The 63,052-nt window shown below is 34.3% G+C and overlaps 8 protein-coding genes across 8 annotated transcripts; 3 read left to right on the top strand and 5 right to left on the bottom strand.

Moving 5' to 3' along the window:
* Positions 1–12,531: 12,531 nt before the first annotated feature.
* On the top strand, positions 12,532–14,440 carry LOC147399076 (expansin-A1-like). The gene is made up of 3 exons (XM_086448487.1): positions 12,532–12,845; positions 12,970–13,282; positions 13,758–14,440. Exons 1-3 carry the CDS (start codon positions 12,716–12,718, stop codon positions 14,062–14,064), a joined length of 750 nt encoding a protein of 249 aa, XP_086304613.1. The 5' UTR covers positions 12,532–12,715; the 3' UTR covers positions 14,065–14,440.
* A 3,957-nt stretch (positions 14,441–18,397) lies between these two features.
* On the bottom strand, positions 18,398–20,255 carry LOC147399075 (pentatricopeptide repeat-containing protein At3g47530-like). The gene is made up of 2 exons (XM_086448485.1): positions 20,115–20,255; positions 18,398–20,034 (listed from the first exon to the last, which is right to left on the bottom strand). The coding sequence occupies exon 2, from the start codon at positions 19,972–19,974 to the stop codon at positions 18,670–18,672; it is 1,305 nt and encodes a 434-aa protein (XP_086304611.1). The 5' UTR covers positions 19,975–20,034; positions 20,115–20,255; the 3' UTR covers positions 18,398–18,669.
* A 2,174-nt stretch (positions 20,256–22,429) lies between these two features.
* Positions 22,430–24,150, bottom strand: LOC147399074 (protein RKD3-like). The gene is made up of 3 exons (XM_086446787.1): positions 24,042–24,150; positions 23,602–23,945; positions 22,430–22,612 (listed from the first exon to the last, which is right to left on the bottom strand). The coding sequence occupies exons 1-3, from the start codon at positions 24,148–24,150 to the stop codon at positions 22,430–22,432; spliced, it is 636 nt and encodes a 211-aa protein (XP_086302913.1).
* A 3,494-nt stretch (positions 24,151–27,644) lies between these two features.
* On the top strand, positions 27,645–30,301 carry LOC147399073 (Pentatricopeptide repeat (PPR) superfamily protein). Its single transcript, XM_086448484.1, has one exon. It carries the CDS (start codon positions 27,782–27,784, stop codon positions 29,324–29,326), a length of 1,545 nt encoding a protein of 514 aa, XP_086304610.1. The 5' UTR covers positions 27,645–27,781; the 3' UTR covers positions 29,327–30,301.
* Positions 30,302–33,154: 2,853 nt separating this feature from the next.
* Positions 33,155–40,949, top strand: LOC147399072 (uncharacterized). Its single transcript, XM_086447128.1, has 4 exons — positions 33,155–33,190; positions 39,778–40,016; positions 40,120–40,202; positions 40,664–40,949. Exons 2-4 carry the CDS (start codon positions 39,794–39,796, stop codon positions 40,667–40,669), a joined length of 312 nt encoding a protein of 103 aa, XP_086303254.1. The 5' UTR covers positions 33,155–33,190; positions 39,778–39,793; the 3' UTR covers positions 40,670–40,949.
* A 1,393-nt stretch (positions 40,950–42,342) lies between these two features.
* Positions 42,343–44,683, bottom strand: LOC147399071 (amino acid transporter AVT1I-like). The gene is made up of 3 exons (XM_086449036.1): positions 44,581–44,683; positions 43,116–43,723; positions 42,343–42,899 (listed from the first exon to the last, which is right to left on the bottom strand). The coding sequence occupies exons 1-3, from the start codon at positions 44,681–44,683 to the stop codon at positions 42,387–42,389; spliced, it is 1,224 nt and encodes a 407-aa protein (XP_086305162.1). The 3' UTR covers positions 42,343–42,386.
* Positions 44,684–51,825: 7,142 nt separating this feature from the next.
* Positions 51,826–54,689, bottom strand: LOC147399070 (Exostosin family protein). Its single transcript, XM_086448483.1, has 3 exons — positions 54,389–54,689; positions 52,876–54,211; positions 51,826–52,667 (listed from the first exon to the last, which is right to left on the bottom strand). Exons 2-3 carry the CDS (start codon positions 53,836–53,838, stop codon positions 52,149–52,151), a joined length of 1,482 nt encoding a protein of 493 aa, XP_086304609.1. The 5' UTR covers positions 53,839–54,211; positions 54,389–54,689; the 3' UTR covers positions 51,826–52,148.
* Positions 54,690–58,599: 3,910 nt separating this feature from the next.
* On the bottom strand, positions 58,600–60,120 carry LOC147399069 (gibberellin-regulated protein 6-like). The gene is made up of 4 exons (XM_086448482.1): positions 59,941–60,120; positions 59,508–59,543; positions 59,215–59,254; positions 58,600–58,934 (listed from the first exon to the last, which is right to left on the bottom strand). The coding sequence occupies exons 1-4, from the start codon at positions 60,004–60,006 to the stop codon at positions 58,750–58,752; spliced, it is 327 nt and encodes a 108-aa protein (XP_086304608.1). The 5' UTR covers positions 60,007–60,120; the 3' UTR covers positions 58,600–58,749.
* Between the last annotated feature and the right edge of the window lie 2,932 nt (positions 60,121–63,052).

Raw genomic sequence — 63,052 nt, 5'->3', positions numbered from 1 at the left:
GAGAGAAAACGATAATTTTGGTGAAAAAAGGATAATTTAGCTAAGAAAAAGAAATTGAAATGCACCAACCTTCACACAATAAGACAATATGTAAAATAGAATTGGAAAACATAGGTTCTGTATTTAAAATCATTTTTTCCCCTAAAGTGATCAAGATGCCTCTGGCAATGGTTAATATCCAAAAGACAACAATATATATATTTGTTGAAAATCGACAACTCGAGGTTAAAAACTTTATGATAGGGTAAAAACAAGACATTTTCTAAATAAAAAAATCCAAACATTTACGCAAAAAATTAGGAAAATTCCTTTATCTAATGAAATCACATTTTTGATTAGACCTTAAACGATCACTTTAAAGGTTGAAAAATTCTAAGAACAATTGTGGGCACGTGTCAAAATCCTAAATGTAAAAAACTCCAAAATACTCTTGAAATTTTACAAAATTATGAAAATGCCTATATGAAGAATTTGTTTCCCGTTTTTTATTAAAAAAATCTACTAACACATTGAAGCGATAGAAACCATTCTTTTAGGCACAACTGCAAATCTTTGGATAGAGTCTGATGGAAGAAAAAGATTTGTTCAACCAACACCAAATCTCTAGGATAAGGCTTTGTTGTTGTTCTTTTTATTATTATTATCATTATCAGAGGTTTGAAAAAATATGCATGGATTTGCACAATACTGTTCATTTCACACTAGCAAGAGAGAGCTTTCTCCTTTTTTATGTGTTATTATTATCATTAAATGAAAACAACAAAAGAATCTTGATGAATTCATGTGGGCCCAACAATGGCAATAAAATCAGATCCCTTTCAAAATACGTGCCCTAATTTGGCATGGCTGCTGCAGCCTCTCTATATACCAGTGAAGTGAAGGGTAGCCATCGGTTCACAAGTAACTATCAAACCTCACAAGAAAACATTACAATCAAATCTTAGTGAATGTTACAATCATATCTTAGTGAATGTGGGCAAGAAGCCTACACCATTTATTTAAAAAGACCCATGGGTCTTTTTCCCTCTTCAATCAAAAGATTTTGGCATCTGTGATCATGGTTTTATATCTTGTTCGAGACGTCTCAGTATCGTCCACCAATGAGACGGATAGACAAGTCAAACAAATCAGATGATATTTATAACCATAGTTCATTTTTTGAACGACTCAAACGTGTCGGAAAACTCGTCCGAGCTAGACGACTCGGTCTCATTCCACAATGTCATAATAACCATGTCTGTGATGGGGCCTCTAGCTATACATGTGCTCTATTGAGATCATACCCCCAAACAGTCCCAAAGTACGTGTGCAAACATGACTTCAATTGCCCCCAGTTGGACTGGATCTGGGCCATGTACCCCCTTGTTATTTTCGTACAATTTAATAGAATTAGATCTTGTAAGATACAGTTTGGACTGTGACGCAGCCATAAAAGTAAGATGTCTACGGTTGATTTAAAAAAAAAATTAAAAAAAAACTTTAAAGCTTGTTCTAGCAAGTCGTCATCGTGACACTTATCGCATTTGACAATGTCATAATCATCTCCAAGAGAGAATTTAGGGCTTGCATGTACATCACGTTATCGTCAAAAGTCCGTCATAGGAAAATTAGATGAGCAATTTGATAACTGTCAATGTGGCACAGCTCATGAGACATATCATGTTGATCATTTTGTCTTGGAGCAATGAGGTCTCTTAAAACCGTTCATGTTGAGCCTTTGAAACATGGGGGGTCCTTAGTTCTTAATGACATTACGATGTCATTTTTACAATAGTATTGTATGGGAATTTGAGAAACCAAACCCTAACATTTAGGGACCAATGTTCCATGGCCAGGAGGGGAGCCCTATATGGGTGAAGGGAAATACCCAATTTGGTCTAAGAATTTAAGGAAATAAGGGAGTGGTATAGCAATAGTCTTTTCTTGTTTAATGTCTACATTCATGATGAAATGGGTCTCACTTCAAATTTTAAATCTTGGCATGTTTTTATGACTTATGTAGTAAAGCTTGAGAATGAAAACATAAGGTGATTTTCTTTGGGATCTCCTTTCCGTTTTTATAAGTCCTCTTTAAACTATAGAATGTGTCACACACACACACAACTCAAAAGGGATTAATCTCTGATGTGAACCCTAAAGGGTGTTTTGAGCTTGAGTTTGAAGAAGGTAGAGATGTAATTAAAAATGGTATTTAGAGGGAAAAAAATTTGGGTTTGGGTTGCTTTCCATTAGTGGTGAATCTGATCTCTTGTCAACAGAAAATGAAGTTTGAATATAAAGTTACATCTCGTGGTGGGTGTCGACAACACATGTGCCCCTTCTCTTATCCATCTCATGCTCATGATTAATCTCCATCTCTAGGTGCTTTTTAGGGAGACTATTTTAGGAAAATTCCATAAGTTTGATCGCTCATGCAATCTTTAATAATTGAAATTCGACTAGACTTGGAATGATCATTTAAATGAATATGTTTAAAATTTATAAATACATAAATATATTTTTATCATTGAAAATTTTAAAAGAATAATTAATTGTTATTTAAAAATAAAATAAAATTAGACATAACATACATACACAATGTGAAAAAACCTAAATTTGATGGACCAAGAGGTCAAATTTTTCATTGTCAAATTTTTTTTTTCGACAGGCAGAAACTGTCAAATTAATGAAGGATGAGATAAATTCAACAACTTTAAGCCATCAAATCTGAGAACATCAAGAATTTCAATGATCCTAAATCGTCAAAATTCAATTTCTAAAATTCGTGGGCCTTGGCCCATCAAATTTTTATGTCGAATTTTCAAGTTTTCACATAGTGATAACTTGGCCTAGTGGCAAGCAGAATCTTGATAAACTCTTCAGGAAGGGTAGGTCAAGTGTTTGAAACCTCACAAAGCTATGAATTTCTTGGGGCCACCCTTCAAGAACCAATTGACCCTTGACTCAACCAGTTGCACGTATTGAGTGAGTCTTCTTTGTCAAGGGTTTGTATTAACGTGCATGAAAAATATTTTTTCTTCGAAAATACAATTTTCAAACGTACGATTGTACATTTTTCTTGGAATTCATTTCCCACCCACCTCTGAATTATTCTCTCACGCAATCTCTTGGTCACCTCAAAAATTAAAAATCAATTCTCTTATCTATTTTTGACTTTTGACTTTTCGATAGAATTGAAAACAAATTTCTTGCAATATCATATTGACCCTAATTTTTTTTTCTCCCTTACCATGTGCTTTTGTCGATGTTTGTTTTCCCTTACGCAAGCCATATGCACTGAGAAAGATAACAAATCTCTACACAGTGTTACATACTGCACTCTCTCTTATACATCTCAGACATGGTACTTTGATATTGGTTGGTGTCCTAACCACATTCACGTGGGGCTTGACCCCACCACACTCAGGTCTTACAACTTCCCTTACATATTGTTGACTTATCAAAGCCAAAATCAACCACAAAACATCGATCACATATGATTGCATACAACTCAATCACGATCATAGTTCCATCAGATGGGTGAGTATAGTAACAACAACAAAACCTTATCTCAAAGATTTTGGTTTGGCTAAAATTAGTGTATTAAATTTGATTTTTATTTTTATTTCAATCAATATAAAAATTGATATATTTCATGAAAATAGTTTGATTTGATCAATAATAAAAAAATAAACAAGATAACTCCACTTGTGTACCCTTTTTCACTACTTTATGGTCCCAACCCCCAAGGAAGATAGAGCTCTCATGCCCAATTGTCTTCAAGGGAAACATGAAATGAAATCTCATGCAAGTTGATTTGAAGACAAAACGACATATTGGGAAAACAAACCTTCATTTGGTTCTATTTCTCAAGTCACTATCAACCCTAATCCAACTTCATGGTTTACGTGCTGTTATCTTAGACCTTAGACCTAAATCTAATCTCTTATGGTACAACAAGCAAGCCAATCAAGTCAATCAAGCCAATCACGACTCTTCAATGAAATTTAAAAAATATTAATATGTACAGATTAAGTCAAGGGAAATTTTATTGACACTCCAAGAAGTTCTAAGACGCAACCAAATTCTAGAAAAAAAAAAAAAAATTTAACTTAAATTTTAAGGGTATCTATTTTTTTTGTTCTTGTTTTCGGGTGATTCTGTGTCTTCTTTGGCGAACCAACACATTGCTGTGCAGATCATTCTCTGATCTCTCTTCTTCTTCTTCTTCTTATTCTCTCTCATTCTGCTTTTCTCCTCCTCCTTTGAACTTGAGTTGTTGAAATCGTTGGAGGATGAGAGGGGTGCCACTAAAAATATGAGGGCCCTTAGAGTTTCTTGGTGTGCCAATAAAAATTTACCAAGTGGAGCCCATCTTCACTTAATAAAGATGCTAAACAAATCAGTTGATTTGATTTAATTTGTTTGTGTACAAACGTCGGCGGGCATGCTAGAAATCATCCATTTGAAAGAAAGCATTGCCACGAAATTCTCCCAATATTATCAAAAACTCAAAATTTTTTGTCATCTAAGAGATCAGCCAATTAAATAGGCGAATCCACAATATCATCTTCTTCAAACTCGATTCTTTTCCATCTTTCAAAATCTCAGTGTTAACTTTTATTTACAAAATAAGAATCTTGATTTTTTCCTAAATTTCCATCATCTTTAATCTCTTTGCTAAAATTTTAGCCATCGACATCAACATTTTATCTTTTGCAATCTTCAAATCTTAAGAACAAGACAGTTTTTGAGATAGATTGAAAATGATCGATTAATCTCCAAATTAAATTTCCCCAAACTTCTATTTTTTAAATTTATCCAAAGTAACCAAACTAATACCGCAAATAATTTCTAAATCCAAACTTAGATACTATGGTCCAAGAGCACAATAAATGCTCGCGATATAGGGATGGCTATTAGGGATGAATGGTTAAAAAGTTGATGCTAATTGTAATCGAATTTAATCAATGTTGTCTAATTATAAACAAATCAATCTAATCTTCAACCCTCATTTAAATCTCCTAACCTGCCCACGTTAAATCAAAATAATTCACCATCTTTATAAGTCTCTAAATCTTACCAAATTAGAACCAAATTTCAAAGGCTTGTAAGATAATTAGGTTAGCAACTTTAAGGCAATAAGGCCCACTCAATCCATGAAAATAGAAACAAATCTCTCTTTTTCCCAGACAAGCCGACTATTCATTACGGGCTACTATCACTTTTAAATTCCAAGATTTTGTTACTTTTTCTTAAAAGAAATCTAGACTTTCTTCGATCTGTCAAAATTCAGGTGTGAAGGTCCCCGAATTCACGATCACGCCTAATCGGGTCCTCGTGTAGACTAGCTGACTAGATATAAATAATTCAATATATAGAATATTATATCTCCAATTAACGTATGTAGTAATTAGATTTTTATATTTGATTAAGACTTCTTGAAGTCTTACGTCATGTTTGGTAACACTTCTGAAGTCTAGAAATTAAAAATCAAAGAAATTTTATCCAACGTCTCCTTATTATTGATTCAAAATTTTTGAATTTCGATTTTGAAATCTAAAATTTAAAACGAAACAAACAGAAATAAACAAAACGTTTAAAGTTTGAATTTTAAAAGTGAACCACCTCCATTCAGACTTTAAAAGTGTTACTAAATATACACTTAGTTGTTTATTAATTGATAGGAAAAATAAATTATATAGGACAAAGAAAGCAATGTTATCCGGTTGTGTTATATTTTTTTTTGTTTCCTTCAATAAAATATAGAAATTGATTCTTTATAGACGAGTTTCTTCAAAAATATAATTTGAAGTAGAATATATATTATAAGACTTTTTGTTGCCATTATCATCGATATCATTCTTAAGGGCGTCAATGGATACCCATTTAATTGGATCTGAACCAAAATTGGAATCGACAAGATGGTCTTGACTATACTTCGATCTCTTAAAAATCATTAAAAATCAAAATCGATAAAAATTTAGAATCAAAACAATTTAAAGAGAAATTTTCTATTAGATTGATTCAAAACTGATTGATAGGAATCAGAACAAAGAAAAATTAATGATTTTGATTCTAGTGTCAAATGAGAATCGAATCAGAATTGACCCATTGATGTGTGCATGCAAATTATTTAATATAAATATAAAAGAGAAATTTATTAGACAGACCCATTTGATGCAATTTTATTACAAAAACTCCTTACCTTATGAGTTTGTCATTGAATAAACCTTACTTTATAAATAAGGTTAGCACGACTAACTTAGTAAGATTCCACATATTTTATCAAGTCGACAATCCAACACCACATCCTTCTAAATTTCATAAAAAATTCAAATTTAAAAAAATAAAAATAAATCTTAACTAACAAATTAATAACATCAATTTCAATTATTTTTGTTTAAAAAAAAAAAAAAAAAATCTACATTAAAATGTTTTGTCACATTTTAATCTTTAACTAAAGTGAAAGGGAAAGGACAGGTAAGTAAGTAACCATGGTTAACCTCAAGTCAACAACAGAGATGATAAGGTAACCTCTTCTTTTAGATCAATCCACACAACAGAACAGTGAAAGGTTAGATAAGACAAAAAAGATGAGACCAAATCTTTAAGATTGTGCTTGGGAGAAAAAGAGATTAACGGCCAGATCGGATAAAAAGGATAAGATACGTTCGAGAAATAATAAATAAATTGCATGTTGGAGGCTTCTGAACGACAAGTTGGTTACGGCAGTTTATAAAGTTTAAAAGATAAAATATTAAAATATCGCATATAATGACTGAAAAACATCCTTTTCTTTGTCAGAATTAACAAAAATACCCTCATATTATCTTGACCAAAATACCCTTACCTTTAACTATTAATAAAATTAAATACCCTTCTTGATCAGTGGTTTGCCTTTCCGAGGTGGATGGATCAGTGGATGTGCATCTTCACGTGTAAGCGTGCATTTATTTCCAAAGAATCTTATGGGCAAAATAGGTATTTAAATTGTAAACCTTTAATCAATTTCGATTTAATAAGGTGCTCATGTTACCTACTTACAAAGAGTCATTTAAAAATTGTGTATCCCACGAGAAGTTCTTCTCTCTAAATCTCTTAATTTTTTTTATGATAACTTGAGATTTTTTAATGTGCCTTGAGCACTTATTCTTTTTCAATTGGTGAGATTGATGATTCACATTATTGAGATCAACATTTGTTCCAATCGTCGATTGAATGTGAATTATCGAAATCAACATTAAATTTTTAGATCAATCTTGTTGCAATCGTTGATCTCGATTATTTAAGTTTGCTGTTTTACTGAGGTGAGGTGGCATTAAGAAAGAAAGATATATTTACCGATAAGGTTGTTAAGATAGTACATCAAAACTTAGGGTGCATTAGAAACACATCCCTCCCACAAAGTTTATTAAATAATTTTTTTTAAAAGAAATGAATAAAGTAAATTTATTAAAGACTGTTTGTTAAACTGAAAGAAATAAGTGCTGAATAACATTAAGTGCTGAAACTTATAAGCTTTGAATTTAAATGCTGAAAAAGTTGTTTGTTTAGATGTAGAATCATGTTTGTTACACATTACTAAAATTAATAAATTATCATTTTTACCCTTACAATCATATTATACATTGTTTGCATGTTTTAAATGCCTATTTATTATTACATACAATAAAATATATTATTTCTTACAAAATTAAAATACAATTCATTTTTAAATAATAAGTAATACTAAAATTTTCAATTTATAAATAATAATTTTATTTCTAAAAATCCACAAATTTCAAATTAAAAACAATAATGTTATATAAGTCACAAAAATTTAAAATCAACATTGAAAGAACTTAATTTGGGATGAATAATTTTTGATGGAAATGAAGGATGTGTAATAATAAAAGTACCCCACGAATTAATAAGGGCAACTAACACCATAACCAAATTTTCTTTTTCTTATATGGGTTAAATTTTTTGGAATAAACCAATTTTTGGTGAGGATGATCTATATGGTCTATAGATCATACTCATAAAAAATCAGTCCATTCCGAAATTTCTAACCACGTTAAAATTAATTTCTAAAAAAAATAAAAAAAATGGACAATTTACAATTCTTGAACTTGTTTTGATGGGGTTAGAAGTTTCAGGATGGACTGATTTTTGATGAGGATGATTTCATTGTAGAGATCATCCTCACTAAAAATCAACTCATTCCAAAACTTCATGTAAGACAAAAAAATTTAGCTATGGTGTGGGTTTATCAATTTGTGAGGTGCTTATATATTAATCCATGGGATATAAGAGGTAATATCCTTTTATGTATAAAGGCATACTTGTCCATGTCTAAAAAAATGAAGGATATACTTATCCATGTCGAAAAAAGCGAAGTGCTTTCCACTTCAGCACTTTTTTTCAGTATCAAAATAGTGCTAATTTTTTTTTTTTCCACTTATTTTCAACAATAAGCACTGAAAATATGGAGTAAACAAACGTGTTATTTTGATAAAAAGTACTGAATTTTTTTTTTTCTAGCAATAAACGCTGAAAAATAATCCAAACAAATGCCGCCTAAGAGTTATTGAAAATTTTAGGCGTATAATACATTGGGCTAAAAAATTCTCTATAATATATTTTTGATCGGTAAGCCAATTGAAAGATTTTACCAACTAAGCTAGTTGGCACGAGCAATATATGTTTTATAAAAGAACATATTTAGTGCCAATACATGGATAGATTGCTGATGACAACTAACATCAATATAATGTGGACCGTAAGAAAACCCACTTGAAAACTACCAATCAAAGATCAAACAGCAATATATGTTTTATTTTTATTGAAGTTAGTTGAAAGAATCTGTGAAAAATTACAAGAAGAAGAAGAAGAAGAAGAGACAAATGGGTTTTGAAAGAGAAGACAAAGGAATTCAAACAGACGGCAAATTTAGGAGGCGTGTGTGTGAGCCATGAAAACACTTCAAATCGCTTTCAAGAGCTAAAATGGCAGATACCCAATCCAGTCTACAACAGAACAAAGTAGCCTCCAATTTGAATTTCTCTGTGTTTTCTTGGATTTACCTCAACAGACCAAAGAAGCCATTAAAAATCTTTGTTTTTATTTGTTTTTGTTTTATATATATATATATATAAATCTTTGATGATATTTTAACCCATTTACTTTCAAGTTAAAAGATGAAAAGGAATCTCCTCAGACACCTGTAGAATCAAACAATCAATTTGAATTGCAATTGTTTTTTCCTCTTCTTTATCACAAATGTTCACAACAACAAAAGACTCCAAATTATGTATTATTTTATGTGATGGGATTTGAACACATGAGAAAGAAATATTTTTATCGGTAGGCTCACATCGACATTAATTAGAATGAATCCTTCAACTGTAATGACTTTATAATAAACCCCTAAGAGTTGGCTCAATGACAATTTCGGACCGATAAGCAATTAATGCCTGTGGGTCGTGAGTTCGATATCTAATATGAGCATTAATTCCTCAGGCACAACCCGCAAGGGCGCATCCTCACTTCTTTGATGCGTGTGATGTACAAGCCTTCCACGTGCCCCGAGATTAGTCTTTGGACAAGACCATGGTCTATGGACTAGGTAAAGCCTAAATATAGGCCCAGTCTTGTGTCTATAGGATACTCGATTATTCTGGAAAAAAAGAGTTTATAATAAGAAATTAGCTCTAGTCTCAATTAGGAAACTAAGGACGGCAAATTGTTCCTCAAAGCCTATATAAGTATATGATAAGTATCCAATGAAAAGAGCAACAAACAAGTGACAAAGACTTGTACAAGTCCTTATCTGCTTTTTTACAATTCAAATTCTGATTAGAAAACCCAAATTTCCTCCAATAGTTAACAACTCCACAAATGACTAGAAGTAGGTTTCCCATGGAAAATTTTGGAGAACAAGAAAAGAGACCCAAATAAGTCAAAAAGAATAACAAGCCCAAGAATTAAGCTACTCTTAAACTTTCAAAGAAACACCCAGACTTGACTTATTTTTTTTTATATTATAAATTTTAAATTGATTGACTGAAACAGCCATGCCGGAATTCTCGGCCCTATAATTTTGCCAATCAATTGGTCACTAAACCTCATTTTTCTATCTTGTTCTAGATATCACCACAAACAAAAACAAACACACAAACAAGTTTCCTTATGTACTTAGACATTTCTTTATGTTTTGTTAGTTGTACCTAAAGTGTAGTTGTTATTATCCCGATTGAAAAACAATTTTAAATACATATAAAACTAGACAACAAAAGAGTTGAAGAAAGAATTTTTTTAAAAAAAAAAGTAGTTAATGGAGGGCACTTACACATGGGTTACTTTGATTTTGTTTAATTTTCCACATTCCTTGAAGTATGCCACTTTCATGAATTTATATATATTTATTAAAAAAAACCTATTTGAGAATAAATGAGATATATAAGCTTTTCTTAATTGAGTCGTGCTGGGGGGACTTCGATTTTCATTGTGTTGCACACTGCACTGACGAGGTGGTGTGCACGTACTTGTAGATGCTTTTCACTCGTATCTCGAGAAAACATATCTATGGCTATTGCATTGATGCAGTGAAAAACAGAGTCCCTGTAGGATTTTCCTTCTTAATTATTTCTTCCAAATGTAGGTTACACACAATATCATCACCCATGTGGTGTGCTGTTACACTTACCTACAAAGAGGATATATAAATGGGGGGTCAAATTAAATCTCCAAGATATTAAGGCCATGGCATATGCCACGTCAGATGAATCCATCTTATATGTGAATCAGAAAGCTGATTGGACTTGATCAAGTCCAAAAGGCCCGATAAAGGTCAAGCCCATTTGACTGAGTCATGGTTAGTTGGTAAATACTGAGTTTGCGTGTCATAAGATGATGTGTAAAAAAAGAGTTTAATTCGATATTTCATCAAATTATTAATAAGGGCATATATTGTATTTACCAAACCATACCTACTAACTTTTGACTGTTTTAAAAAAAAACAAAGTATTTACAAAACCACATTTTTACCAAATTTGTAAATAGCTTGGAATGTATATTATCCTAGTAAATAATACCATTTCATTTCATGATTCGATATCATCTTTTTAATTTTTTTTTATTATGAACAAAAGTTAAAAAATAATGAGTCGTGATAATCTGATGCTTTTATATATATATATATGCTCCCTTCACAGTACCGTACAAAACCCTAAATATCTATCGATCCTTGAAGGAAGCATACAAAAGCGTCAGATTATCATTGATTCTAATGTTTTTTTAAGGATTAAAAGTGATGTTTACAAAAAATAATATAATTATTTTATCTATCTATTTTCCCCCTCTATTAAATTTTGATTACTTGTCTCCTAAAATAATTCTTACCATTCAAAAATAATTAAAAAAAGAGAGGAAATTCTATCCATATAATCATAAATAAGTACGACACTTCTTCAGTAGCACATGCACTGCTTGGTAGAATTTAATGAGAGGTTTGAATAGTTTTTCAAATAAACGTGGTCAAATTCTTAATAAATCCATTCACATTTCAGAACCGCCCAAGTCCTAATGGACGGCCTATGAATATGAAACTTATCAAAAAGAGAGAAAAAAATCCTTATTGTTTTTGTTCTTAAATTAAGTATCAAATGGGCTCTAGGCATTATGAGCATCTTGGCTACAATGAGACAATAAGATTTGACATTAAAAAAAAACATGTAATCCCAACTACTTATGGTCCGGGATCTGTGACTCATAAAAACATGTAATCCCAACCATTAAAATATGAAATCCAAAGGTTGAACATCCTAAGGATACATCATGTTCTATAGGGTGAATAATGAATTTATATTTTAAAATTGGGGATTACATATTTTTAAAATCGTGATTTTTTGATGCCCTTTTAGACATACGCCCACATACGCTCTTTGATGTGGCATGGGCTAGCATCATATATATTTTTTCCTCAAGACACACAATTGTACATCCTCATAAATATGTGCAGTTGTGTATCTCAAGAAAAACATTTATGATTCTAACACATGTCACGTCAGGGAGCTTATGTTAGAGGAGGCATCAAAAAATCATTATTCATTTTTATAGGAGTAATTTTCATAAGTCCATGGATCCAACCCTTCATATCATGGGTTTAATGAGAAGAGAAAATTGAAATTATTGCAAAAACATCAGAAATTAATCTAAGTTTTGTTTTAATGGGCAGTTAATTTTTAGAATATTATAAATTAAAAATTATATATGAGAGAGAGCGAGAACTCAACACACAAGGCCACCAAAAGAATAAAAAAAAAAAAAAAAAGAAATAAAGCGAATGGGAACAACAGAGAAAATGGTATCTGCGGCAAATGGTCGTTGCTTTGCATGTGCGCATGACAAGTTTACGGCTCATAGGTAAACCGCTCTTCCCCCACTTGGATTTTAGGAGTTTCTCATAAGCAGAGCTACAAAACCACACGGTTTCAACCCAAGAAACCTCTCCAACCCAAATGTGCCTTGTTTTAGTCTCTCAAAACCGCCTATATACTTGGCAGTTTTAGCCTTAGAAGTTCAAATGGTTTGTTAGTCACTTAATAGTGACGTTTGTCGAGTGACCCACCACCCTCCCCCTTCACATTTCTATATATTCTCCCTCTTCCTCTCCTCATTCTCCTCACAATACTTCCTTTCTTCTCCTCTTCTCCCCTACCTCTCTTTTGCTCACTTGTTTGTGTAGAGGAAAATGGCTTTTCTGGGGTTTCTCTTAGTGGGTTTTCTCTCAATGGTCTCCTCTGTTTATGGGTATGGTGGTGGAGGGTGGACTACTGCCCATGCCACCTTCTATGGAGGTGGTGATGCTTCTGGGACAATGGGTATGTTTCCAAACCTTATTTTTTGGTGCTATCATGCACTTTAGGTGCATTTTAGAGAAGACCCACCACATGACACAATTTAGTTATTTATTTTTAATTTTAATATTTTTGTGTGTGTGTGTAGGTGGGGCTTGTGGTTATGGGAATCTATACAGCCAAGGCTATGGAACTAACACAGCAGCTCTTAGTACTGCCTTGTTCAACAATGGGTTGGCTTGTGGGTCTTGCTATGAGATTAGGTGTGTGAATGATCCAAAGTGGTGTCTGCCAGGCTCCATTGTGGTCACAGCCACTAACTTCTGCCCACCAAATAATGCCCTCCCAAACAATGCAGGGGGTTGGTGCAACCCTCCTCAGCAGCATTTTGATCTCTCTCAGCCTGTCTTCCAACATATTGCTCAATATAGAGCTGGAATTGTACCTGTGTCTTACAGAAGGTATGTGTGGGTATCTTTTTCTTCTCTTTTAGGCCCTAATGTTTTCTTGTGGGCGTTCTCTAGTCCTAGTGTATCATGCATAGTGACCTTTGGGTCTGAGTCTATTACTATAGTAAACCTCTTATTTCTAAGCAAGTGACCCTTCCAATACATCCTATTTTTTTAAGGTCTAAAACCCCCTATTTTTAATGTTGGATTACTTATTTGGTAGCCTTAATTTCATGTAAACCAGTTCACACCCTTGTTTGTTTTTTTATTTTCATATTTTGGACTCTTTTGTGAGGTTACTTTTTGAGTTTTGTCTTATATGTGAATCTTCTCATATTTTTTTTTCCTTTGTTTTCATGTTAGAATGGGGATTCCTTTCTTTCCCAAGGGTCTTGTGTTTTTTTTATTATAAAACCTCTCCATTGATTTTTAACTTAATAGATTGCTAAAGCCTTATTTATTTATTTTTACTCTTTTGGATTTGTAGGGTACACTGCAGGAAGAGGGGAGGAATCAGGTTCACCATCAATGGTCACTCTTACTTCAATCTAGTCCTCATAACCAATGTTGGAGGTGTTGGTGATGTGCATGCTGTTTCAATCAAAGGTTCAAAAACAGGTTGGCAACCATTGTCAAGGAATTGGGGCCAAAACTGGCAGAGCAACACTTACCTTAATGGGCAAAGCCTCTCTTTCAAGGTCACCACAAGTGATGGGCGTACTGTGGTCTCTTACAACGTTGCCCCTGCTGGCTGGTCCTTTGGGCAGACTTTTAGTGGAGGACAGTTCTATTAGAGTCCTCCCCCACCTCTACTAAAAATAGCAGAACCTCCTCTATATTTAGCAGTAGAAGTAGTGGTAGTATTAATGTATTATATGGTATATAAGTATATATTTGGGTGATGGGTCCATGTTGAGTCAACATGAGAAGGCTTATTTTAAAATGGCCTCCATCATTTTAATTTGATTGTTGTGTGATTTCTATTGTAATTGTGTGTGAGAGAAAACATAAGTACGGTATTGTTCTGCTTAAGACAAATGGTGGCAGAGGTGGATTTCAACTACCCGCCCACTAGTCTCTTTCAAGGTTTAGTTACATAGAACTATAGGAGTGTAATTGTAAATCTCCAATTTCACTAGTAATGAAAGAAAATGTCTTTATTGGTGTTTATGTTTTAATCTTGCTTGAGTTCTAAAGTTGAAGAGTGGGTTTTATTATCAAGTAATCAAACAAAATGGTCGAGGAGGCCCGTTGTAATATTCATCATAATAATCATAGCCTTTATCCCATATATATGAAAATACATGATGACTAAACAAATAAATTTGTTTCTCCATTAAGTTCGATCGAAATTATGTTTTTAGTTAATTTTGAAGTCCTCGTATAGTTAACGTCCACGTAAAACCTTTAATCTTTGATGTGATTCGCAATGTTATTGATCTCAATCGACATGAGTTTGATCAAAGCTAACATGGGGAGTTGGTTTCAGATTGGAAAACTATGATCTTATAATCATTTTCAACTCTCTCATCAATCACCCATGGACATAAGCCTAATCGAACCATATAAATCTTGTGTTTTTCTTGCTCCGTACTTACAATATCGATTCCTTATTCTAGACTAATGAAAAAGACATATCAATTTTTTATTATTAAATTAAGCTCAAGGTTTACTTTGAATTATTAAAACATTAATCAAAAAGAAGATATAACAATTACAATTAAAAAAATAATCTTATTTCAAAGATTTAGGTTCAATCGAATCATGTTCCTCCATTCCACTCTCTTTGGAGTTAAGTCATTTGTTATTTACGTTCTTTCACTATTTCTATTCGCTTTCTTTTGGGTCCTCTCGTTCTTTTTAGGATTTCCAACTTGATTATAGCCTTTTACGGGGGATGTAAACGATTTTTGTTGAAAATGTCTAAATCATTCTCAGTCAGCTCTCTTAGCATACGGCATAAGACAAACTCGGTTGTGTAATGCTCCCTTTACACTAAAAAAAAAAGAGGGTTTAAAAAAATAAGAGAGCTGCATCAAGTTGTTTGACGCAAAATTCCATCATCCCATTACATGAGTTCTCATCAGATATTTTATTATATTAATTTCAAAGAAAATATAATAAATATATTAAAAAAAGGATAAAGGGAAGAGTTATTACACATTCCAGAAAAATAATGTCTTAATATTTGATAATAAGATTGGCATAAAGTGAGGAGGTGCCGAGGTGGGACGAAAATGAGAAAATAGGAAAAATATGAGCACTAAAAGTGAAATATAGAATAAACTTTGGGGGCTGAAAGAGATTTCTCTTTGGAAAGAAAATGATTTTGTGATGAGAGAGAGAGAAAGAAAAGATTGCTTGATTCAACAAGTGTTTATGTTTGTTGTTCAAGCAGTTGCAACAACTTGAAAAAAAACAACAAGGACTTTAATGAGAACTCTTGAAATGAAAACCCAAAAACAGATCTTTGAGATGGAAACAATATGTACTTTCCATTAAATGCTATAAAGGAAATTACACTTACACCCCTTACCAAGCTTCTTGAGTTACAGTTGAGAATCTGTACAACTGCACATTTTGAGTACAACATTTCTTAGATTTTTTGCTCAACTGGTATCCATATAGATTCTAAGTCCTTGGTTGGTTTAATTCAAAGAGGACATTTCCAGCTGTGTGAGGCTTCTTTCAATGTTCCTCTGCTTCTCCTTTGTCTCCTTCCCTCATTTACACTTTTGTACATGTTTTTGTACCAATTTCTTGTATATATAAAGGTCACATCTGATCTACCCATCTAAATTTTTTCAAGGGTTTCATTGGTAAAATAATAAACTGAAGTTAGTTAAATAATGCTAGACAAAAAAAAAAAAAAAAACCTACCTTCATAATGACTCAATCATTCTAAGATCTAGTTTGGGCAGCTCTATTTCTATAGATTTGCTTTTCTTTGAATCTCGATTGCTTGGTGACAGTTTCAGGGAAGTGCTTTATGGGTCTATAATCACAATTCCAAAAGCTGTGGTGAATTTGTAAAAACAGTTTATATGGACATTTGGATCATTAGTTATGACCTCAAGAATCATTTCAGGGGTATTTCAGTCATTTATTTAAAAATAAGGACATTTTTTGTTCAATTGGCATTGTAGTTTTTGCGTTCGTCCGGATTTCCTGCAAAATCCAGAATCCAAAAGTTGGTACGAGACGAGACATTTTCAGCTTGTGGTCCACATGCGTACCAAACGATAAATTAACCCCAAAAAGCACTTCTGAGGATCTGAAAACTTGAAATGGTCCATCAAAATAACATCACCCAATGCGGCCTAAGTCTTTTTTCAGAGTAATTGGAAGGGATTAGTTGCCTTTTTATTTTTATTTTTTTTAATTATTTGGCCAATGTTGATCTTATAGTTAAAATTTGGAAGTATACATGTGTGAATATGTCAGTATCGTCTATTGTGTTATGTTGTTTCAGATTTTGATGTGAAACCAAATCTTGTTGCAGAGGCAGTGTAGATAAAACCAAATGGCTAATGTAAGGTGGGTTGCGAATCCAAGTAAAACAGAGAAAAGGACATAACAAGGCGGTGTAGACTGTAGACATAACCAACAAGTTTCCTGGAAATTTCGTATGGTTTTCTTATTCAACTTTGTGGATAAGGTGGATGGGTGGTTTCTGTATATGATCACCCTAAACATTGATGATGAGAACCCTACCCCTCATCCTGTTGATGTTTGGTCTGCGTCCGCCGATCGATTATTTGATCAGCATCAGCATACATCTAAACCATTCTTGTCCGCCCGAAGTAACAAGTAACAAAATATTTCTTCATTAAGTAAGTGCCACCAAACTAACACTAAGTCAAATATGTATGAAAAAAAGTATAGAGAGCAGCCCAATCCCATAATGCGTTCGAGACATTGATAAGCTGTATTGGGTTGTTTGGTTACATGGACATGAGAATCCATCACAGCTTTGTGCTTTTTTTTTTTTTTCCTTTTTTTTCCATCCTCAAGAAATACCTCTGTTGGTATCCTTCTTCCTTTTGTGATGGTTTCCTCATCATGGAAAAAGGCCCTCAAACATGGTTTTAAAACTTGTAAAAGACACATGATTTTTAGATATGAGATGATTTGTCTTCTATGTTGAAAATCTTGATCAAGTCAATTGGGTTTTACATTTGTTATATAGAATAATCTATATTTAAGGATTTAATGTTTGGGATTTGTTGTGCTACGTGTGGCAATTATGATGAATAATACGAAAGAGAAAAAACTGGAAAGAAATAAAAAAAAACACACACTACAACTGAGCCACATACTACAATAGGAGCAGCCCGATCTGTTGTGCTACGTCCGGCTTCATACCGACATCTGCCTGCTTTCTCTATATATGTGTTCCACTTAATATTAGCCACATACTACAACATGATCTAACATAAAACAAGATTTCGTAGCTTAGCATCTACTAATCAACCTTACAATAAGAAATAATAACAATTATTTAAATAGAAATTTAGATTTTACCTATTTAACTCACCCCAAAGAGATGAGAAACCATTATCTCAAGTTGAAAAATGTTTAGATTTCATTAATGTGCATATGAAAATCACAGCCGAGAAGCAATGGACGAACTACTTGAGGTGCTTATTTGAAATGGGAACACTCAGATTCAAGATATCCTTTGAGACATTTCTTTGGATAAAATCAATCAAATTCTATTAATGAACTACTTACAACTTGAGCAACCCCAACCCTAACTTGTATCAATAAAACTCCATTATAATTTACAATTATAAATAAGCAATTGTGCATAAATAGATTGCTTTCTTAATGGTCGCTCCATGGAAGTTCTCAATTTTGCAACTCTGCGCTTCTCCTAATAGGCTAATACTCTGTGAGAATCATGATCCTCTAATCAACCTTAAAAATATGATCCTTCTATCGACGGAGCTTTCAATAATATCGAGGGCAGAGCTAGTAAGGATCTGGTGGGGGCAATTGCTTCCACAGAACTTTGAGACACCCCTATATTTTCAACTAATCCCATGCCCCATTTACCCCCACCCCCTCACCTCTTTCCCGATTTGCCCCCACACCTTCACCTCCCTCCAATTTTTGCACATCCCTCCCCGCCTCCCCTTCAATTTTTTGTTGATGACATTGCCTTTTGACCGGGCCTTCTCATATACTAAAATGACCTAAACATCTTTTTTCTTCAACTTCTAACAAAAAACCTTTGAATTTCTCCCTAAAACCATTCATCTTCAACTATGCAACTAACCATAGTTTGCCCCCACTACAAGAAAATCTTGGCTCTGCCCCTGTGATCAATCCTTTTCTTTCTAATAATCATTGACTCTAATCGGTCCATATCATCTCTGAAAGTTAAGGACTTGCGTTCACCAATAATCATTACAAGAGCAACGTCCTTCTCGAAAATGGTGGAACCGGCTGCGATCTCTGATAATGACCTCTCTATTATAAACCCAAGATAGAACTTTTGCAAAATTGTGGCAATCAATACAGATGCGAAGGTTCTTGGCCACTCTTATTGTTGTCCCAGGTGGAGTAGCAAGCACCCCAAAAGAAATGGCTAACTTCTCACTATGATAAGAGAGAGCATTTCCCTTCTCTTCTTCACCCAAATTGTGCAACTCAGCAAACATTTCGGCAACATAACCTGCAATCTTCAGTTGTCTTTCAATCTCATTCAGTGTCTCATAAATCTCCTTATTCCAAGGATGCGAGTTGTCGTCCACAATAAACTCATGGACTTCACCCTTCAACTCAATTGTACTACAACCGGGTGATGTTAGGATTCCTTTTTCCTTCATAAACCTCCTCAAATCTGCCACCTTTTCCCATTCACCAACTGAAGCATAAATGTTCAATAATAAAACGTAATCCCCGGCTTGCTGGGCCTTTAACTCGATCAAATGCCAGATAACACGTTCTCCAAGTGCAACGTGACCATGTATTCTACAAGCTCCAAGTAGAGTTCTCCAAATTGTTGAATCCGGCTTTGCCACCATTGAGTTTATGAGCTGGTAGGCTTGATCAAGCAAACCTGCACGACCCAATAGATCAACCATGCACCCATAATGATGGATGTTGGGTACTATTCTGAAATCTTTGGTCATACAATTAAAAAATCTCAAACCTTCGTCAACCAATCCATTGTGACTACAAGCCGAAAGAACCCCAGTGAAAGTCTGGTCATCAGGGTAAACACCCATTCTCCGCATCTCTATGAATGCTTTGATGGCATCTCTTCCATGACCATTCATTGCCAACCCAGAAATCATTGCACTCCAAGTAACAACATTCTTGTCGGACGTCCCCTGGAACACTTGAAAGGCCTTATCCAAACACCCGCATCTTGAATACATAGCTATAAGTGAATTACGGAGGTTAAGAGCTTCACCATAACCATTTTCATCAATATAATTATGAACCCGTTCACCAAAATCCAATGCACCCAAGTGGGCACAAGCTTGGAGGAGAAGCAAGCAGGTGACATCATCCGGTTTGGACCCATACATTGGGTTCTGCATAACATCGAATAGGCTCAATGCATCTCGGCTCTGGCGATTATTAGCATAGAAAGAAATTAAGACATTCCAAGTAACAGTATCCCGTTGGGGCATTTCATCGAACACCTGACGTGCATCACTTCCATTATCACAATTTGCATAAAAACCCATCAAAGTGGTGAGTAGTAGGCAATCTGATTGGTGCCCATCTTGCAAAATTCTAGCATGAATCTGTTTACCACCAATTAGTGAAGAAATTCGAGTACATAACTTAAGAACGAAAGATGAAGAGAAGGGATTCGGACGGATACCTCGCTCTCTCATTTGATTGTAGAAGTAAAATCCCTCCTCTGGAGAATCACTTTGGGAGTAGGCTCTTAACATGGTATTGAAATCGAAGGTAGTGGGTTTTGGGATTTGAGTGAAAAATTGGCGGGAATAGTTCATGTCTTGGTATTGGGAAAGAGTGGCGCAGGATAAGAAGTTGGTTATAATGGAGGGATCTTGAGTGAGTGATGTACGGATGATATGGGCGTGGATTTGGTACAAATGGGTCTTTGTTGAACATGATTTTATCAGGGAAATTATTGCTTCTGCAGAGACATTGAAGGGTTGATGATGATGGTTTTGTTGGGGGTGAAGGATAAGAGGTAAGTGGTGAAGGTTAAGGAATTGAATTAGTTGTAAAGGAAAAGAGAGTGAGAGATGGTGGTTATGACAGTTGAGCGAGAGGCGGGAACGAAGGAAAGCCATATGGGGTTACGATGTCTCAAGTAGGTTTAAAACTTCAAAAGGTGATGTAGAATTGTAGACATACCCTTCTATGTTTTGGTGAATAATTTGAGACACCTCCTATGTTTTTAAATTGATGATATGCCCCTTGACTATAGTCTTTTCTTGTAGGCTAATAAAAATGACCTAAATGCCTCATCTTCAGCTTTGGCCAAAAACCCACCTTGATTTTTCTCCTCAAAGACCGTTTTAGGTTTGGCCAAAATAAAATAAAATAAAATGCCCCTTGTTAACATCCCATTGAGATTCTATGTGGGTGGGGGGGGGGGGGGATTCTTGACGTGAAAGTGTGTAGGAACCATAGATGCTTTTCATTGAGATCTCACTCGTACCTTGATAAAAAGCATCTATAGTTCTTACACACTTCCAAGTTAGAAATGTTCTCTCTCCCCCCCCCCCCCCCCAAAAAAAAAAAAAAGCATCTATGACTCCTTCTCACTTCCACGACAAAATGTGAAATGAGGTCATCACTTCAACATTATTCTTTTCCTTGTCTTCCCAAAGGAATTTTCTTATCAAGATAAGCATTCAATCGAGCTTAGACCCATAACTTAGTTGGTTTGACACATTGCACACTACCTGAAAACTGAAAAATTCAATAAAAAAAATTGATGGGCCAAGGCCCATGAATTTTAGAAACTGAATTTTGATGGCCTAGGGCCATCAAAATTCTTGATGTTCCCAGATTTGATGGCTTAGAGCTATCGAATTTCTCCTATCCTTCATTAATTTGATAGTTTTGAGCCGTCCAAAAAAAATTAACAATGAAAAATTCGATGCTAATTTGACCCTTTGGTCCATCAAATTTTATGAAATTTGACAGGTTAGGACTGTCAAATTTGGGCTTTTTTCATATTGTGACAATAACTTTGAGGGCATGGGTTCAAGTCTAGCTTACCCATCAAATAAAAGAAAAAGATAACCATCCAATCGAGTTAGTTTGGGGTAGGGGATCGTTGTGTAAGATGTCTTGAGTTCTTGTTTGGGCTTGGGCTTCAATAGGTAAAATCAAAGAGGATCTTTTCCAAAGTGGACTGGGCTCGGCCAAAATCCCCAATACTTCCCCTTGGTGAATTTTTTCGGGGCATATATGTATTCTTTTGAGGATTGTGGTTTCTCTTTTGAGAAAAGAGGTAAAATGCTTTTCTTGGTCTCATTTTCTAGATATCTCTAGGGCTGTAACTTTGCAAAAACATAGTGATTAGATTCCAATATGATACTTGGATATATGCATGACTATTGAACCACGTAAACCCTAATTGTGTTTTGTGTGTGATTATATTTTCTTTATTGCTTCGATTTTTTCACAGAGATCTCAGTAAGGGATCCCACTTCCTTATTTTATAGGAATCGTGTTTTTTCTGTAAGATCGATGCTCTACTCAAGATTGAGTAACGTTACCCACTAAGTGAAAAAATATGTAAATTCGAAGCCAAGATCCATCAAATTTGCTTGGATTCAGCCAAAATCAACGGACAATTTTGTCGAATTTACCCCATTTTTTCACGTACTCATAGAGAACTAAAACTCTAAAAAAAAAAAAGCAAAAACACTCTTCCTTTAAACAGTTAAAAACAATATAGATGCCAAAAGGGGAAAAAAAAGTTACTAGGTCTGATGGTCTCAATCATCCAATCAGATTGATTTTTGTCCTCATAAGATCTCCAGGGAGGTGCCCAACAAAATGGAGGCCTCACCATGTGATTTACGCCACAATTGTACTTAAACTAGAAGAAAAATGACTAGATTTCTACTACGTATCTCCCTTACTCCTTTACACAGTGGATATGGTTCACAAATTTCCATTCATGCATGGGCTGGTAAGGGAAGACTCCTACATCCCAATAAGTTTTCTTTTCTTGTAATTAGCCTTAAAACAAAATTGTCTAAGCTTCTTTGTTTTCTCCTCAAGGTGTATCTCTGGCATCTCCTCCATCAACTTCCTTTCTTCTTCCAATATATCTAAAGCGTCTCTTATTTTTGAATTACTGGCTTCTCCTTCATCCATCCCCATTTCCTACACAACCCATTTAATTTGTTATATTACATCTAAACAGACTATATAATTACAAATAGAGGTTAGAAATGAAATCTTTTATTCATAAGTAGTTGATACAAAAACAAGAATCCTTAAGGGATTTCAATAATTAAAAAAATATAATAAATTGTTAATTAATCTAGTTCTTTTGTAGTTTATAAAATAATAATTGATCAGATGAATTTGGCAACTTTAAAAATGGATTTATGAGTAAGAAAGGGCATGAACTATTAAGTATCGCCACTGGCCTAGAGATAATTCTAGAGAAATATTGAAAAGAAGATTCTAAGGTAGTGTTTGGGAACACATAATGATGGAGAGGGTGTTCATGCACTTTTGGTGCTCAAAAGCACATTTTGGTAGTTCTCGCGAACGAAGCAAGGGTTTACCTCACTAGCTTCTCATTCAAAGTGTTTACCAGAATCTGACGGAACTTAAAGTTAAGAGTCTTGATATTCTAACTAGAAAGTCTTCACTCGGTCAATACTCGGCTGACCTATTATGGACATGGAACCATAGATATGTTTCCGATCCCATAAAGAGTGTTTTTATGTATCCCGAGGAAATAGATTTATGGTTCGTGTCCGTATGTCAGTTGAGTAATGACCGAGTGAAGACTTTCTAGTTAGAAAACATTATTCTAAAGTTAAATCATTTTAAACTATTTATCTGTAGTTTATGATTAAACTACCCTTCAAATGCTTCTAAGAAATTGAATCAATGATCAAAAACCAAAACTTTTCGTATAATTGTCAACTTCTACAAGGAATACGCACCATGTGAAAAGGGGTAAATTTGATGCCAAGATCCGTCAAATTTAGCTCTTTTTTCACGCAGTGTTGAATTTAAGTCTTTTTTTTTGTTTTTTTTTAACGTAGTGACACAAAAAACACTTCCTAATTATACTGGTGGCATAAGAGAGAGAGAGAGAGAGAGAGAGAGAGAGAGAGAGAGAGGATTAACTGGACATTCTTGATTAGGGTTTGCAAACTCATCAACTTTCTATGGGGCCACCTAGGTATCCCTAACTCCCTACACTTCTTCTTCAACAGCGTCAATCCCACATTCAGCTCTTTAGCTGCTTGTGTAATTGGCATGTAAAAGTAACGAGAGATGACTTCACGAGATAACTCAATGGAATTAGTACTACTCTTTGCTTCTCCCCCTCTCTCCACTTTCTTCTCCTTCATCAATTCCTCACCAACACCATCTCCATTGTTATACAAAACAACTTGTTTCTCTTCTTCAAACTCATTAACACCCATTTCATCCAAAACTCCAAAATCATTTCCCCACCCATTGTACAAATTCTCTACAAAAATAAAATCAAATTCAACAAAAAAAATAAAAATAAAAACAAAAATACTTCTAACTTTTAAAGATGTAAGAAGCTAGAATAGATGATCACCTTGGAATGCATTTTGGCTTGGAATAATGTCCAGAGATGAATACAGAGGTTCAGTAGTGGTGAAGAAGCTCTCCTTCAAAGGTATAGTTTCCAATATACTCTCTTGCATGGGAATTTCCCATTGACAATTAAAACTAGAATACCCACTTTGAGAGAGAAAAGGTTATGTTATAGGCCAAAAAAGTTTGAAAAAAAAAAAAAAAATTAAAACTCATCTTACCTGAAATCAAGTGGATGTAATTGATTAGAGAAGAGAAATGGGTCTTCTTCAACTGATGTTATTTCATACTTAGGGAAGATTTGAAGTGACTGGTTTTGCATGTTTGTGCCTGTGAAGATCAGAGAGGGAATTTTCTGCAATCTCTTATAATATCCATGTTTGCAAGCTGTTTAAATTGGGAGTTGCAGAGTAACCAAATTTAGAGAAGAGATTAAATGCGGGCAAATGCATCTCTAACTCGGAGATCGTGCGCCGTCGCATGGAATAAAAACCTGATAAATTACAATAAAAACGTTATTATTATTATTATTATTATTATCAACAATTAGATAAAGACATCCTCAAAAAGTCCCGTGCGAGACGCTTTTGGGCCCACTAAGGAATGTTTTCGAACCTAAACACGAAAGAATGATCCGAGTTATACCGATCCATTGGATTCTAGCTAATCTAGGTCAAAATTTGCGAAAAAATGATGGTTCTAACCGACATAGTAGTCATCGTTAACCGTTATTTCCGAATTGCAATTCACGATGGTGTTCCGTTCGTATAGCTAGGAACGATTTCTTTGTGCCACCTTTTGGTTGGAGATTAAACACATGGGGCTGCCTGCAAAAGTGGAAAATGGCTAGGTGAGGAGTCCGATATATTTTAAACTCCAACCAAGACGTGTCACATAGATACCAATCCTATTCTATAGGAACAAGACACTGTCATGGATCGTGCTTCATTTTTTCAAACCCATAAATTTCAAATTGTTTAAGGGATAATTAAATAAATCAACAGGGGTTCGACCAGAAGGTGAATCCAAAAAACTGTTACATTGATGGATAAATTTTTTATAAAAAAACTCTAAATCGAATATGTTGATGTCTCACTAACTCAGACTTTTGAGCATGCCACACGGTGAAAGATCGACTATGGCCACTTGCCCCACATATATAGTTATCGACAAAAGTGCTATGGTGGGAACCTAGCTAACTATGTTAGAGATGTTAGTTGGACTTAAAACATTATGACAATGATCTTTGGAACAAATCATAGTTTTAAAACTCAAACTTAGTTTGACTTGAATACCCGTCAAGTCAAGTCATTGAGTTGCAAATTGGCTCTAAACAAATCAATAGAAATTAATTAACTGAAGAATTTTGATACATTTCCAAGTTGACGAGTTGAATCAATAATTTACCAAGTTGATTCCATCATGTCACCTCAAAATGCAATTGAGTCAAGTCAGTTGGGCAGAATTTTGAGTTGGCTAAGGTAAGATATCCTAAATTATCATAATCATAGGCATAAGATTTTGATGGGTCTCACATATAGGGTTTTAGGATATGTCTTTATCAACATTTTAATAGAGATGTCTTTATCTTAGTCCAACTCCGCATGAATTGATTGACGAGCGTGTGAACTGAGAGTTACTGTATAGTTAGTGAGATTTGTGGAATTTAATGTAAGGAGAGTGGATTAAGTTGAAACAGCAACCCCAATAATATCTATTAATACCTATTTATTAAGATATTAATGTATAATTCCCATTTATCGAGGGAGCCCATGATCTGTGATGATCAAAATGAGTCTCCATGAGTTTAATAAGTATGTGTAACGCTGACAAATGAAATTCGGCCCACCTTTTTTTGATCTGTGATGATCAAAATGAGTCTCCATGATTTCATTATAAAATAACAAATAGGCTAATAACTATGTGGGATGCTGACAAATGAAAGTCGGCCCACCTTTTTTGTGATTATATATACCCATTTGATCGGTTATTTTCAGGTGTTTGATTAAACCGTAGGCTAATCATGGACTCCAAATCCATGCACAAGCTTTCAAAGAATTATACATGATGAACCCAAAAAAAGCATGAATACAATGGCCAAATATTAATAAGAGTCGTGCTGGAGTGACACAGGATTTACTGTGATTCTCACAATTCTGACGTGGACATGCAAACAAAATCATAGATGATTTTTACTCGTATCGCGAGAAAACACATCTATTGTAATGTTCACATCCCACATTAGACTTGTGAGAATCACAGTAAATTCTTTTTGTCATTTCAGCATTTTCCTATTAATAATGAATCTTTGATACCTGCTTCAAAGAAGGGTGTGGATTAAAATTCAACAAAAATTTCAAAAAGAGATATTTTAGGCATGAATTCTTAAAATTTTGGCTTACATGCAGGGATGGAGTTAGGATTTTGGTTATGTGGTAGGGGAGGGGGCAACTAAAGAGTGAAAAAATATTTTTGTGATGGCAATTAAGAGTGAATTTGTGTTTGTGTGTGTGTGTGTGTATGTGTGTGGGGAGGGAAAATAGTGGTGTTATTTTTTTTATCCACCATTAATATCTTTCGCAATAGTTCAATAATCTATAGACTTTTAAAATTTTCGTGGGAGCAAGTGCCCCCACTATAAAGCTGCCCTTGCAGTTAGTGGCGTGTATTGAGGTGTGGGAGGAGGGTTTCAATCCTCCACCCTTGGTGCATATAATCCAAACTCTTCGAAGAATGCTATAAGCAAGAAAGAAAAGCGACGCCTGTCCATGATTTTGACTTCTTCACTAACTTTTGGACATTGTACAATGCGGGAAGAAACACCACACATATCAAGATAATTTTTTCCTCATAAGCTCTCCACTAAATGACATGTGAAGTCTAATAAGGGTAATTCTCTAAATTGGAGATGCTCATACTAAACTCGGGGTTCAAATAATTGGTCCATCTCATATCCTATGAGATATGTGGAGTAAAATTCTCTCAACCAAGCTAGGCATGATTATTAGGGGTGCACATTGGATCGGGTCAAATCAAAATTGAACTGAACCGAATCAAATCTAGGCATTTTGAATTGGGTTGGTTAGGTTTTTTAACTTATCGATTCGATTCTAGTTTACAATTTTGAAAAATCGATTGAATATAATAAAAAAGAGTTCACACTCTTTGTTTTTTTTCGTATTATAATGAAAAATTGAGATATTAATATTATATTGTCAATGTCATTCTCTTTGTTGTGTCGTTTGATTGAAATCATTGATGGTCATGGATTTTGTAGTCGTAAGATTTGATAATTGGTATCTTGATATCTATGTTTAAGAGACCAGAGAACCAAACCAACCCAAATCAAAGGGGTAGTCGGTTCGATTCCAATTTTACCCCCAACTCGAACTGGGTGCACCCCTAATTATTATGCCATAGTCAAGTTTGGGTTTAATGAGTTGAAATTTTTAGAGCCTTTCACTACCCTTGTGGGCTTAAGATTAAGGCTCTAACCCATATTATTTTGGCCGAGCCAAGATGGGTTTGGAAGCCCAATTGACAACTCATTTATGTGGGCACATTAACTCATGATGTTCAGTTGTTCACATAAGGTCTGGTTGGCTTGAAGTTATGAAAATAAGCTCTCACTTTTCTTTCTTTGTCATGGTAAAGGTATGGATATTTACCACTATGTGATGTATAAACTTTAAGCCTCTAACCGTTAGAGCCATTGGGGTGTAAGGCCCAACAGCCCATTACATGGGTAAATTTCCAACCCTATCTGTCTCTTTTTGTTTCCCGCCAAAGAAGCTCAACTGTATTTTGAATTTCTACTCCAGAAAACAACAATGTCTATCTCTTCTAAAGTGCTGTTCTTCCATGAAAGAGCTGAATCAAATTCATGCTCAGATCCAGACCTCGGGCCTTCACCAAGATGGCTTTATCGTTAGCGAAATCTTGCATTTTTGTTCCTTATCCCCATTTGGGAGCTTAGATTATGCCCGATCTGTGCTCGAACGTGCGATCGATCCCATGCCCTCTTCATGGAACCATGTGATAAGAGGGTATGCCCAAAGTGATTCACCAAGAGAATCCATGGTGGTTTTCATCGATATGAGAAATCGACGAAAAAGACCCAATAAGCTGACCTTCCCATTCCTCTTCAAGGCATGTGCCAGCCTTTCGGCTTTTGATGAAGGGAGACAAATTCAGGTTGAGATGGTAAAATATGGGGTTGATTCGGATGTTTATGTTCAGAACACTTTGATTCATTTCTATGGTACTTGTGGAAAGATATTTGATGCACGTCAGGTATTTGATGAAATGTCTTTTAGGACTGTAGTCTCTTGGAATTCCATCATTACCGCCTGTGTCGAGAATTCCCGGTTAGATGAGTCAGTTGTGCTGTTCGCTCAAATGAGATTTTGTGGGTTTGAGCCAGATGAGGCCTCAATGGTGGTCATGCTCTCAGCTTGTGTTGAGCTTGGGAACCTAAGTTTGGGGAGATGGGTTCATTGTCAGGTTATAGAAAGAGGGTTAATGATAAATTGTCGGTTGGGTACGGCCCTTGTTGACATGTACGCAAAGTGTGGAGCCATAGATTGCGCTAGACTTGTCTTTGATAGAATGCTTGAGAGGAATGTATGGACATGGAGTGCAATGATTTTGGGGTTAGCCCAACATGGGTTGGCTACAGGAGCCCTCAAACTTTTCTCGAAAATGAGAAACTGTTCAATTCAACCGAACTACGTAACTTTTCTTGGGGTTCTGTGTGCGTGTAGTCATGCACGATTGGTGGATGATGGGTATCAGTTCTTTCATGACATGTCACATGTGCATGGGATTGAACCCATGATGACACACTATGGTGCCATGGTGGATATCTTAGGTCGTTCGGGTTGTCTTGATGAAGCTTATGAATTTATTATGAACATGCCTATTAAACCTGATCCGGTTGTATGGCGGACATTACTTAGTGCTTGTAGTATTCATGATGCTAAGGGTAGTAGTGGGATTGGAGAGAAGGTGATGAAGACGTTGCTTGAGTCAGAGCCCAGAAGGAGTGGGAATTTTGTGATAGTTTCCAATATGTATTCTGAGGTTGGGTTGTGGGAAGAAGCAGCGAATGTTCGGAGGGTAATGAGAGATGGAAGGTTAAAGAAGATGGCAGGGGAGAGTTGTGTTGAGGTTGGTGGTTCCATTCGTAGATTCTTCTCTGGAGATGATTTCCAAGCTGATTGTGAGGGTATCTATTGGTTGCTAGATGGATTGAACTTGCACATGAAGATGATTGACTTGGTTTAATAGCTAATATTCTTATCACGTTGCATTTGAAAGTCTTGGTTGCAAGGCTTACTTGATTCATAGTTTTGTGATTCATCATATTTTGGGTGTTTGGTACTTTTGGTAAGAACGATGGTGGTTCATTGCGGGATGATATTTGTGTATGTAGGCTGAATGAAATTAAAGACTTCTTGGTTGGAGCAGAACAATAGCAATTGTAGAGGACGGAAGTCGGTTCATGCATCCAAATATTTTCTTTTTGGTAGAGGAGATAGGAGTGAAGAAAGTTTCTTACAATGATAGAATTGAGAAAATTGGTGGACAATATGAAGGTCTGACACTCATCATGGGAGTACATGACATCTCCTCTCGTATCCACTTAATCCGGATATAACATGGGTTGATTAATAACTATGGAATTTTCAGGGTGGAAAGTTTACCTGATTCTAACCAGACAGTTTTTCGGGGATTTTTGCAATGTTGGAGAAATGGGATGGAAGGAAGGGGTTTATGTTATGAGCAATTTAAACTGATTGAATATAACAACTATTTATAGTTGTTATAATTTTATTGATCCTTGTTCATTCAACCCATTGAGTTCTTTATTAATTTTGAAGGTAGGTTCGTTTAATGTAAATGACAATTTTTCTTGGCGCTTCAAAAATTAATTAATCTGCAAAATATCCATATTCAATATTAAGCAGATGATTGAAATGCTATGGGACTACATGAAAAATCTATCTAATAAAACTGTAGTTTGATGGGTCTCATCTATCTAATAAAATATAGCGGTGGATCCCATTATTGAGGTAGGTTTAACCTTTTCTCTTCCTCTTTTCAAAAAATACTATTTTTTATTCTTTTTCTAATATCAGCCCTTTAACTTTATTGTCTTTCCTATTTATCACTTTCAATAATATTTCTCGAACTGTATTATTTATCTTCTTTTACCCTTTTAACCTTAAAGATTTTTTAATAACACTTCTTCAACTTTACTAGTTTTTCTCTTTTGCCATTTTAAGCCAAATTAGAACTTTATTAAAAATCCTGAGTTAATTTGTGGAGTTTCACTTCTGCAACTCTGCAATATATATGTTTAGGGACGTGCAATTGCAATTTTGTTTTATACCAAAATAACCCTAATTATATTAAGTTTAAACATTAATATGGGGTATTATTGCAATTCAAATTTTGGTGTGGAACTACTTCTACTCCACCTTCTCTCATTATAATGTTAAAGATATAGATTTTGATTCTTATAATATTTAATCAAATACAAATTCTCTTGACATTTAGTAGATAACTTAAAAAGAACTTAAAGGTTCTTATTAACATCATTCATTTTACTTAAAGAAAAATGATGATTATAGCATGTCATGGACCATTAATATAAGAGACGTAAAATTAAGGTGTGGAAAAAGGAAAATCAATAATTTTATACTTTGCATCGATGCATTCAGATAAGTGTTTTATCAAAACTATAGACATGAGATTCTACGTTTCTGAAATATCTCTCCCACTTTGGGGGGATTTTAGAGTCGTCACCATTTTTTTTTCAAAAGAGTGTGAATGGTCATCCATGATGTATCTTTTGAAAATTATTTTTTTGGCATTTAATGACTCTTGTACGAATAGGACTCATTAGCCCAACATTAGATCTAGGTAAGGAGGTCCGTATTAAGGAGTAGGGAAGGTGTTAGGCACCCTACTCTCTCCAACGTTGGTGTAACCTCGGATTTGATCATTTTTTGAAAATAAAATAAAATGAAAATAATTGAAAGATCCGATATGTGCCCTCAAGTATGAGAGACTTTCAATGTTGATTTAAACCATTGAGGGCATCTATATTGAAAAAATGACCATTCGATGGCTCAAACCATTTGTAAAGTGTGCATAGGTGTATAGAAAGGGAAAAAGGTAGAAGATGGAAAGTTGAAGGAGAGAAAAAGGGGAAAAGTAGAATTCTCTTTTATTCAAAACCCATCTTGTTTTCTTGATTTCTTTTGACCTTCCTTGATTTTCCAAGAGATCCTTTCTTGATTTAGGCTTAGTTTGCTTGAGAGTGAGTAGAGATTTGATTAGTAAGTAATGTGTTGAGAGTGAGAATATTTTTTTTCTTAATTTTTCATTAGGTGAGAATTGTGTTGAGGATGGGGGGGATTTTATAGAGTTTTGGGGGTTATTTTAGTAGTAAAATGAGATGAATTGATGAAAATGAGTAGAATAGTTAGAGGTTTATGAAAGAGGGGGTGTGTAAATTGAGGGTGATGGAAGGGCATTTGTGTAAGGGGGGTTAAATGGGTTATTTGTGACCAAAATGGATTGGATCTTTCAACCTATTTGGATTGAGTGTTAGTAGAATTAAATGAATGGTGTTTGATTGAGAGAATGAAGATGTAAGATGATAGTTGATTGATTGAGTATTTTGTGAGTTGAGGGGAATATGTTTTAATTAAACGAATGAATTATGTAAGAGGATAATTGATTGAGTTTTTGGAAGAGTGGAGGAGGTGGTGACATGTGTCAAAAGGGGTGTGAGTTTGGAGTGTTAGATGAGTTGATTAGAGAGAATAAGTGTTTGATTTAAAAGGAGTGGTGTGGGTTTAGATTGTAAAGATGAGTTTATAGGAAATGATGGGAGTAGGTTTGGAGGAGGTATGGGTTGAGATGTAAGTAAATGATATTTTTAGAAAAAAGGTGATAAGGATTGGTAATTGGATGTGGGAGGTGAATTGAGATGGTGATATGTGTCCCACTTTGATGATCTTAATTGATTGGTTATGATGTTGAGTTTAGGTAGATAGTTTGAACTTTAGTAATAGGTTGAATAGTAATGGCAATGGGCTTGGGTTTGGGTAGAATGATTTAGGTGTTGGATTGAATGAAATTGGGTCATGATTAGGTTGAATGGACTTAAGTGATGGGTTGAATAGACATAGTAACGAGTTGAGTGGAATTGAGCTATAGTTGGATTAGGTTGATGAGTGTAGAGGAAGGGTGATGAGTCTTTGGTCCGTGGGCGACGTGGGAAGGGCCTTGGGCCATTTATTGAAAGAAAAATATGAGTTTTTTTGTAGATTTGGACTTTGAGACCCATTCTAATTTCAATAGATTTCGGACACTTTACAGCAAGAGCCGGTCAAATTTGAATGTTTATAGAAACTAATCCAAAATTTTGCAAAAATATTGAACCAACTATTTTTCTTTTATATTCATGAAAAATTGAAAATGCAACTTACCCCGTGTCATAAAATTTTATTTTTTACCTAAACTGTTGTGTGCATATATAATATATTTTTGCTAAATTATTAATATTGTAGCGGTTTTCTAATTTATATTGTAGTGTCTAACGTCTTTATTTTTAATTTTATTTTTTTATGGGTTTTTATTTATATTTCCTCAAATTTCACTATTAGCTCATATTTAAGTACAAGGTTCATTACTAAGGAAAGTTGCTGGACCGTATCACCTCGTAGCATTCAAAGCCATGATTCAGTGACATACACTTACTGTTGAATTTTAATTTAAAATTTTGGGTGTTTGATGGCCGTCTCAACCCCTTCGATAATGCTCAAAAAGTATATATTTTTGTATTTATATTCTTAAATCTGAGATTTTCCATGAAATCTAGAAGTATATTTGCGTTAGATTGCCAATATGATAAATCATGTGGGCCCAACTACCCTTAGTAAGATTTAAAAGCTTACGAATTTAGTCAGGCTAGTCTAAGAAACCAATCGTACAAAGTGCATGAAGAACACGTGGGCATGGAAGAAACAATCGTACGTTGCTTCAGGCATCCAAAAGACTACTTAAGGGTCCTTTAGGGTTTTTTTTATTGCCTTCGCGTTCGCAACAACCCACCCATAGCTCACAATTCTTCAGGTAAGCTGTTATTGTCCTTAAAATAATAATTGTTTATTTCTGTAATTTTTTTTTATTAAAATTTTTAAGCATTAGTTTTGTATTTTTGTTATTTTTTACTTTTAGTTGCTCTGTGGATCGATTGACCATGACTCATACGATGAGTTAAAAGTTATACAGTCATCGATCAAAGGGCTTTATAAGGTGTTTAAAGGACTTGGATGATCACGATCTGCATGAGTTTCGTTCTGATTGTTTTGATTTTGAAATATTTTCATTTTCTGTCCTACTCTTGTGTTTTTTTCTCAGTACGTTATGATGAATCATCATCTATGGCTTTATGGTCTTTGTTTTTTCAACAAGAAGAGAAATATTAGATCATTTTTCTTTACTTTCTCCATCCCTATATGCATGCATGAATCAAACGTTGATGGCTTTGGGTAACAAAATGAAGTGTGTTGAAGAAGTTCATTTTTGAGTACTGAGACATGGACCCCTATCACATGTATCCGATCCCTCTTTTATTTTTATTTTTTATGCTGAGTAAAGTATTATATAATTTAAAAAAAATGGTAAATTACCATTTCGTGAGCTTAGTATAACGAAATTCTGATTCTGGCTCACTATTCATTTTAATTCTCAAAACATGAAAATTCAGATCGCAAGTTTTTCAAAGTGACAATCTCAATTGCTGCAAAAATATGAGATCGTTACTTCTATAGCCAGCAAGATTATCATTTTGAAAATAAAAAAATAAAAAATAAAAATCAGTGATCCTGCTACTTTAAACCAGTGAGATTGCCACTTTAAAAAAATTGTGATCTCGCTCTTCATGTTTTGAGAATTAAAAGGAACAATTAGCCAAATTGAGAATTTCCTCAAAGGATGATCATGTTTTGGGAAATTTCTCCAAAAAATTTATGTATTTCATAGTTTTGGGGAGTATTGGATTCCAAAACCGAGGAAATAAAAGACAAAGAAGTAAATTAGACACTAAACAAATGTAAAAACCATAAATAAAAAAAAGAGATTGCACTAAAGACGACTAGGACCCAATGGTTACATGTGACATCGTTAGAGAAGATGTAGTAGAAGTCATTTTTGTCCCTATACATAGCACTAAGCTTAACCCATGCAAACACCATACAATCACTGCCAACCATGATGGGCATTTGTTGAAACCGAGCACAAAGATAAAAAACAAAGACTCCATCCCATCCCACCTATTCAAAATCCCTAATCAGTGCGATATAAATCGAGCACCCAAAAAAAAAAAAAACGTTTAGTATCTCTCCCATATATAGAAAATCGTAAGGAGAACAAGGGTTAAATGAAATAACCAAAAGATAAGTTCAAATTATCTTTCAGCTCGGTGGTTCAATAAGCTCAGTCTTAGCACCTCAGACATAATAAGACTGAATTTAAGGTGATCTGAGCCCCATACGTCAAATCCATAACGCATTAAATATTATGTCTAAAATTACTTCTCAAATTAGAGGAGAATATGACATTTTTCAACTCACCCACCCTCAAACAATGAAATCATACGAACTCAACATTAATTACATTGAGTCACTACTAATCAAACTCATGCATGTATCAACATTAATGAGACACGAGCATGGAATCTAATGACAGAGTCAACGACCCCCATCCAACTCACATCCTACCTAGAATTTCACTTGGATCAACCGTGTGGTGACACCTGTCTCTGAATTCCATCTATTAAAATTCCTCTCCCAAAGACAAATAAATGGATTCAAAACTTGAATTCTCTCAAGCCTTTTTCTCTTTGATATTCTTTTACATTTTACACCTACTATTCATCATCTTCTTCAACCTTCAAACCTTCAATTTTCTCTGTGTAACTGACTTAAGCTTCAAAGAATTTTAGTAGACAACATAACGGGGCCCTATTATTCTCTCCTTCTTACCTTTATTCGTCCAAGAAGCAGTGGAAGAGCAAGGATTGTCTAAGTCATCTCCTATGAAGGAGGAAGATTGTTAGATCGATATCAAGTTTACTAATAGAAGACATTTCTTATGTCTAAGAATGGAAGGTGAAAAAGCTCTCCACACATGTTATATTAGCTAAGTTTGCCCCTCCCATTCTTCCAAACAAGAAACCACTAATGGAATTCCTTCCCATAAAGTTGAAACCATCATCGATTGTAGATATAGAACCATTTGTATTAAATTTCATCATTTTAGGGCTTTCCAAAACATATGATTCAGATGAGTTGATGTAGTGAAACTAAGAGAGTTGTCATCAACTTGGATCCTATCAAATACTCCATGATATCCTCTCATATACTAGAGAGTAAACTTTATTTGTTTGAGGCATGATTTTTGAAAATATGAGCATTTCATTCACGTCAAATATGGTAGATCGTTGCATTGAAGGCTACATGCAACATGTCATTTACGGATTTACTTGGGAATTTGGCACTACCAACCGTGGAGAGCTCTTCCACCACCGAGTTCACAACCATTCTTATCATACCAAACCTTCCTAGAACAACATGTCAAACCCAACTGCCAAATAGGTAAGAAAGGAAAAGACGATAATTTATCTTACGCGTTTCTGGATAAAACACATCGTGAAAGTGGATACAACACACTTCCAATAACAGCTGATGTGTTTTTTTTTTTTTTTTTTTTGCACTTAGTAGAATGGAGGAAAAACTTCGTCTAGCAAACCTCATATTCTCGTGGATATTTGAGACTGATAAGGTATACACATGGCAGTTGACAAAGGAATCGTCCAAGTAAAATGGACTATCATAACCTAAATTGGCCTTATCTTACCTTCATGTGAAAACAAAATTGGCACTCGACTCACTCTATAGTGAGAGTGAAGCTTGGCCTTTTGAACATTTCATTAGTACTATAACATAATATTGTCTGGATATGACTAAATTGAATAGTCAGTCGAGTTCAGTTAAATCTAGGGCTTCTTACCGGAACATAGATAACTTCATTGCTGAATGACCATTCATAGTTATTTCTTGAAGTGGTTGTTTGAGACTTTTTATGTATAGATGTTATCCACTATAATATAATATTGTCTGGATAATCATATACATAGTCAATTCACTACATGAAAATTAGAAAATTCTACAAGCCAAGGCCCTCGAATTTTGATGAGAGTTGTTGAATTTTTTTATTTTCACCAGATTCAACAGCTTAGAGCTGTCAAATTTCTCCTATCCTCCATTAATTTGATGGTTTTGGCCAGTCGAAAAAAAATTCTACAATGAAAAATTTAGTAGGCGTTTGGATAGGACTCCTTGGCTACTTCTGACTCTTGCGGGGAGTTAGAAGTCGTTTGGATGCGTTTGTATGAACTACTCTTTCGAAGAGTTACTTCGCGCAAGAACAAGAAATTACTCTTTATGAAGAAGTCAAGAAAACCTATTTCTCAAAACTCTTCTTGCGGGGAGTCAAAATCTAACGGTTCGTTTTACCAAAATACCCCTAACTTTATTAATTTTCTATGAAAATATTTCTAATTCATTTGCCCTTAAATCAAACAAAAGAAACATTTATTAATATTAATTTTTTTTTTTAATTTTGAGTATAATGGATTTAAACACATTATATTAATATTTAATATTTAAAATATTATATATATTATATTATATTATATAATATTTATTATATTATATTATATTAATATTTATTATATTATATTATATTAATATTTATAGTTAAACACATTATATTAATATTTAATATTTAAAATATTATATTATATTATATTAATATTTATTATATTATATTATATTAATATTTATAGTTAAAATGTCAAAAACAATATAGTTTGAAGGCATATTATGACACTAAAAGACAGTCTGTCAATTTTTTTTTTAATTTTGAGTATAATGGATTTAAACACATTATATTAATATTTAATATTTAAAATATTATATTATATTATATTAATATTTATTATATTATATTATATTAATATTTATAGTTAAAATGTAAAAAACAGTATAGTTTGAAGGCATCTTATGACACTAAAAGACAGTCTGTCAATTTTTTTTTTTAATATTATGTCAAAAACAGTCAGTCAAATTTTTTTTAAAATTTTAAGTATAATGGATTTAAACATATTATATTAATATTTAATATTTAAAATATTATATTATATTATATTATATTATATTAATATTTATAGTTAAAATGTCAAAAACAATATAGTTTGAAGGCATATTATGACACTAAAAGATAAAAAACAGTAACTGGTATAATATAAGGGTATTCTAGTCTTTTTTCTAGAAGTCATGAGAAGTCAGTATGGTTCCCAAACAAACTTCCAGCACAAAAGTACTTCTGCCAGTACTTCATAGAGTTGATTGCCAAACGCCATTTCTGCACATAATTACTTTTCCAGCTCTTCCATAGAGTACTTCAGCTCCTGTTCTTTGGAAGAGTAGTTCTGCTCCTGGTATCCAAACAGGCCCTTAATGTCTTGGTCCGTTAAATGTGGACTTTTTTCATGTTGTGATTAAAGTGTATTAAACGAGTGTCTCTAGTTAGTTTATGCTTGTTCAGTTAGTAGTAGAGGAAGGGATCACTCAAAGAACAAGTTTTGCTCCGTAGTGAAGGCTTACTTCTTGCTTACTAACCAAGCTCATTGCTTATTCTCTTTCAGCTTAGACTTCAACATTAGCTTCATTTTTCGAACCCAAAGCCTCCCTCATTGAATCGATCTTTCCCTAAGGTGGACAACTGTTGTTCTCAAACTACAAGTTTTTCATTCTTTCCTATTAACTTTTCCTTTATTTGATCAGTAATCCACTAATTTTATTCAACATTTTCAATTCCCTTAGTGTCATAAATGCATTCAATGTCTTCATTGTTATCATTCGTAGTATTGATAGAAAGATAATCAAGTCACATGATCCAACTAAATGGTTTTGGTGAGATCAAGACAAAACTGGTCAACGATTGATCAATTCCAAGATGTTCAGGATGCAATATAATGGACTTTATAGATAGGCAATTACCATCAATAGCATGAACATTAATGCACCAATATCAACCTTTTAATCGAGGGATCATGATTGTTAATATTAAATGTAACCAATTTCATGTTCCTCATTCAAAGGACCATTTCATTGTGATGCTGACGAGGGGTAAGACACTGTTGTGTTTAGAAAGATATTTATACAATTACCTAATTTCTATATTTTATGTAATCTTAGTGCATATCATATTTAATTTATTGATTATTTTAGTTTAACTGAAACTCTATTATGATATCAAAGCCATGATCGTGGATTTCAGTCATATGATGATCTAGCCAGTCATGATCCTCACTTCTTCTACCCTTAATTCACTACATTCTTCCTTAATTTCTATTAGCTTCTCCTTACTTTGATCAACCATCATATTTTCTATTTCACGTTTTTCAATTTCCCTCGATACCATAGATGCATTCAATCTGATGATTTCCACTTTCATCACTCCCAACTTCCATAGGGAATAATGAAGTCTCATTATCCAATCAAATTCTTTTGGGATTGACTTCAAAAAAGAGCGTGACGAGTTAAATGTACTTCACTGAAAGGTGGTGATCGCTGATAATCGTTCGATGATATCAATCTTTGAATCATTGAGATCATGATTGATTAAATGTAATCAATCTCATGTTCCTTATTCAGAGGAACATGTGATTGTAAGACACTAAGAGAGTGTACTAGTTATTTAGTAAATGATAATGGTGTACACCATATAAGAACTTAAGATAAGGATGGATAGTTTCCGAAATGTGGATTGTGTAGGACAATTATGCAATTACATAATTTCAGACGTGACTCCCCCTTTAGTATCTTGTAATAATTCCTGGATTCTTTTGGTGATAATATGAGTTTTCACTAACCATATGTTGCTCAATTTGATTTTCTACTAGTTATGAAGGTGTGTACTTTATGCATGATTGAATAAATCATAACATTCTTATGAGAAAACTGGAAAATTCGACAAGAAAATTCATTGGGCCAAGGCCCACGAATTTTAGAAATCAAAATTTGACGGTCTAGGGCCTTTGAAATATTTTTATGTTCCCCATATTCGACGGCCTTCAGCAGTCGAATTTCTCCCATCCTCCATTAATTTGACAGTTTCAACCCATTGGAAATAAAAATTTGACAATGAAAATTTGATGCCTTGGTACCTTGAATTTTATGAAATTTGATGGCTATAGGCCGTTAAATATGAACTTTTTTCACATTGTGATTCTCTAATATTTGTAAAGAATATTTATTGACAAACAAATCAGAATGGATTAGAAACATTTAGATCCTCTAGGGAAACTTACATAACTGTATAACTGGAACATTTGTCCCAAAATGTTCCCTTAATGGCAGGAGAAACATTTAGACCCTCTAGGGAAACTTATATAACTGTATAACTGGAACATTTGTCCCAAAATATTCCCTTAATGGAAGGAAAAATGTTCTTATTGATATTCCTCTTAAGTATGTAAATTCCAAGGCAAAGTTATCAAATCTTCTATTAGGGGCTCAGTTAGATTTGCAATTTAATAATACATAATTCATTTAGTTCTACTTACTTGTTTACCATTATTTTTTATGTAGCTCAAGGTCTGCAAAAATGTCTGAATTTAAAAAAAATCAACATAACAAAAGGAGGGCTACTAATTCATCAAGGAGTCGATGCCCCGCTATGTCACAGGAACAGCCTAGCATGATTACTACTGCTGAACCAGCCAAACCAGTTATTGAAAATTTCCGTCTGTATCTGCTTGCACAGGCAGTTGATTTTGTTTTGGATCAATCTGAAAACTCCAAAAAGTATGATCAAGCTGTTGAGGAAGGTTAGTGCCCTAATCATTCAAACTCTATCCTATAATACCTTGAATCTTTAAGGTCACACTACCAAATAATAAGCTTGTGATTGATGAGATCACCCGATTTCAGATGATGCTAAGGGAGAATATGTCTTTGAATGGGACGGAAGAATTGGTTTCAATGCATTGAAACGCCTAGCTCGCGCCAAGAAGGTAAATGGTTGATTTGATCCTTAAATTGCTCGCTAACTGATATCCAAAATTGCATCCTTCGCACTATTATACACAAACTTAAGGGCCCACTAGATTATATTTGAATTGGCCATACTTTCCAATTTTGAGTGTAACAAATTAAATGACAAAGATGAAAAAATTGCTGACAGAAAAGTCAATATAGGATTTCACTAGGATTTCACAGAATCCTGGATCAACCCGCACAAACCCATGTGTATTGAAGGCATCCCCAATTCACAAAAATACTGACTTTAGGCTTCGTGCAATTGGTCGAATGGGAATTTATGAAATCCCATCTGACATGATTGCACTCTTATACTATGATCCACTTTGGCTGGTTTGACATAAGTTTATATCGACCACCTAATGTTTTGACAATTGCACTTACCTCCCTAATAGGCCTCACAACTTACTTGACTTTTCATGTTAAAATCTTTCAGATATAGAATGAGAGGAGACTTGACAACAATGGTGCGGACATGAAGCATACTATATGTGGGATGCTTTAGTTTCTTTTACATTTTTATTGAATAAAAGTTTAAACAGATAATGGGATGATAGATGTTGGATAATGGTTTGTCAGTAGATTTGCTTGGAAATGATTGCTGGATTGTTTGGTGATAGAACATGGGTATGTTTTGGGATTTTCCCCAGACTTATATTAAGATAATGGTTATATGGTTTGTTAGTAGATTTGGATCAAAATTTGTGGATTAGTTGGTGATAGAATGTGATATGTTTTGAATTTTTTCCTGATTTATATTAAGGTTTAGATGGACCATATATGTTTTGGAATCACTGCCCAATTTTATTTTATTTTTGAATTTAATTAATTATTCATGAGAGTAAGTTCTGAAATTTCAGGACTATTCCCAGGGTAATATTCCAAGCCCCAACTTCTTAAGATTTCCAAGCTTAGAATGTTCGTAAAATTCCTTTTAGAAATAATTTTATCTAAAATCCAGGACTGTTGATTTTGCAGTCTAGTTCTCTGATTTTTGAATTAAAATTCCAAATTGTTTCCACTGTTTGTTTTTTTGTTTTTTTTAATTTTTTTTTAATTTTTTCCTGAAATTTGGTCTAGAAGAATTTTTGGATCATGTTGAAGAAATCTGAATTTTATTGAGATTCTTGGATGAATATTACATGAATCTTGATAGGATATTTATAGGGATTACATCAACCAAGATAAAGAAACTAGTCTAATATAAATATTCTAATTTATTAAAACTTCCTAGTATAGAATATCCTAATTGATATTGCAACATATATCATTCTCAAACATTTCCTTCCTTTTGAGATGAGATACATTGCTATGTACAATGTATCTCATGTATCATAATATGTTGCATCTAGTTTTCTAACGCATACAATTTCAAGTTAGCCTTCTAGAGAGGTATGGATCATTGTAGTCAAAGTCGAGACCTCTGAGATACGAATTTTAAATCCCTTAGGATGAAATTGAATAAATGTGAGTAGTTTTTATTTTTATTTTTTGTATTTAAATAAATGGAATATGTTGGTCAATTGGGCATCAGTGTGGGTCCATTCCTATAATACCTGCACACTAGGACTCCTTCGAAAGTTAGAGGTATAGTAAGATTGAGGTCCTATTTTATTAGGAGATTGCAATCTATAGAATCTCCTATTCCTATAAATAGGGATGGCGATTCGTTCGTGAGATATAACAAAAATGCAGAAAAATCTCTTTAGTTCTTATGTTTTTCTTCTCTAAGTTTGGCAAGAGATTCTGGGTTTCTATCGAGGACCCTAGGGTTTAAGACGTGGGAAGTTTGTGATTGGTTTAGTAGCGTCAACGTGATGGGTGTTTGGATTTTCCGATCTCTAATAATCAATGAATGTGACAGGATTCAAGGTTTGGATCTCAGCTGCACTTAACAAGTAGGCTACTAAAACTCTTACATAGTAGAATGTGTGGGCATGGTATTAGTTAATATCTTTAAATTTCACCTCACATATGGTTCTAGATCGGGGTTTGGGTTAGGGTTGATGGACCAAATCATGAATATGTAATTAAGTAGAGAATATGGTCGGGGAACAGAATTATTGCAAATTTTCATGAAACTTTTGTGAAAGATATATAAAAATAAACAACTGCTTCCCATAATTTCTAGTGAGATTGCTTCATCAAAAGTAAAATATTTACAGATTGTTTACAATTTGTCTTAAAGAAGTGTAAGTACCATAGACCACAACCAAAGATCCCATGGCCAAAATGCCAAGAATAATCACCAACTCTAACCCGAAACTCCGATAAGTCTTGGAAATTTTGAGATAGCAGGTACAAGGCATCAAGATTGAAGCCGTAACACTCAGAAATGCACCGATGAATGCCATTAAGTACGCAAAAAATGGAACTGTTAGTGCCACCACAACAGTACTGGCGACAAATGAAGTTCTAATGAGGATGCTAATGGGTCTGCTGTTAAGAAAAGGAAACCAGTCTTCCACTGCGGTCACAATTGGATTAGTCATAATCGCATACTTGGTAAATGGATTCATTAATGTAGTATAGATTGCGATCTTCGAGATAAGCTTTCTGATTGGAAGATTTAATGTCACTTGAGATTTTACGCCTTCTCCATACATTAGGTAACCTAAAACCGCCATCGATCCATAGCTAAAGGTGCAAATAGCAAAGCAAACGAGCAATACCTGTTGGAAAAAAACATACAAAGAAAACATAAACATTTATGGATTTTAGTTTTTTTATTTAGTCCTTCGAAAAAATATACCCAACTTCCATAAATTTCTCTTCGTAAAATAAGATGAATTAAAATTTTAGAAATGTAGAAATAAAAACCAAGTTCATAAAAATAAAATAGGAAAGGAGTCATAAATTTATCTATTTTGGTTATTACTAAAACTTACCTTCGGAAACTGTCTCTTATCTTTCATAGAAGTGCATAGAGTGGGGAACACTGCATGACCACAGTAACAAAAGGCATATAAACTAATAGCAGTGGGCATCCCACCCCAATTTACAAGTCTTCCTCTTTCATGAAATCCAACACCATCCACTGCACCAACCCAAAAAACAGAAGCCACAACAATAATAGAAGCCAAGACCCCACCAATAGAAACATAAGCAAGCATACCCAAACTCTTTAACCATGTTGTAGGCAAGATTATTAGGGCAGCTAGTAAAGTAAAGCCTTTTTTTCCTCCAATTCTTAACCCCATAACTTTGAAACTCATGTTTGGTAACAATTTATTTAAGTTATCTCCTTCCAATATCAAAAACTCTACGGCGACAAGATACAACTCAAGATACATGAAAAGCGCAACCACGACTCGTCCTTTGTAGCCGAAAGCAAGCTCCCCTATGTCAGGGTAGGTTTTGACATATGCGTGGGAGTCCATACATCTTTGTAGAAGAAATCCTGTATAGCAACAGACCATTGCCATCACTAAAAGAAGTATGAAACTCAACCATCCTCCCTCGGAAAGCGCATATGGAATGGATAATATTCCGACTCCTACAAACGATAAGTGCAAGATCAAACACTGGCAGATTTAATACATTTTCAAAATGCTAATTAATAAAAATTTAATAAAATAAATAAATGTTTTTAAAATTTTAAAAATAATTTTATTTTAAGACTTTTTGAACATTATATTGGCAGATTTACCCCATGAATGAGAATATTACAATGTAAATGCAAAATTCTTATTCTTATTTGTTCAAAAATCCATGAATTTGTAAAATCTACCAATTCAACAAAAATGAATAAGTGACTATTTGGCTCAGTTGGGGACCGTTTGATAGAAAAATACTCTATTGTTAAATTATATTTACTTTTTTTTTTTGTTTAACAATCATTAGAGAAACACTAACCCATAGTTAAATTGATATATTGGCCCTGTTAAGCTTACTTACTATAAGCACAAATTGCTTGCTTATGAATTATCATAAAATAAATCTTCCTCTATAATGAGGTGTATCCAAAATGCCTCAATAAAAAATAATATATATATATATATATACGGGAAATGTTTAGTAACAAACATTTTGGCAAAACATTTTTCAAAACATGGGTTAGAGGTTTTGGAATGGGCTGATTTTTGGTGAGGATGATCTCTACGATGAGGAGATATATATATATATATATATATGATTTGCATCCTTAAATTTTGACTTTCACCTAGTAGATATATAGTAGTCTAGATCTTGTACGTCTGAGAGTAAGATAACTACATTACTCACTGTCCTTCTATACGACATCACATTCTCATCAAGTAATTAACTCATCATCAGTTTGTGGCCCACTTTAGACATACTTATATATAACTATCGGTGTGATTGGTTAGCTGTAAGTGTGAGAGAGAGAGAGACCTGATAAAGCATTGAGACCATTGAAACAAGTCCTGAGGAACGTAGTGCCAGAATGTGAATTGGCTTGGTGGCTCTCTATCATCTCTTCCTTTTGATTTTTCATTTCTTAATGCCCACTATATTTCTATAGTGAGAGGAGGAGGGGCTTTTTAAAGGAGGAAAAAATATCTCCATCAATGGTTTCTACACGTTTTGTGGATGGGATGGAAGAGAGTGGAGATGAGTAGATACCCATTTTAGATTTCAGACACAAATGAGGAGGAATTTTTAACAGTCCTAATTTTTGTGGCTACGGACGTTGGACCTATACGTCACTTGTTTAACACGTTGGAATGCAACATTCGAGGCCATGGTAGTCCAACGCCTTTATCCATCTTTTGTTGGATCCGTGAAATAAAATTATTTCTTATACAATTACACGGTAACCATCAATCAGAATTTAAAATAAAGAAATAAATTAAAAAGAAAATGAGTAATTGATTTTATTAAAGGCAAATCCAAACTTATATACATCTCCCCAAATCCAATCTTGCTGTGGGACCAAACCTCCTAAAGTTTCTAAGTTAATCAAATTAATTATTCACTCTGTCACATTAAAAAAAAAAAAAAAAATGATGAAATGACATCTTTACGTAGAAGAATAATGATGAATGTACCTGGTTTTGGTACACAATTGGCTATGCAATGACATAATAAGGGCAAAGCCGCACATCTTTTTCTTGTGTATCCCGATGAGAAATATCTATGATTTTGTGCCCTTATTATGTCAATTGCGTACCAAACCCATATGCATTCATCATGACGCTTACTAGAATTAGGGGTGTCTACGAAAAAGTTGTTGCTCGCATACTTCAACCTCACATATCTCAAGGGTTTTCCATTGTGTGACACATAGAAACCTAAGAAAGCTAGTTTATTAAATTGGGGATGCCCTCAAACACGCGGGCTCATGTAATTGGTCAATCTTGGACCTGTGAGATCTGAGCGGAAAAAGTCTCTGAACAAAAAAGAGAAATTTAATTCACTCAATGGTTTTTTTTTTTTTTCCTAATCTAATTTGTAGTTCTAGGCGATTCCACCTATTTTAGAATTAGAACCAGGATTGAAAAAGATATGATGATTCAAATTTCAAATTTCAAGGTTTTTTTTTGTTTTTTTGTGGAGCATGATAGTACTGGTCATCAAGGAGTTTTGTTTCTCTCTTCTCTTTGTTTCTTTTTGAAATAGTGTAATTTGTAATTGCGAGTTTTTCTTTATAGTGGAATCCATGTGATCAGAAGATGTATCCTAATCTTAAGTGAACCACGTAAAATCTCCGTATTTTATGTGTGATTTGCTTTTGTTTTTTTCAATATTTGATTTTTGGTCCAATTGCCCCTGTTTTCTTGATACAAATACCCACGTCTATCTCCCAAAAATAGAAAAAAATCCCTTAAGAAAACATTACATAACTCCCATTTAAATAACTCTAAAAAAAATTGGTCTAAAAACGTTGCTGGACTGAATACAAGACATTTACACAACACCGACCTCTAGGCATATAACCCTTTTATTTATTTTTTTCCTTCTAAAAATCAATCATCTTCAACTTCTTGAGATATTTTTTTTTTTGACCTTTTCCTTAAGTATAAGATTCTATCTCTAGTCTTTGAATCACAAGAACAAAATGGGATTTTGTGGGAAGTAGAAGATATAGAAATTTGGGCAGAAAAATCGAGGGGTTCTCTACAAGAGGTTAAGATGAGTGTGAAAACGGTCAGATAGGTTAAAACTAATTTACCAGAGAGGTTGTACTTGAAGAGCTTTAGGATGAAAGATTTTTGGGAGAAAAATTAACGATTTTTTGCTAGAAATTAAATACAAGAGCATTAAAGTCCTTTTCGATTTGTTTTTTAGGGTACATTGATAGTCCAAGGGGTGCATCTTACTTTAGAAACATAGGGGGGCCGCCTCAAATATTCACCTTAATTGCCTCCAACTTCACCAATTCAACCTTCATCACAGGCCATAATTTTGCACCTATCTGAGAGTCATTGTTTTGGTCGTATCTGTCGGTGAAAGGACTTTTCTAGTCTCGACCCAATTAAGGTTTAGGTTCTCCATCGCTGGGGATTCCCAACAAAAATGCATGTAAAACATATTTAAATTAAGGGTAAATTACACTTTCACCCCTTGTGGTTAGCATAATTCTATATTAACCCCCTTACTTTTTGACAAATGCACTTACCTCCCTTATAGTTTTCTAAGGGGTTCATTTACTCCCCAACTACTTGTAGTCTATCATTTTCTCTTTCGAAATTTATAAAAATAGCTCTGTGAAAAAATAAGTTCATACCTATTAGTGAATGCTTGGACAGAGACATTTTTAGTTATTATTTTAAATTTTATTTTTTAATTAAAAAATTAAAATAAAATGAGAGGGTGAAATAGTAAAATAACATCTGAATTTTAGTATGATTAGTGAAAGGGGAGATAAGTGTAATTATCAAAAGAGTCGTGTTGGAGTTATGGAACCTCATATCACACTTCTTGACGTGAAAGTGGATAGGAACCATAGATACTTTTTCACTCAGTAAAAAGCATCTATGCGATGTGAGGTTCTTGCCTGAGGTCACTTCAATGTTATTCTTAGAGGAATGCTGGGGGGGGGGGGGGGGGGGGGCTGACACAAGGATTTATTGTGATTCTCACATTTCTGATGTGGAGGTGATCACATAACCGTAGATGCTTTTTACTCGTATCTCGATGAAAGATATCTATGATTATCACATCAATGCAATGAGAATCACAATGGAAAAACAAAATCCTCCAATGGGGGGCTGACACAAGGATTTACTGTGATTCTCACATTTCTGATGTGGAGGTGATCACATAACCATAGATGCTTTTTACTCGTATCTCGATGAAAGATATCTATGATTATCACATCAATGCAATGAGAATCACAATGGAAAAACAAAATCCTCCAATGATTTTCCTTATTTTTATCAAAAGGTTAGGTGGTAGACATGAAATTACGTCAAACTATAAAAAAGCGTTACTAATCCATAGTAAACAAGAGCTTATCTCGAAGAAAATTTTGCTTTTACTCTCAAAATTTGGTTTGATGGAGAGCTCTTAACCCCACATGTTTTCCCTTAATGAAATAAATTATCCTGATAGCTAATTGTGCCACGTGTAGGAGAACCTTGATACATAATCAGTGGGCTTCCTCTTGGTTGAAAATCATAATCATCAACACTTAAAAGAGGACCTTTTCCATATCGCTTAGGATTTGTCTTAGAGCATGCACGATATCAAATAAGTATTCTTATTCCCATAAAATAAGAATCGTGATTTTTTTACTCAAATTTTCTCACTCAATCTGTACTTGACTGACATGACAAGGACACATAATCATAGATCTTTTTCTTCGGGATACACAAGGAAACGATCAACGATTCTGTTCCCTTGTCATGTCAGCCAAGTACAAACCGAGTGAAAATTTTCGAATCAGAAAATCATTAGATATAAAATAAAGTTTAATCTAACTTATCCAAAATAATAATAATAATAATAATGAAACTTAATCTTTCAAGACTGTATATGAACTTTAAAGATTATATATATATATATATATATATATATATATTTATATCCGTTGTGACATGCCACAACTAGAAAACAATAGGGAATATGCTCCACATTTTCTTTATTTCATATTCCCTAGGTTGCACTTTGGAACATTTGTTGTCACTTTGGTGATGCAGGTTGTAACAAATATCCCTAAAATGATGTACAGTACTCCACACAAGCATTGAGAAACATACTCCTGCGGACTACACCACCGTATGATTCATTGATGATGACTGACTAATTGTTGCGCAATTCGCATTTTGGGTGAGACTTATTGTGACTTAGATATGCTAATACATAAGACCGAAAACAACCAACGAGCGTTGGGCACAGTAGTCAAGGCATCCCTCTAAAAATGAGAGAGGTCTTGAGTTCAAGTCCCCTCGTTGGCCACCCACGGAAGTTATCCCAACTTACTTGGTATGTGTGGTATTGTATATATCCGGAGGATTTAGGTGAAATATGATATTCTAAGAGGTCAATTGCTTCGTCTCTGAAAACCAACTCTCCCAAAATCCATATTTATCTTTATTTTTCTTTTTATCGGAAAACCTATTTTTTATGAGATTAGTAACTTGTTGTTGACAGGAATTGAACCAAGGTGTCTAACATCATCACTGACAGACTTAAACAACTTATTGAGAACATTTCGATGACAATTTGGCCAATTCAGAGACACAAGATTATTAAAATTTCTTTACATCCCTCACCTGGTTCCATTTTATTTTTTATTTCACAAAAATCAAAAGAGGTTTGAGCTAAATATCATCTTTCAAATAAATTGGATGGTATCCATCAAGTACTAAGCCCTAAAAGTACACCCCCCCTACACAGCCATGCAAAGAGTGCAACTTACAGCTTACCTCATTTCCTTAATTTTATTTATTTATTTATTTTTTGGGGGCATTAAACTGACATGTTTGCCCTCGGGTGGGTGAAGAAACAAGGTCCACAAAAAAAGAATTTTAATCAATTTTCAATATCAATGCCGTGTTATGAGATATTAGGTTTTGAAAATTAATTTCTATACTTTGATACTAATAATCCAAAATCAAAATCTGGAATCTGAATCTAACAGATGAAACCAGACACCCTTTGGGTGTCTGTCCATATTTAATTGTTACTCTACTAGAAACACAGTGTTACTCAGAACTAAAACCAACCATGCACCTATAGGCTTACATTTCTTTGTTGGGGTAGGTAGGGGAGTGTGCTTAATACATTTATGGGTGTGCTTAGCAAATAAAAAATAAAAATTGGAAGAGAATTGAACTATTTTCTCTTTCACTTTAATTTAAAGCTAAAAGCAAAATACCACCTATTAATAGCAGATCTAGGTAGGGTAGTTTTGCTTGGACCAGGACAAGTCTCATTTCCAGTAAAACATAAAATCACCACAAACCCATCACCCCAATTTAGATAAAGCTTGTGAACTTATACTTTAGTAAATTTCTTACTTTTTTTTTTCTTCCTGATTACATGCAGAAGAATATAAGAACAAGAGAAGGGAAAGAAGGGAGGGGAAGATATAGAGAAGGTAATAGTGTGGGTCTTCTTTGAAACTTTGAATGGTGAGCTTTGGCTCTGGCAATCCAAATAAAGAGAAGAAAAAAAGCATAAAGAATCCCATTTAGCACAAGAGACCATGGACTGTTGTTTTGTTTGGAGAGGAGAGCTTGGAATTCTACATTGGAAAAAGATCTTAGCATAAAGCAAGTATTTGGGTTTTTTTTTTCATCTCTACTTCATGGCTTGCTTGCAACTGTAGCAATCTAAATCTTTTTTTTTTTTTTTTCTTTTTTCTTTTTTGATAAATACAATCTAAATCTTTGTAGTGGTAAAGTGTACATAAAATGACCAAAATGCCCTGTTTTTGTAGTTGGAAAAATCAGCATATAGTTTTTAAGAAAACCCATGATTTATAAGGCTTAAAATCCATAAAAATGTTGTTTTTTCGGGTTAAAACATTTGAGGTGAACTGATTCAAAAGGAGGGCTAATTTGGTCATTTCCAGTCAAGGAATCTAAACTTTTTTTTTGTTATGTATCTTTTTTTTTTCTTGACTTTGCCCTCTTTCCACATTGATATAGGTTGAACCAACAACTTGTAAAATTAAACTACAGTTCAATTCATTCAAACTGATTGGTTTTTATTAACGAATTTTAATAATACACTTTGATTAATTTATTTGTAAAACAATTAAACATTCCATCATATAATATTTTGTTTGCTTTTCTCCATCTCTAATTAGATTACACTGAAATAAATTAGTATTTTTTCTAAATTGGAATGTTCTGCTCAAAAAGTTCGTAACTGCACGAAACTTTGCACCGTGGGCGCATGTCCACGTAAGAATTGTCCGATGAGATGGGCCCATGTGGGATTATAAAGTAGTCCAAGAGACTGGATTGCCCATTGTTTAGTAAACAAAAGCAAAGGCAAATGATAGGGGATGTAAGGATCCAATGAAAAGATACTTAGCTTCTCAAGGGTTGTGTTCCAAACTCTTTATTCATACATGTCAGAGTATTCTAAAACAGCCTTAAATTTGCTTGAATTGCAGGCTAATGATTGAGAGATGAATCTAAAACTTCTCTAGAGAATGTTGTTGGTCCCCCTCTTTGCTTTAATCTTTTAAATCCCCCCTAAATCTCATAAGAGATAAACCAAAGCCATATATCTACGAGAAACAACAATAAAGAGTAGAAGTTTGAGGTTTGTGAGTGTAGAAGCCATGGTTTTCTGTCATTGTAGGTTGTTTATACTTCTTGTCTGTATTGGGTTCTTAGTTGTTCAACCAGAGAAAATTTTTGGACTGAGAAGCAAAGACATGGTCCTTAGAAGGGAAAAAGGAGAAAATGGGCCAGAGCCAAAGAACTCACGCTTTCTAATGGATGTCGTTGTTGAGGACTTAAACACTGAGACGGAATTGGCACCAGCACCCTCGACATCTGATCCCTATCAGTCGAGCAAAAGAAGATTTCGAAGAGGATCAAACCCAATTCACAATAAGTGTTGATAGTTTCAAGATGTCTATCGTACCATAGAGGTATCAAATCCTTGATTAGAGAGAAACTTTCTTCAATGTGTCTAGGATGAATTTTTTTTATTTTTTCTATTTTATTAAATAGTTTAGAGGCTTTGTTATAAAGTGAAGTGTATAGACAGTTGCTAAGATGATTTTCCTTAAATTCCTTCAGTGAGTCTACTTCATCTTTATATTGTGAAAAACTGAGATCCTAACCAATGTCAGAGATGAGAAGGTACTGTAAGAATGTTGATGCCGTCTCAAAAACAAACTTATCATGGTTTTTATTTTTTATTTTTTATTTTTTTTGGTTTGAAGAAAAAGATTTACATCTGAATTATCAACTTGAATTCATGCAGAATATGATGAAATTCTTAAGAATCATTCCAGCTTAATTGTCTTGTAGATATGTATTTCTTTGTTGTTTCTTATTTTGCTGAAATTGTCAAATATAGAATATAAAAAGACTGAAATCTACTCTTTTCAAACAGTTTATTTTGTTTCAAGGTGTTGATTTATTTTCTATTGGGTTATTGGCCTAATTGTTAGTAAGATGGAGAGGGGTGAGGGGGGTGTGTTAAAGGTTTGCTGAACAACCTGTCTAATTGAAATATTTTGAAGCCATAAACCTCTATGAAGAACTTTGTAACCTTCATTACAAGTGTATTTACACAGCACAGAAAAAAAAAAAAAAAAAAAAACTCAATCAGATTCTTAATGGGGGAAAAATTTAACCTTCGTATCAATGGAATTGAACCAAGAAACACAGTTTGTAATCATTATGTACCTCAACCATGCCGGTGCAATCTCAATCAAAGCTCGACCACCGAAAATTGGGAAAAAATAAGGCTCAATCTCTCTAAAAGCCAATGATCACCCGAAGGGCAAGAAGTATCCCAATCCTTCATGTGTGTTTGTCAACCTATTAAATCTTTCCCATCAGCTGAGATCCATGGAATCTATTTGCTCTGTTAATTCTGAGCCGAACAGAAGATAATTTGCGAGAAACTGCTGCCCATATCATTTCCACGGCATCTCCTCGCTGTGATGGATACTGATACTCAAAATGCCGTGCAACCTCCTTCAATCTTTCCCACGATTTTGTCCATTTGTCATGATTGATCCCCCTGAGTAGATTCAGTAGGAATCCTTCCTTTATGGCATCAGATGCATGCACAAAGATACAGAATTCCGAGTAGTCCAGGACATCCTCAAAAGGGAGTTCAATCTCATCACTAATGATCACTGGGACACAGTGGCTTGCAATGGCATCAAATAGACGGTTCGACGACGGGGTATCTCCAGCGATATTTAGGCAGAATTTAGAGGAACCCATCCCTTGACCTGCCCTATTGATCCCATTCCCTCTAACAGTTCCAAATGTAAAGTGTACATCTTTCTCGTCTTTGAGGAGATAATAGAGTTCTTGACGAATGACTCCTCCCTGGAAAATAAAATAAGAAATAAAAATCTTCAGAAAATTAAATATAATACGATGCCATTCTAATATCCAAGCACTAAATATAGGCCTGATTTTAAATTTGATAACAACAATCCATCTAATAAGGAAAAAAATTCTACAAACAAATAAAAGTACGTCAAAACAAGCATTATGCAATTGATATTGAAGGGGAATGAACAGAGCAACTTACATCTTTCCTATAGATTGCACCTTGGAAATATACCAATATTGGACGTTTGTCAAATGGGGCTGAATCACTACCAATGGTCCTCACAACATGCCTATAAGGAGCGATTATGTCCTTCTCTAAATTAGCTACCTCAGTAGGGTATCTCCCGAAATCCGCAAGTACAAACATGGCGGAACCCAGCTGTCTCCTCACATCCAACATGCTATTTGGATGGTGAGCCACAATTATATGATCCTTCCCACCCCATCTCTTCCACTCATCACGACTCCTCAAAAACTCCACCAATTTATCTTGCAACATCCTGTTCACACTAACTCTCTCTTTTCCATGTAGCTTAGAGTGTCTATTATAACTTAAAGATGAGAAAAATGGCACATATATTACATCTGCTAGACTCGAATTTTCCACTCTAATTGCACTACAAGGCCTGACAACACCACGATTGTTCGACCATAGTAGATCGAGAGTGAGCCAATACTCGATACTGTGTTGCAAATTCAATCCACCTGGGTATGGTGGGATACGATTGATGTTATGGACATTCGGCCATGTTTGACCCTCTTTTCCCTTCCAACCCAACAACCCGAAGTGAAATTCGGGTGGCAAGTCATACATAAACACCCTGAGATGAGCCCGACTCGAATCACAGACCATGCCCTTGCTTGAATTGGAACCTTGACAGACATCACTTTGGGGTTTCAACTTTGGTCTTCTAATATCAATTGGAGAAGCCATAGAAAACTGATCAAATGGTTTATTATCGTTATGATCGGTATTGGATCTGAAGTATACTGATGTGTTATTAACAATGATTTGCCTGAAAACTGATCCGGATATGAATGAAGTATTATTAGACTGAAGAAGAAAGACAGAAGAGAGGATTAGAAGAGACATGGAGATGGTTATTAGGAAGAAAAGGAACCTTGAGGGTTTCATACTCTTTTCTGACATGGATGAAATCATGGGGACCCAGAACCATTAAACTTAGAAATATCAACAAAAGTGCATTAAAAGAAGCCAATTTGATTATATTTTGAACATGGGTTCAGACCATACCCCAGGGGGTTTGATCTCAGCAATATGATTTCAACGTGTTTCTAGGGTTTATTGAACATAATATCCTACATATTCCACCTTTCTTCAACATCCAAAAAACTCATCAATAAAAAAAAACAAACTTTCCTCTTTAAAAATCTTCCAGCCATGATCCTTGCAAGCTTACTATATATATGAACCCAGAAACTCCTCTACTCTTATTCATCCACAAATCATCAAGGTTTTGTGTAGGTAGCTCATGAACGCATGCTTTTGTTTGTTCTTTCCAATAGCAGCTAGCCTTCATGAAACATAAATACAGAAAAAAAGCATAAAAAAACATTCTTTAAAAGATTAAATAAAAATAGGAAGAACAAGAAGAAGCTTAAAAGTACTAAAAATCAAAACTTTTCAATCTGGGGTTTCAAGTTTTGTGATTTCTTCAACTGGGTTTACGAGAAATTGCAAGAAGAAGTACCTGATTGAGAGTTGTAACTTAACAGGTAGAGCTTTGAGATTCCATGGTGGGTTTACTTTTCAAAGTTGACAAAACTTAGTGGGAGATATGTCCTGTAAAACTTTACAGAGATAAAGCCAAAGGTCCTTCTATTTAATTAAGCTTTCCTCCTTCCTTAAGGAATTATTAATTTATTCCTTGATGAGCGGAGAAGTTGAATTGTAGGAGTGTAAGACAGAATGAAGAATTGTTTAAGAGTAGGTCTCTCATGACTAATGAGGGGTTTTGGAATTTAGCAAACACTCTCTCACACTTCTCAACATAGTTTCTGAATCATACAAAATTTAACGGTCATAAAGAGCCGATCATAAAAATGAAACACTATCTTTTCTTCGTAACAAAAATATCCCTTGTTGGGCATATCGTCCAAGAGAAACTCTTTCCTTTCTAAGATAGTGAGGAAGAAAGCCTACTAAATCTCATCCACTGTCCAAAAGACGTCGAGATGAGTAAAATAAGATCTTGGGATTTGTTAAGAATCTCATAAATTTATTTAATGAATCTCGAGGTCCTTTTGACTGTGGATGAGGCTTAGTAAGAGTTTTTTCCCTTACTAACTTAGTAAGGCTAGTTGGATGGATTCTATTAGCCAGATATTATTGGGCATGGTTGATTAGATAGCATGATAATATTTGAGATCCTATCACACCACGAATTTTGATACATCATATCTCGAAGAGAAACACTTTTCTTATTAACTTAGTAAGATTTTAAATCTTATTATGAGTTGTTGTTGAGCTCAAATAGATTATCAAATTGACAACCCAACACCACAGTCTTCTAGATTTCATGAAAAAACTCATATAAAAAATAGGGGGATTTGATCTAAATTTCATATAATTTTGTCCTCTAAATTCCTGCGGCATTGGATCATGTTTTTAGATGCTGTAAGATGAACTCAACGGACCTTAGTGTGTTAATTAAGACTACAAGCTCCCATGCAATTGGAATTTATCTTGCAAATAAAGTCAAATAAGGAAAGGTATAGAGGCCAACATGTGATGGCAAGAGTCAAGTAGTGTAGTTGGGCTTGCTAACACGGGCTCAAAAAACATGTTAGGGCCTTGATCTTCAATCGGAACATAGGTTGTGTAGGGGTTACAAAATTTCAACCCATTAAAATCCATATCAGTGGGCTCAGGGTGGAGGGGGCAACATGCCCCTGCTCAGGGGCTTAGGGTGGAACCTCCAGACCAAAACCTTTTAGAATTGTAGAAAGGGTAAATATGAAATGTTTTTCATAAGAGTCTTGATAATATGACTCATCAAGTAGCATACTCAAATGACTCCATGACGTGGACAAGTTCAAGAATCGTAGATTTGTACGCCTTAGGATACACAATTTCCTTGAGATACACTTTTTTATGGGAAATTGCAATAGTATATCCCGTACGGTACCCAAACTTGTCACGTCATGGACTCATTTGAGTATGCCACCTAACGAGTCATATTATCTCGACTCTTCTCATAACGGTACTCAAATCACTTGTAATGATATGTATGTTTATTGTAAAACCCGAGTTAGGTTTAGAATGAGTGTGGCTCAGTTTTTCTGAGAGGAATAGAGATTGTAACCCATTTTTATCACACTTAAGGAAGGAATCTATCTACAATGTAGAGGTAGGCAATCTTTCTAAATCACGTAAATCTTATGTTCCTGCTTTATTTATTTATTTTTGTTTATTTCTTTGGTGATTGTTGTCGTAGTTCTCAACACTCGCAAGTGGATATTTGGATTACCCATAGGTGAATTGTTAGAAGGTTGTTGTTACAGCTTCATTGTGAATGATGAATATTATTGCAGTTGGTAGTTGTGGAGGATAAAATACCTTAATTGGTTTGTAATATTATTATTTCTGACTCTAGACTTATTTTCTTCCTCTCTCTTATCCATGGTTTCACGATGCAACTTATAGATTTTATCCCACTTGATTATTGATGCAATTTTGTTGAGTGGTCTTGTTCTTATAAATAGGAACCATAATATTTATCTTCCATTTTATATAACAATGGCTTGGTTTTAAAAACCTTGTTACACAATTTAGTTGATTAGTAAATATCTAATTCCTCTCATGTACCTTTAAGTCTCTATTGAACTTAAGGTGATAAATTTTAAAAATGGGAAATGGTCAGCACCAAACATTTTGGCAAAACATGGGTTAGAAGTTTTGGAATGGGCTGATTTTTTGTGAGGATGATCTCTACGGTGAGGACAAGAAGGTTGGCCATCATCATCAGGCGTGCATGTTCTTCCGTCAGAAATGCTGCACAAAATGTCTGTGCGTTCCTCCAGGGTATTATGGGAACAAAGCTGTGTGCCCTTGCTATAATAACTGGAAGACCAAGGAAGGAGGACCTAAATGCCCTTGACTGATTACTGTATTTCCCTCCTTGTCCTTTCTTTTGATGATCTTCCCTTGTTTTTTTTTATTTTGCTGTTGTTAAGGTAATGTAATCCATCACTCCTCGAGATTTTAATCAAATGTGAGTGGAATCAACGGATCTTGTCCTTTGTTTTGATTTTACTGTTCTTAATGTAATGTAATCCATCACTCCTCGAGATTTTAATCAATGGTAGTGGAATCAACGGATCGTCCTTTGTTACTTTCAAACATTTTTTTTTTTTATTAATAAATTTTTTCCTTTATTTCCTGTGCACATGGCTAAAATTTATTGATTGTTGGACACTTTTATATCCACCCACAGATTACGAGGTTAAGTCATGGGGATTCGAGAAAACCAAAGGGGTTGATTCTAGTTTGTAGTTTGGGGAAACGTGTCAACACCTTAGATCCATTTTTTAAGTAGATTTTCTAACTCAACAATAGCAACAATGTGATGCGTACTTGTTATAGGAAAATGCTAAAGTGACGATAATATTGACCAAGATTCTTACATTGCTGACGTGGATGTATGTATGGACCCACCTCCACATCAGTAATATGAGAATCGATGTAAATTTTAATGTTACCCAATCGCCAACTCCGTATTTTACGGTCCAAAGATGACATGATGAACAAACAAATATACAAGTAAATTTATGTGTCAATCTTTCCTTTTCGATTAGTTCTAATTCTAATTCCTATCAATTTCAATTCTCACAAGAACACGCAATCCTGACTTTATTGGAATTAAAATTAAACCTCTATTTTACCTACAATTTTTTTTTTCTTTTTGTAGTAAAATAGGTAGTCGTGATAAGGAAGCGGATCCTTTGTAGCATATGGTTCTTGGAGCATTTCAATGGATGAGAAAGAGGTATTCTTAAGAAAAAAAAAAAAAAACTTACATCTCAACTACTTTTAGGCCAACATTTTAGCCAATCATTTTTGTCCTACATGGGTTAGAAATTTTGGAATGGGCTAATTTTTGGTGAGGATAATCTCTAGAAAACTTACATCTCAACTACTTTTTTTTTTTCTTAAGAATACCTCTTTCTCATCCATTGAAATGCTCCAAGAACCATATGCTACAAAGGATCCGTTTCCTTATCACAACTACCTATTTTACTACAAAAAGAAAAAAAAAATTGCAGGTAAAATAGAGGTTTAATTTTAATTCCAATAAAGTCAGGATTGCGTGTTCTTGTGAGAATTGAAATTGATAGGAATTAGAATTAGAACTAATCGAAAAGGAAAGATTGACACATAAATTTACTTGTATATTTGTTTGTTCATCATGTCATCTTTGGACCGTAAAATACGGAGTTGGCGATTGGGTAACATTAAAATTTACATCGATTCTCATATTACTGATGTGGAGGTGGGTCCATACATACATCCACGTCAGCAATGTAAGAATCTTGGTCAATATTATCGTCACTTTAGCATTTTCCTATAACAAGTACGCATCACATTGTTGCTATTGTTGAGTTAGAAAATCTACTTAAAAAATGGATCTAAGGTGTTGACACGTTTCCCCAAACTACAAACTAGAATCAACCCCTTTGGTTTTCTCGAATCCCCATGACTTAACCTCGTAATCTGTGGGTGGATATAAAAGTGTCCAACAATCAATAAATTTTAGCCATGTGCACAGGAAATAAAGGAAAAAATTTATTAATAAAAAAAAAAAATGTTTGAAAGTAACAAAGGACGATCCGTTGATTCCACTACCATTGATTAAAATCTCGAGGAGTGATGGATTACATTACATTAAGAACAGTAAAATCAAAACAAAGGACAAGATCCGTTGATTCCACTCACATTTGATTAAAATCTCGAGGAGTGATGGATTACATTACCTTAACAACAGCAAAATAAAAAAAAAAAACAAGGGAAGATCATCAAAAGAAAGGACAAGGAGGGAAATACAGTAATCAGTCAAGGGCATTTAGGTCCTCCTTCCTTGGTCTTCCAGTTATTATAGCAAGGGCACACAGCTTTGTTCCCATAATACCCTGGAGGAACGCACAGACATTTTGTGCAGCATTTCTGACAGAAGAACATGCACGCCTGATGATGATGGCCAACCTTCTTGCACCTCCTTGAGCATTGTGAAGGGCACTCTGGTCAACAAAAAAAAAAATTATTTGTACTCGTTAAAATCTCGCGGTATTCCAGGTTGAATTTAAAGCCATCAACAGTCAAAGGTCAGTATAGTTGACTGAGAATCAAAAGATGAGTCAGCCAAAAAAAAATTGACACGTGGCATCTGAATTGATTTGTGGACCATTGCGCACCATGGAGGCGCATCTTAGGCAGAATTTTAACAGCATAAGCTAAGATGCGCCTATGGTTGAATTGGAAATTAAAAAAATTAAAAAAAAAACACAGAGAGAGACGTACGGTAACTCTTTAGGCTCCCTGGTCCGTAAGGGCTTCGGCTCTGCTCGTTCACAATAAGATACAAAAGATTAATTTTATTTACAGACAATAATAATAAATAACAATATAATTGTTTAAGAGAGCTTCTCTTTCCACACCAACTTTTACTAAGAGCATATCCTAATGCATATGATATCAAGAAAGATTTAGTATACATCTTGGGGTACTCTTAGTAAAAGTGGTGTGCCAATAGAATTTCTCTTTTTTAAAACCTCAAATATTTTTATTTTAAATTAAGCAGGAAAAAGACTTACTTTGTCCAAGTGGTACTGGGTCTCACTGGCCAACACCTGCAAAAAATGTTTTTTTTTTTTTTTTAATAAAAGCTTTAAGATAAGTTTTTTGGTAATGGGTTTTACTAAAGCAAACTGCATATTGGAAAGATGCACACACAGGAAGATTCTGCCACGTGTACAATTATTTTTGTTTTTTTTTCCCTTCCCAATTATCGGGTAAGGGAGGAAGAAGAGACGAACTCCTTCCATCCTGATAGGCTAGAATATACCACAGATGTATCAATGTGTAAAATGTGGCAGTACAGGCTTCAAAGCCAGCACCGACAAGCCAGAAACCCCAGAGTCTTCACTAATTCTAAGCACTTGTAACAACTAAGTAACAACTGCTAAGGCTCATGTTAGAATGTTTTAATCAGCAAAAGAGAGGAAAAAAATAAAAAGACATACAAACCTGGGTAGTAACAAGCATGGAGAGTGCAAATAGTGCTAAAAGCATGAGAACAAGAAGCTTAGCCATGGCTATTGTTACCAAGCGACAAAATAATCTGAAAGAGAAAGACCAGAAACGGAGAGAGAGAAAGGGAGTTTGTTTGATTCAGACTTCCTAGGTGTGGTAGAGGTAGTGGGGCTCTCTATAAATAGATGTGTTGGTGTAGGATCGCCTGATGGATAATAAATTTAGTTGATCCAAGTTTCGTTGGAATACCTAAAATGCCCCTCACTTCCGTGTATATTAATCACAAAACAAATAGGAGAAAAATAAAAGAGAGAGTGGGCATTTTAGTAAATTCAATTAAGAGTCGGTGGGGTGTTGGTTGGAGGAGCATGGGACCCAAATAACTGAGAAGTACGCAAACGGGATCGTGAATGAAAGTGAAAAATATAGATATAAATTATAAATTAAGATGTTAGTATTGCCACACCTAATTTTGCTAACCGCACACCAACTGTGTGAGAATTGGTGTGGCAATAGCATTCCTCTAAATTAATATAGAAAAAAGAAAAGGAATAATGATTTTCTAAAACCATGTGCAACTTCTGGGCTAAGCACGTGACCTATAAAGCCACTGTGAAGCGACAAAAGTGATCTCCCACCGCTGATACCCATACCTTCTTAGTTTTTAATTAAATATAACTAATAACTTAAATAATTGGAGTGAAACAAGTAAAAGCTTGGGGTGCCAATAGAAGTTCTCTTTCTTTATGACATTTTATGATATATTTGAAGTTGAAAATGTCTATTAAATTAGTGTAAAAAATCCAATTCTTTAGAACACTACCTCCCACTTCGGGTGTATGTTATTAAATTAGTGTACAAAGACTGCACCAGATAATCATTTTCATAGAACCAATTATGAAATATTGAAAAAAATAAAAGAAAAAGGTTGATTCAATAGTTTTGGCAAACTACAATAGCTATTTTAGTAATTTAGCAAATAAACTCTATTATATATCTTTATATCTTAAAGGTTTTTTTTTTTTGAACATGGTTTCCGATGATGGCGGACGAGGACTGAAATTGGGCTTAAGCCAATCTGTGTTCTAGCCATATTCTACATGTACTAAATCAAGAAGCGGCTCAATTTCAAACTTACAACCAAGAGGATCACACTCTTGTTGCTATGTCTTACCACTAAGCCATACTCTTGGTGGGTATAATTTAAAGTTAACTTTAAAACATGATTTTAAAATTTGTTTTGATGTCTGGTCTTGTCCATGAATGAGAGTGAGTTGTCTCAGACAAGTCATCTGACTTAATTCAAGACTTCTCATTTAACAGTGACACACTAGATTGACTTGTGAGATATAATACACTAACGTTTAATAAACGCCTGAGGTTCAAGACGACTTATCAACTCATCTCGTTGGTGGATGAAACCTAGACAAATTAGATGAGATTTAAAATCATAACAATGCTGAAGTGACCTCAAGATTAGTCTCACCCTAATGTCTATACAAAGGATTATATATGGGTAATATTGAAATTGTCTTTTTCAGAAGTTTTGTCGTTGTCTGTTTTATAGGTTTTGTTGTTGCTAGCGCTATGTAGTATAGTTTAACAACTACGCCGATCAAATTATTTTGTTCCATTTGTAATCAACAAGATCAGAGATACTTCCAACAAGAAATATATCGAAGGGTTGACACCAATCTAATCGAAAATCAAAGTTTATTAGAATCTTGGTATAAAATTCCTAAAAAATTAACTCACATTGCACATCGTAATGTGAAAGTGTATAAGAATCATAAATGATATGAGTAAAAAACATCTACATCAAGAGAGTTGCTTAAAATCATGAGATACAATCTTGAGGTCACTCCAGCCGACTCTTAAAATCATGCTCTAAAGAGAGTTGCTTATTAAAAAGAAAGGGTTAGGAGTATAAAGTCCCATCCACAAGCCACTCTTAATAAATAAAAGAAATAAAAAAATTAGATAAGTATACCCATAGTTGTGAACAAGCCTTGTGAAAAAGGAGACTTTCATTTACATGAATGATTGTTGTGTGCGACCCATGTGAGGGGGGACACTAGAGAGTCAAAATGACGTACACCGTGAAATGCGGGTACGAAATGTTGTCCAGCCCATGATGGATCATGTGCAAGGGTTTGACAGGATAACATACATGAGCTTGTGTCATAAGAGACACCAAACTCTAAGCTCGAAGGGTTGGAAGGGGTGGATTTACTGGGGACAATCAAAGTCTTTTTTTTTTTCTTGCTTTTGAATAATATTTTAAAAAGTTAAATTTGTCTTTTTGATATATAGATGTGAAGATTATGTGATTATAAGATCTATTAATCAAGTTTTGATGAAAATTATTTGAGGTTTCCTTTCGAATTGATGACAAGCCCACCTGAGTCCAATCTTCTCTAGTAGGTTAATGGAAAATGATGCATGCGCCCTCGTCTTCAATCCAATAACTAGAAACTATTGATTTTTCTTTCCAACATCCGTCACCTTCAACCTAGAGGACAAAATTTGTTAGCACACACTTCAACCATAATTATCTTTTTTTTTTTTCCGTATCATGGGTATCCCCACCGTTTGAGTGAGACTAATCCCACTATCACACACATCCCCACAAAAAGTCATACGTGCAACTGGTTGAGTCGAGGATCAACCGGATCCTGAAAGATCAACTAGGCCTTAATTATCTATCTACTTCGGCCTTCAACAATATTTTACCTTCCTCTTCAATCTTAATATTTCATTTGGTTCAACCTTTGACTTCAAAACACAAAAGATAGGATTTCTAATGTGGAACAAGATTCAATTTTTTTTTTTTAAAATAGAAAAATTAAAAGTTTTTTATAAAGGATTAATGCAAGGTTGAAAAAGACTTAATGGAGATCAAGTTAAAAGAAATTAAAAAAAACAATAATGTTGAAGTAAGATTAAAATGTACATCAATTGTACTTTTTGATGTGGTGGGGTACACATAATCATAAATGCTTTTCATCAAGATATGGGTGAAAAGCATTTATGGTTATGTGTCCATCACCACATTAGAATGTTATAATTGATGTACAATTCAATGTTACTCTATCACGACTCTTAA

This window comes from Akebia trifoliata, chromosome 7 (genome assembly GCF_017979445.1).
Source record: "Akebia trifoliata isolate Shusen 1 chromosome 7, ASM1797944v1, whole genome shotgun sequence".
Taxonomy (NCBI): domain Eukaryota; kingdom Viridiplantae; phylum Streptophyta; class Magnoliopsida; order Ranunculales; family Lardizabalaceae; genus Akebia; species Akebia trifoliata.
The sequence above is the reverse complement of the archived record's forward strand: the minus strand, read 5'-3'. Positions and strand labels throughout refer to the sequence as shown.

Excerpts from the sequence above, each read along its gene's own strand:
- LOC147399075 (XM_086448485.1), bottom strand. The coding sequence starts at position 19,974 with ATGGGTTTTTATGCAAATTGTGATAATGGAAGTGATGCACGTCAGGTG.
- LOC147399072 (XM_086447128.1), top strand. The coding sequence starts at position 39,794 with ATGTCTGAATTTAAAAAAAATCAACATAACAAAAGGAGGGCTACTAAT. Across the intron at positions 40,017-40,119 it reads TGATCAAGCTGTTGAGGAAG|ATGATGCTAAGGGAGAATAT; the intron begins GTTAGTGCCCTA and ends ACCCGATTTCAG.
- LOC147399070 (XM_086448483.1), bottom strand. The coding sequence starts at position 53,838 with ATGATTTCATCCATGTCAGAAAAGAGTATGAAACCCTCAAGGTTCCTT. Across the intron at positions 52,668-52,875 it reads GTGCAATCTATAGGAAAGAT|GGAGGAGTCATTCGTCAAGA; the intron begins GTAAGTTGCTCT and ends TTTATTTTCCAG.
- LOC147399074 (XM_086446787.1), bottom strand. The coding sequence starts at position 24,150 with ATGCAAGAGAGTATATTGGAAACTATACCTTTGAAGGAGAGCTTCTTC. Across the intron at positions 23,946-24,041 it reads AAGCCAAAATGCATTCCAAG|AGAATTTGTACAATGGGTGG; the intron begins GTGATCATCTAT and ends TTATTTTTGTAG. Across the intron at positions 22,613-23,601 it reads TGCAAACCCTAATCAAGAAT|GAAATGGGGATGGATGAAGG; the intron begins GTCCAGTTAATC and ends TGGGTTGTGTAG.
- LOC147399071 (XM_086449036.1), bottom strand. The coding sequence starts at position 44,683 with ATGAAAAATCAAAAGGAAGAGATGATAGAGAGCCACCAAGCCAATTCA. Across the intron at positions 43,724-44,580 it reads TGGTCTCAATGCTTTATCAG|GAGTCGGAATATTATCCATT; the intron begins GTCTCTCTCTCT and ends TATCGTTTGTAG. Across the intron at positions 42,900-43,115 it reads ATAAGAGACAGTTTCCGAAG|GTATTGCTCGTTTGCTTTGC; the intron begins GTAAGTTTTAGT and ends TTTTTCCAACAG.
- LOC147399076 (XM_086448487.1), top strand. The coding sequence starts at position 12,716 with ATGGCTTTTCTGGGGTTTCTCTTAGTGGGTTTTCTCTCAATGGTCTCC. Across the intron at positions 12,846-12,969 it reads TGATGCTTCTGGGACAATGG|GTGGGGCTTGTGGTTATGGG; the intron begins GTATGTTTCCAA and ends GTGTGTGTGTAG. Across the intron at positions 13,283-13,757 it reads GTACCTGTGTCTTACAGAAG|GGTACACTGCAGGAAGAGGG; the intron begins GTATGTGTGGGT and ends TTGGATTTGTAG.
- LOC147399069 (XM_086448482.1), bottom strand. The coding sequence starts at position 60,006 with ATGGCTAAGCTTCTTGTTCTCATGCTTTTAGCACTATTTGCACTCTCC. Across the intron at positions 59,255-59,507 it reads CCCAGTACCACTTGGACAAA|AGCCGAAGCCCTTACGGACC; the intron begins GTAAGTCTTTTT and ends GTGAACGAGCAG. Across the intron at positions 58,935-59,214 it reads AGGGAGCCTAAAGAGTTACC|AGTGCCCTTCACAATGCTCA; the intron begins GTACGTCTCTCT and ends TTTGTTGACCAG.
- LOC147399073 (XM_086448484.1), top strand. The coding sequence starts at position 27,782 with ATGGGTAAATTTCCAACCCTATCTGTCTCTTTTTGTTTCCCGCCAAAG.